The sequence below is a fragment of the Caretta caretta genome, chromosome 22, assembly GCF_965140235.1.
Source record: "Caretta caretta isolate rCarCar2 chromosome 22, rCarCar1.hap1, whole genome shotgun sequence".
Taxonomy (NCBI): domain Eukaryota; kingdom Metazoa; phylum Chordata; order Testudines; family Cheloniidae; genus Caretta; species Caretta caretta.
Window position 1 is genome coordinate 2,820,993 of NC_134227.1, and position 68,656 is coordinate 2,889,648.

Genomic DNA, 68,656 nt, shown 5'->3' on the forward strand with positions numbered 1-68,656 from the left:
TGTAGAGGATGTTGATCAGGTGATTCCGCAGTTTCTTTGAGAGCGTGAGGCACAAGCTGTCAGCATAGTCTGTGTGGTATGTAGATTGTAATGGATTTTTTACCTTCAGTCCTTTTGGTACGATGTCCATCTGTTTGCATTTGGAAAGGAAGATGATGTCTGTCTGTATCTGTACAAGTTTTTTCATGCAGTTGAGAGAGTTACCAAAAGCAACTACAGCATTTGCTCAAGAAACTTCCTGAAAAAGCACAAGATCAAATCCGCACAGACACACCCCTGGAACCCCGACCTGGGATATTCTATCTACTACCCAAGATCCATAAACCTGGAAATCCTGGGCGCCCCATCATCTCAGGCATTGGCACCCTGACAGCAGGATTGTCTGGCTATGTAGACTCCCTCCTCAGGCCCTACACTACCAGCACTCCCAGCTACCTTCGAGACACCACTGACTTCCTGAGGAAACTTCAATCCATCGGTGATCTTCCTGATAACACCATCCTGGCTACTATGGATGTAGAAGCCCTCTACACCAACATTCCACACAAAGATGGACTACAAGCCGTCAAGAACACTATCCTCGATAATGTCACGGCTAACCTGGTGGCTGAACTTTGTGACTTTGTCCTTACCCATAACTATTTCACATTTGGGGACAATGTATACCTTCAGATCAGCGGCACTGCTATGGGTACCCGCATGGCCCCACAGTATGCCAACATTTTTATAGCTGATTTAGAACAACGCTTCCTCAGCTCTCGTCCCCTAAAGCCCCTACTCTACTTGCGCTATATTGATGACATCTTCATCATCTGGACCCATGGAAAAGAAGCCCTTGAGGAATTCCACCATGATTTCACCAATTTCCATCCCACCACCAACCTCAGCCTGGTCCAGTCCACACAAGAGATCCACTTCCTGGACACTACAGTGCTAATAAACAATGGCCACATAAACACCACCCTATACCGGAAACCTACTGACCGCTATTCCTACCTGCATGCCTCCAGCTTTCACCCTGACCACACCACACGATCCATCGTCTACAGCCAAGCTCTGCGATACAACCGCATTTGCTCCAACCCCTCAGACAGAGACAAACACCTACAAGATCTCTATCAAGCTTTCTTACAACTACAATACCCACCTGCAGAAGTAAAGAAACAGATTGATAGAGCCAGAAGAGTTCCCAGAAGTTACCTACTACAGGACAGGCCTAACAAAGAAAATAACAGAACGCCACTAGCGGTCACCTTCAGCCCCCAACTAAAACCCCTCCAACGCATTATTAAGGATCTACAACCTATCCTAAAGGATGACCCAACACTCTCACAAGTCTTGGGAGACAGGCCAGTCCTTGCCTACAGACAGCCCCGCAACCTGAAGCAAATACTCACCAACAACCACATACCACACAACAGAACCACTAACCCAGGAACTTATCCTTGCAACAAAGCCCGTTGCCAATTGTGCCCACATATCTATTCAGGGGACACCATCACAGGGCCTAATAACATCAGCCACACTATCAGAGGCTCGTTCACCTGCACATCCACCAATGTGATATATGCCATCATGTGCCAGCAATGCCCCTCTGCCATGTACATTGGTCAAACTGGACAGTCTCTACGTAAAAGAATAAATGGACACAAATCAGATGTCAAGAATTATAACATTCATAAACCAGTCGGAGAACACTTCAATCTCTCTGGTCACGCAATCACAGACATGAAGGTCGCTATCTTAAAACAAAAAAACTTCAAATCCAGACTCCAGCGAGAAACTGCTGAATTGGAATTCATTTGCAAATTGGATACTATTAATTTAGGCTTAAATAGAGACTGGGAGTGGCTAAGTCATTATGCAAGGTAGCCTGTTTCCTCTTGTTTTTTCCTACCCCCCCCCCCCCCAGATGTTCTGGTTTAACTTGGATTTAAACTTGGAGAGTGGTCAGTTTGGATGAGCTATTACCAGCAGGAGAGTGAGTTTGTGTGTGTATGGGGGTGGGGGGGATGTGAGAAAACCTGGATCTATGCAGGAAATAGCCCGACTTGATTATGTAAAGAGTTGTCACTTTGGATGGGCTAGCACCAGCAGGAGAGTGAATTTGTGTGGGGGGGTGGAGGGTGAGAAAACCTGGATTTGTGCTGGAAATGGCCCACCTGTTGATCACTTTAGATAAGCTATTACCAGCAGGACAGTGGGGTGGGAGGAGGTATTGTTTCATATTCTCTGTGTGTATATAAAGTCTGCTGCAGTTTCCACGGTATACATCTGATGAAGTGAGCTGTAGCTCACGAAAGCTCATGCTCAAATAAATTGGTTAGTCTCTAAGGTGCCACAAGTACTCCTTTTCTTTTTGCGAATACAGACTAACACGGCTGTCTCCTGTGAAAGTTTCCCAGAATCAACTGGTTAAAATCGTCCTTGAGATGTGGAAAAGATTGATAGTCTTTATGTACTTGGTAGTATATTTAGAGGTGCATGTGTCTTATTAACTCTGTTTTTCCTAGAGCTCCAGGAAGAAATCCCAGCCAGCGTTTCACACTAGCTGAGATTTGGGGGGCGTGTCATAAATATAAAGGGAAGGGTAAACCCCTTTAAAATCCCTCCTGGCCAGAGGAAAAATCCTCTCACCTGTAAAGGGTTAAGAAGCTAAAGGTAACCTCGCTGGCTCCTGACCAAAATGACCAATGAGGAGAGAAGAGACTTTCAAAAGCTGGGAGGAGGGAGAGGAACAAAGGGTTTGTGTCTGTCTGTGTGCTGCTTTTGCCAGGGACAAAACAGGAATGGAGTCTTAGAACTTTTAGTAAGTAATCTAGCTAGGTATGTGTTAGATTATGATTTCTTTAAATGGCTGAGAAAAGAACTGTGATGAATAAAATGACTATTCCTGTCTGTGTGTCTTTTTTGTAACTTAAGGTTTTGCCTAAAGGGATTCTCTATGTTTTGAATCTAATTACCCTGGAAGGTATCTACCATCCTGATTTTACAGAGGTGATTCCTTTACTTCTATTAAAAGTCTTCTTGTAAGAAAACTGAATGCTTTTCCATTGTTCAAAGTTCCAAGGGTTTGGGTGTGTGGTCACCTATGCAAATTGGTGAGGATTTTCACCAAACCTTCCCCAGGAAGTGCGGTGCAAGGTTTGGGAGGATTTTGGGGGGAAAAACATGTCCAAACTACGTTTTCCCAGTAAACCCAGTTAGTTTGGTGGTGGCAGTGGAAATTCCAAGGGCAGAGGGTAAAATTAATTTGTACCTTGGGGAAGTTTTAACCTAAGCGGGAGAAGTAAGCTTAGGAGGTTTTCATGCAGGTCCCCACATCTGTACCCTAGAGTTCAGATTGGGGAAGGAACCTTGACAGATGCAGTTCGGATCCTGGGTGCAGGCTCTGGACTGGGGCAGGGGGTGAGTTTGCAGGCTCTGGGAGGGAGTTTGGCGGTGGGAGGGGGTATGTGGGGAGGGTCTGTGGGCTATGGGAGGGGGTTTGGGGGCTGAGGGGTGTGGAGGAAGGGGATGCAGGCTCTGGTAGTGCCTTGGGGGAGGGACGGAGGGAAGGAGTATGTGTGGAGGGGGAGGGGGTGCACGCTCTGGGAGGGAGTTTAGGGTCTGGGGGGATGTGGTGCAGGCTCTGGAGGGAGTTGGGGGGGTATGTGGGGTGGGGAAGCAGGCTCTGGGAGGGGGTCAGAGGTGCGGCGCTTACCTCGGGCTCAAAGGCAGGGGGTTGCCTCCGCCCCCTGTTGCCCCGATGCACCACCCCCACAGCGTCCCATTGGCCGCAGGGGCACTCAGGGAGGGGCAGCATGTGGAGGCACAGGCCCCCCTCCCACCCCGGGGCCACAGGGAGGGGCCGGTAGCCACTGGAGCAAGCAGGAAGATGCCGCTCAGCTCCGCTGCAGTGCTGGGGCCCTTGGAGTGGGGTGGGGGGAACATCTCGGGGCGGCAGGTGGGGCCAAGGGTGAAACCCAGCTCCAAAACTGCTGGAGCCCTGCGGGCCACATTGGGGAGGCTCACGGGCCACAAATGGCCCGGAGGCTGGGAGTTTGAGACCCCGGATATAATTGCTTCAGCCTTGCAGTTCACCAAGTCCAAAAGTAAACATCTCTTCAAATCCAAGGGAGCGAAGATCAGTCAATGTTCAGAGTCGTCCCACGTGAAAGCACCACATTGTGGTTCATGCTGGCCCCATCGTGTGGCCATCGCCTTTCCCTCCTCTCCCTTAAAAGTTTTGGTATTTTGCATAGAAACTTTCTTCCCTCGGAAGAGACGTGGGAACCAGGGCTGCCAGCCAGACAAACACCTTTAAGAGGAGGTGTCCCTCTCCCGGTCAAAAAATGATCTCCAGCCTTCAGTTCAGTGACACCTGAATTGTTCCTTCTCCCGGCGGAGCCCAAGGATTGAAAGCAGCAAAATCAAACTCCTCTGTACGGAGCAGGAACGCTCGGCTCTTTCTTCCTGCTGCTGCTGTTAGTCCATGAAACAATAAGGCTGGAACGCAAGGCTGAGTTCACGCACCAGCGCCCTGAGACATTTCAGTGCCCCAGAGAAAACATGACCCCTGCTATTGGAATCCCTGAGCGTCTGGAGATTTGAATGGGAAAGGAAGTGTGTGAATGGTCAAAGTTGGAAATGAACAGTCTACAGCAATGGCATTAACAAAAACACACTCTCATCTTCCTCCAGCCAGGTGGGAAATGGGCAGGAATTCTCGCTCTTCAGCCTGGACACAGGTGCGCAATGGCACAGCAGTGAGTGTGCTGGGGGAGCTAGTCTGTGCAAACCAGAGGGTGGGCTGCGTAGGGCACTCAAATGGCTAGGGACGGCCTTGAATGTGATCATGTGGTTTTCCCAAACACAGGCTTGATTCTCTTTCCCTGTTACTAGAAGGTCTCATTGGCTCTCCGCCCCCGCACAGCTGGGGAGTGGGGACATGTGGCCTTTTCCCCCAGCAAAAGGGTGATGCCTGCCTAGCGAGTAAGGGTCGGTTTGGGGGACCCTGCACTCCGGGCAGGCTAAGTTCAGATCTCTGCCCTTTACTCAGCCAAGAAGGAATGTTTTTCGCTAACTTCCCAAGTGGGCAAGTCCGTCCCCACAGAGCTGCCCCATGCTCCGCGCTCCCTGAACCCGGGGAGAAGGGACCCTCTATGACTGGAATCCCGCCTGGCTGGTGCCTTGAACCCGGGTCTGAGCCGACGCGAGAAAGGGAAGTGAGCGAGCGCGGAGCTCTCCAGTGCCACCTGCTGGAGAGCAGAGGGAATTGAGTGAGCGACATCCTGGCAAACCTGTTTCCTGAACTTTGTGACTTTGTCCTCACCCATAACTATTTTACATTTGGGGACAATGTATACCTTCAAAACAGTGGCACTGCTATGGGTACCCGCATGGCCCCACAGTATGCCAGCATGTTTATGGCTGACTTAGAACAACGCTTCCTCAGCTCTCATCCCCTAATGCCGCCACTCTGCTTGCGCTACATTGATGACATCTTCATCAGATGGACTCATGGAAAAGAAGCCCTTGAGGAATTCCACCATGATTTCAACAATTTCCTTCCCACCATCAACCTCAGCCTGGACCAGTCCACACAAGAGATCCACTTCCTGGACACTACGGTACTAATAAGCGATGGTTTCAGAGTAACAGCCGTGTTAGTCTGTATTCGCAAAAAGAAAAGGAGTACTTGTGGCACCTTAGAGACTAACCAATTTATTTGAGCATGAGCTTTCGTGAGCTACAGCTCGCTTCATCGGATGCATACCGTGGAAACTGCAGCAGACTTTATATACACAGAGATCATGAAACAATACCTCCTCCCACCACACTGTCCTGCTGGTAATAGCTTATCTAAAGTGATCATCAAGTTGGGCCATTTCCAGCACAAATCCAGGTTTTCTCACCCTCCACTCCCCCACACACAAACTCACTCTCCTGAGGGGGTGAGAGAACCTGGATTTGTGCAGGAAATGGCCCACCTTGATAATCATGCACATTGTGTAGAGAGTTGTCACTTTGGATGGGCTATTACCAGCAGGAGAGTGAGTTTGTGTGTTGGGGGGTGGAGGGTGAGAAAACCTGGATTTGTGCTGGAAATGGCCCAACTTGATGATCACTTTAGATAAGCTATTACCAGCAGGACAGTGGGGTGGGAGGAGGTATTGTTTCATGATCTCTGTGTGTATTGTTAGGATATAGATATTCAGGCCTGTCTGTAAAGGCCTATACTCTAAGAATTTAGGTGTATTCTTATCACTTGGCTAGTGATAGAGGTATAAAAGAAAGAATCAAAACCACTGTCTGCCAGTGTAAGGGCCTTCTCTTACTGTGACAGTTTGTGGCCCTGTGCTTAGGCTCAGGCCTTTGGCTAAGCAGCAGAGGCAGCCATAAGCTGGGAAGCGAACGGTCACATCCTCACATTCCAAACTAGTCACATTGAAATAAGGTGCTATTGGGCTGTTAGGCACTATCAGGACAGGATTGTATTCCTATCACCTCCAGAGGAAGGGAAGTGCCTAGAAAATGTAAAAGGAAACTTAGTTTGATAGCATCCTGTCTGGCAAGAACTCACTTATCAATAGCTGGGATGTGAAATCCTCACTTCTGTATTGTTTTGTCATTATAGTTCCCACTTTGCTGTTGTTTGTCTGTATAATCTCTGTCTGGTTCTGTGATTGTTCCTGTCTGCTGTATAATTAATTTTGCTGGGTGTAAACTAATTGAGGTGGTGGGATATAATTGGTTACATAATCATGTTACAATATGTTAGGATTGGTTAGTTAAATTTCAGGAAAATGATTGGTTAAGGTATAGCTAAGCAGAACTCAAGTTTTACTATATAATCTGTAGTCAATGAGGAAGTGGGCGTGGGTGGGAGGGGGTGGGCATGTGGGTGTGTGAGATGGGAACAGGGAATGGGGGTAAGAAAATTGGAATCATGTTTTGCTAAAGGGGGAGATGGGAACAGGGAATGGGGGTAAGAAAATTGGAATCATGTTTTGCTAAAGGGGGAAATGGGAACAGGGAATGGGAGTAAGGAAGTTGGAATCATGTTTGGCTAAGGGTAGGAATGGGAACAGGGACACAGGTGTAAGGCTCTGTGGTGTCAGAGCTGGGAAGGAGGATACTAAGGAAGGAAACTGGAATCATGCTTGCTGGAAGTTCACCCCAATAAACATCGAATTGTTTGCACCTTTGGACTTCGGGTATTGTTGCTCTCTGTTCATGCGAGAAGGACCAGGGAAGAAAGTGGGTGAAGGAATAAGCCCCCTAACATGTATATAAAGTCTGCTGCAGTTTCCACGGTATGCATCCGATGAAGTGAGCTGTAGCTCACGAAAGCTCATGCTCAAATAAATTGGTTAGTCTCTAAGGTGCCACAAGTACTCCTTTTCTTTTTGCTAATAAGCAATGGTCACATAAACACCATCCTATACTGGAAACCTAAAACCTCTCCAACGCATCGTCAAGGATCAACAACGTATCCTAAAGGACGACCCATCACTCTCACAGATCTTGGGAGACAGGCCAGTCCTTGCTTACAGACAGCCCCCCAACCTGAAGCAAATACTCACTAGCAACCACACACCACACAACAGAACCACTAACCCAGGAACCTATCCTTGCAACAAAGCCCGTTGCCAACTGTGTCCACATATCTATTCATGGGACACCATAATAGGGCCTAATCACATCAGCCACACTATCAGAGGCTCGTTCACCTGCACATCTACCAATGTGATATATGCCATCATGTGCCAGCAATGCCCCTCTGCCATGTACATTTGTCAAACTGGACAGTCTCTACGTAAAAGAATAAATGGACACAAATCAGATGTCAAGAATTATAACATTCAATAACCAGGTGGAGAACACTTCAATCTCTTTGGTCACTCGATTACAGACGTGAAAGTTGCAATTCTTCAACAAAAAACTTCAGAAACAGACTGCAACGAGAGACTGCTGAATTAGAATTAATTTGCAAACTGGATATAATTAACTTAGGCTTGAATAGAGGCTGGGAGAGGATGGGTCATTACACAAAGTAAAACTATTTCCCCATGTTTATCCCCTCCCTCCTGGAGACGTTTTTGTCAATTGCTGGAAATAGCCCATCTTGATTATCACTACAAAAGGTTTCCCCTCTCCCCGTCCCGCTCTCCTACTGGTAATAGCTCACCTGTGAGCTCACAGTGATCACTCTGCTTACTGAGTGTATGGTAGCACCCATTGTTTCATGTTCTCTATGTATATAAATCTCCCCACTGTATTTTCCACTAAATGCATCCGATGAAGTGAGCTGTAGCTCACGAAAGCTTATGCTCAAATAAATTGGTTAGTCTCTAAGATGCCACAAGTCCTCCTTTTCGTCCTGGCTAATTTAAATCTCACCTTGTTCTCTGCCTGCAGGCTGCCCTGGAGAGCTGGGGAGAGGCCTGAGTGTGGCTGTTTCTTATTGCATATTAAAAGCGGCATTTTGGGGCCATTGGGGTGAAATGTGAGTAAGTTTTGGGGCTGCTACCTACCTGTCTAGTGCAGGCGGTGTGGAGCCTGGCTGAGCAGAGCCTGCCCCTGGCAGGGTGTGTGGTCACCTTCAGCTGGGAGCAGGTTGCCCAGCTTGGGAAACGCGTGCCAAAGGTTTGCAAACAGGTTAAGGAGAGATTCTGTGTGTGTCAGTATCTTGCAGCGTGGGGGTGGGGGCAGGAAGGGAAGGGAAGGGAGCGAAATGTGCCCGGCTGAAGGTTTTGCACTAGGCCTTGAGGATTAAGCCCGAGCCCCCGGCATGGCTGCTCGGAGATGGGTTTCTGACTCGCACGCAGCGCACTCTGCGGGCCACCAGCTGAACCCCCTGAGGCCAAGAGAGTCGGGTTTGAGGTGGCAAAAAGGGGCCTTTGAGGCTCCCAGCACATCTTGAGGAGCAAGGAAATAGCAGGAGGTTACCAGCGTCCCTGGGTGGGCTCGAACCACCATCCTCTCGGTTAACAGCCGAACGCGCTGACCCATTGCGCCACAGAGACACCTAGAGACCTGGCTGCTGTTACCAAGGCTGTGCAGCCTGCAGATCTCCTGCCCACGCTAGAGCTTGCAAGGCGCTAGTCCGGACAGGACCGGATTCACCGTGGCACCAATGGCTCCACCGTGCCAGGCCCAAGCTCAGACGGGCCCATAACACTCGCTTCCTCCCCTCTCGCAGCGCTGCCGAAGTGGAGCCTCGGAGCAGCAGGGATCCAGCCTGGGAGCTGAGAGCCCACGGGGCCCTGGGAGCTGTAGTTCCTTGGCCAGCTCCCTGCCGAGAGAGCCAGCCCTGGAGCAGGGAAGGAACTACATTTCCCAGCATTCCCTTGGCCACTATCCACAGGAAAGGGAGCGGGGGGAGTGGGGAAGCTGAGACCCCATGCGCTGCAGCTTGCTGTGAATGGGGAGCTGGCTGCTCGAAGGGGGTGGCGCTGTGAATGGGGAACAAGTGTGCCCAAGGAGTAGAAGGCTTTGGTCCAGATATCACCCTCAAAGACTTCCCCAGGCTGGACGAGGGATGCTGGTGTGACCTCGCCTGGCAGCCCCCAAAGGAGGAACTGGGTGGACTGAATGGACAGTGCCCGTCTCTGTCTGAAGCCTAGCAAGGCAGGTCTTTGGATCCCACAAGAAGTTAAAATGAAAAGTAAGGGAGGGGAGGCTCTACTCGAGGACCTGGGCAGCTGTAGATCAAATATGCTGATCCACTGAAACGTGCTGTGGAAAAAGTAGAATAAAATTGAGCAACAAATGCTGGCATCTCCCCAGTGCTAACTCGAACTGGAATTGCTATTTTCAACAGCCTTTGTCATTTCTTTTAGTGTTGATTGTTGAAAGGGAAGACAGTAATATTGCCCTGGCAAATTCCCCACAGAAACAAAGAGTGGAGCAAAAGAATAACAAAAGCACCTCACCTTTTCCTCATTTATGTAGGACAGTCTTACGATGTGGATCCAGATATCCTCCAATCACACAAGCTGAAAATTGTTCCACTTTACCGCAGTTCTGTAACCGTGCAGGGACCAGTCCCGTCTGTGTTCTGTGCACATTGAAAATTCCTCCTGAATTCTGGACAGGACCGGATTCACCGTGGCACCAATGGCTCCACCGTGCCAGGCCCAAGCTCAGATGGGGCCCATAACACTCGCTTCCTCCCCTCTCGCAGCTGCCGAAGTGGAGCCTTGGAGCAGCAGGGATCCAGCCTGGGAGCGGAGAGCCCACAAGGCCCTGGGAGCTGTAGTTCCTTGGCCAGCTCCCTGCCGAGAGAGCCAGGGAGCTTGCTTTTGTGACCACACTACCAGATATTTTCAGCCCTGGTAAGTGAAGCACGTTTACATTTCGTAATTGGGCAGGAGGCCTCTCAGAAAAAGTTAGGTGTTGTAGGAGGTGTTGCTTATTCACTGGGGAATGTGAGACCTTCCTGTTACCATAGTAAACCAGTGCAGCACAGAATGCGCTTTGCTCCCAGAGTCGAGAATGGGGTCCTTTGATTCTGTACGCAGCCCATTAAAGATAATGAAAAGACTCCCACTCACTTCAACAAGCTTTGGAAAGAACTGGTTATACACAGGGTAACTCCACTGTCTTCCCAGGGTCCTGAGCCCACTGCAGAGGGGGGCCATGTGAGCTTGTTGCAGAGCTGCTCAGGGATGGGAACCTCCTGGTACCCCAGCCTCCAACATCATCCAGGCTGCACTTTCTGCACGACTACGTGCTAGCTGAGGGGTGCGTGGGAATTGGTGGCCTCTGCTGCAGGTGATGGGCATCTCAGCTACTTAAAGCCATGGCCTAGAGGAGGGAAACGCTTAACTGCAGAGTCTGCAGCTGCCTAGGGCCATTGCTGAGGATTTAGAGGCCCTAGTACCGCCGTTGCAAGGTTCAAGCATGCTCAGCCTTGGAATTGCCACCCCTCCCTTGACTAGTAGCTGCAGCTATCTCAGGCTGGCCTCTGACAATTGGCCCCATGGCTATAGTCAGAGAAGCTGCAGGTGGCTCTGTGACTACTGGGGGCCATTAAGCTAGGAGCGGATAAAGAAAGTGGAATTAACCTCAAGGAACAGAGGTCACCCATAGGAAAGGAATGTCAAGGGGAGCAGGGAAAGAGGAAGCAGGTGAGGCTTGCAGTGGGAGAATAGTCCCAGCTGGTTGGGGAGCATGTGCAAAGTAGAAAGGAAACAAGCATGGGCAGAGGTGGTGGGGATCAGGCAGTAGACTAGCCTGTAGATGGGAGCAGAGGGAGAAAGGCTGGTGTCTTCAGATTCCCAAGGGCTAAGTCTTCTCTTTGGGGAAATGGTGTTTGCAAGGGGCTTGCTCGAATGAGAGGATGGGCGCTGGGGAGGGGATTTGTCAGAACTGACCAGGTATCTGCTGGCTTTGGATCTTTGAGCTGAGAGTGGGACCACACACAGTGACTGGTGACATGGGGTGGCACTGGAGACGTGGCTATTGAAGGTCTGAATGAGGAAGGAGACAAATCTGTGAGGAGCTTCCCTGTTGACTCTGAAAGTTCTGCTCACTGTGGACACTGGTAAACCCACATGGGTAGAGCTCAGTGAGAAGAACTGGGGGCTGAGGGAGCTGTGTATGGCAACACACATAGTCATGTAGAGGTGTGTGATCAAAATGAAAAATGTCTCTGAGATTCAGGACCGGGGACACTAGGGCACCAATTGCCCTGCCACACCAGGCCCATGCTCGGAGCCCACAGTGACGACATAGGGGCCCACAAATATGTTTGGTACCAGGGCCCACAAAAGGTTAATTTCCCCCTAAATCCAGATGCTGGGGGCTGTGGTTGAAGGCACAGCAGAGTGGCGCAGCGGCAGCGTGTTGGGCCCATAACCCAGAGGTCGGTGGATCGAAACCATCCTCTGCTAGGGATGCACTTGTTTCTTTTTGCTCTGGGCCTTCACGCGAGGCAGCGACCAGCAGAGCGCCAAGAGCCTAGGCCAGAGGTGGCTGAGGCGGGGGCCTGCCAGGGAGCTCCCTGGCACCTCTGGCTGCCTGGGCTGAAGGCAAGAGGCCTGCATGTGGTGAGGGCTCCTGTCCCAACTGGAGGCAGCCGTGCTTCCTCGTCCCCTTCTCCCACCGGCACCGGCAGGTGGCTGCTGCGTAGAACAGGAGGGAGGCTCTCGGGACACTACACAGCTCTGTGTGGCTGTCAGGGGAAAAAGCCGAGGCTCCCGACTCGACCTGCCATTGACTTGCGGGGCTCTGCGCTCCGTCAGCCGGGGCGGGCCAGGCTGCGGCCGGGACTCAGGCTGGGGCAGCATGGCCGTGCTTCCCTGACGAGGCATGAGGCGGGCCAAGGGCTTTGCGCAGCCAACAGGGAAGTGGGAGGGAGGCGTCTTGGAGCCGGCACGTCTTGTCCGTTTCTCCCTTGCCGCTTGAGTGGAGGCGGGAAGGGAGCGAAACATGCCAAGTTCAAGGTTTTGCACTCTGCCATGAGGATTGAGCCCAAGCCCCTGGCGTGGCTGTTGGGAGATGGGTTTCTGAGTCACATCCAGCACACTCTGAGGGCCACCAGCTGAAACCGCTGAGGCCAAGAGGGACAGTTTTCAGGTGGCAAAAGGGAAACTTTGAGGCTCCCAGCAGGTCTTGAGGAGCAAAGAAGTAGCACAGGGTTACCACCATCCCTGGGTGGGCTCGAACCACCAGCCTTTCGGTTAACAGCCGAACACGCTGACCCCTTGCGCCACAGAGACACCTAGAGACTGATGTGCTGTTACCAAAGTTGCTTCCTAGCAGCCTGCGTGTGTGGGGCAGAGTGTTGGGGTGCGGGAGGCAGTGAGGGGTGCAGGCCCTGGGAGGGAGCTTGGTGCAGGAGGGGGCTCCAGACTGGGCAGGGTGTTGGGGTGTAGGAGGAGCTGTGGGGTGTAGGCTCTGGGGGGGAATTTGGATGCAGGAGGGGTTCCGTGCTGGGCACAGTGTTGGGAGGGAGCCCCAGGCTGTGGTTTGGGGTGCAGGCTCCAGCTGGGAGGTGCTTACCACAGGTGACTCCCAGTCAGGAGCTGGCTGCTGGCACATCTGTGCGAGGGGGGGAGGGAGGGGGGTAGCGGGTCTCCGTGCGCTGACCACACCTGCAAGCGCCACCCCTACAGCTGCCATTGGCCAGTTCCAAGCCAATGGGAGCTGCGGGGACAGTTCTGGGGGTGGGGGCAGTGCGTGGAGCTGCCTCACCCCCACTTTCCCTGCAGGGGCCAGAGATGTGCCAGCAGCCAGCCGGGTCTGGAAGGGGCCCGGGGCCAGGGCAGACACACAGCCTCTGAGCCCCACTGTGCTGCTGGACTTTTAGCAGCCCAGAGATCGGGATCGACTGGCCGAGGCTCCAGGATCAACCAGTCAAACGCAATTGACAGGTGGTGAACACTGTTATAAGAATCATAGAATATCAGGGTTGGAAGGGACCTCAGGAGGTCATCTAGTCTAACCTCCTGTGCAAAGCAGGACCAATCCCCAATTTTTGCCCCAGATCCCTAAATGGCCCCCTCAAGGATTGAACTCACAACCCTGGGTTTAGCAGGCCAATGATCAAACCACTGAGCTATCCCTCCACCCCAAAAAGTAAACTGAAATGGCCACACAATGGTGTCAGAGGCTAAGAAATAAAAAGCCCCAAGATCCCTCACTCCTCATTGACTGTGAACAGGGGTTTATTTCAAATCCCTTTAGTTCTGTGGCTGGTAAAATATAAGGTTCAAGCGATTGGGAATTGGTCCTGCTTCGAGCAGGGGGTTGGACTAGATGACCTTCTGGGGTCCCTTCTAACCCTGATATTCTATGATTCTATGATTTCAAGAGTTGTGACAGTGGGGTTCTGGGTGCTGTAACCATATCTCAGACTGAATAATGATTTTCTAATGATTTAGAAGTGTGAGCAACAAGGATGATGTCGTGGTGGGAGTCTGCTATAGACCACCGGACCAGGGGGATGAAGTGGATGAGGCTTTCTTCCAGCAACTCATGGAAGTTACTGAATCGCAGGCCCTGGTTCTCATGGGGACTTCAATCACCCTGATATCTGCTGGGAGAGCAATACTGCAGTGCACAGACAATCCAGGAAGTTTTTGGAAAGTGTAGGGGACAATTTCCTGGTGCAAGTGCTGGAGGAACCAACTAGGGGCAGAGCTCTTCTTCACCTGCTGCTCACAAACCAGGAGGAATTAGTAGGGGAAGCTAAAGTGGATGGGAATCCGGGAGGCAGTGACCATGAGATGGTGGAGTTCAGGATCCTGACACAGGGAAGAAAGGAGAGCAGCAGAATACGGACCCTGGACTTCAGAAAAGCAGACTTTGACTCCCTCTGGGAACTGATGGGCAGGATCCCCTGGGAGAATAACGTGAGGGAGAAAGGAGTCAAGGAGAGTTGGCTATATTTTAAAGAATCCTTATTGAGGTTACAGGGACAAACCATCCCAATGTGTAGAAAGAATAGTAAATATGGCAGGCGACCAGCTTGGCTTCACAGTGAAATTCTTACTGATCTTGAACACAAAAAAGAAGCTTACAAGAAGTGGAAGATTGGACAAATGACCAGGGAAGAGTATAAAAATATTGCTCGTGAAATCAGGAAGGCCAAATCACACCTGGAGTTGCAGCTAGCAAGAGATGTTAAGAGTAACAAGAAGGGTTTCTTCAGGCATGTTAGCAACAAGACGAAAGTCAAGGAAAGTGTGGGCCCCTTACTGAATGAGGGAGGCAACCTAGTGACAGAGGATGTGGAAAAAGCTAATGTACTCAATGCTTTTTTTGCCACTGTCTTCACAAACAAGGTCAGTTCCCAGACTACTGCACTGGGCAGCACAGCATGGGGAGGAGGTGACCAGCCCGCTGTGGAGAAAGAAGTGGTTTGGGACTATTTAGAAAAGCCGGACGAGCACAAGTCCATGGGGCCGGATGCGCTGCCTCCAAGAGTGCTAAAGGAGTTGGTGGATGTGATTGCAGAGCCATTGGCCATTATCTTTGAAAACTCATGGTGAACGGGGGGAGGTCCCAGACAACTAGAAAATGGCGAATGTAGTGCCCATCTCTAAAAAAGGGAAGAAGGAGGATCCTGGGAACTACAGGCCAGTCAGCCTCACCTAAGTCCCTGGAAAAATCATGGAGCAGCTCCTCAAGGAATCAATTCTGAAGCACTTAGAGGAGAGGAAAGTGATCAGGAACAGTCAGCATGGATTCACCAAGGGCAAGACATGCCTGACTAATCTAATTACCTTCTATGATGACATAACTGGCTCTGTGGATGAGGGGAAAGTGGTGGACGTGTTGTTCCTTGACTTTAGCAAAGCTTTTGACACGGTCTCCCACAGAATTCTTGCCAGCAAGTGAAAGAAGTATGGGCTGGATGAATGGACTATAAGGTGGATAGAAAGTTGACTAGATTGTCGGGCTCAACGGGTAGTGATCAATGGCTCCATGTCTAGCTTGGCACCCAGTATCAAGTGGAGTACCCCAAGGGTCAGTCCTGGGGCCGGTTTTGTTCAATATCTTCATAAATGATCTGGAGGATGGTGTGGATTGCACCCTCAGCAAATTTGCAGATGACACTAAACTGGGAGGAGAGGTAGATATACTGGAGGTTAGGGATAGGATACAGAGGGCCCTAGACAAATTAGAGGATTGGGCCAAAAGAAATTTGATGAGGTTCAACAAGGACAAGTGCAGAGTCCTGCACTTAGGACGGAAGAACCCAATGCACCGCTACAGACTGGGGACCGAATGGCTAGGCAGCAGTTCTGCAGAAAAGGACCTAAGGTTGACAGTGGACGAGAAGCTGGATATGAGTCAACAGTGTGCCCTTGTTGCCAAGAAGGCCAATGGCATTTTGGGATGTATAAGGAGGGGCATAGCGAGCAGATCGAGGGACGTGATCATTCCCCTCTATTCGACATTGGTGAGGCCTCATCTGGAGTACTGTGTCCAGTTTTGGGCCCCACACTACAAGAAGGATGTGGAAAAATTGGAAGGAGTCCAGCGGAGGGCAACAAAACTGATTAGGGGACTGGAACACATGACTTATGAGGAGAGGCTGAGGGAACTGGGATTGTTTAGTCTGCAGAAGAGAAGAATGAGGGGGATTTGATAGCTGCTTTCAACTACCTGAAAGGGGGTTCCATAGAGGATAGATATAGACTGTTCTCAGTGGTAGCTGTTGACAGAACAAGGAGTAGTGGTCTCAAGTGGCAGTGGGGGAGGTTTAGGTTGGATATTAGGAAAAACTTTTTCACTAGGAGGGTGGTGAAACACTGGAACGCGTTACTTAGGGAGGTGGTGAAATCTCCTTCTTTCAAAGTTTTTAAGGTCAGGCTTGACAAAGCCCTGGCTGGGATGATTTAGTTGGGGACTGGTCCTGCTTTGAGCAGGGGGTTGGACTAGATGACCTCCTGAGGTCCCTTCCAACCCTGATATTCTATGATTCTATGATTTTATACCTGATTCCTGGCAGCTTCCCAAAAGCAAACCCAATTGGTTCTTCCCTACAATTGGTGATCCTGGGCAGCAGGGGATCCCCTTCATCTGCTGGGGAACCTCTCTGGGTCCCACTGTCAGTTCTCCTCGACCTTCCAGCACTTCAGGTGCTTCTGACTCCTTGGAGAGGTTTTCCTTGCAAGGTCTGTGTGTGAATCTTTCTGTGTAGGAAGCAAAGAGTGTGGGACTGTCACTGAGCTGAAGGAGGGAAATGGTTAATTAAGAGAGATGGCTGAAGAATAAAATAGTCCCAGAAGCAGAGGTGCTGGAATGCGGGGGAGGGAGTGGGGCCTGGCTCCCAACTGTTAAAGGTTGGGGAGACTATGCCCTCCAACTCTTTACCGGCCCTAAGGACAAGGGACTGCAGGAGAGGGTGGAGAGGAGCAAGCGGGGGCTGGGGTCTTCGGGAGATGGGGCGTTGTGGGGTTGGGATCTTGAGGGCATGGGGGGAGCTCAGGGGGATGGGGTGGGCCACAGTTTGCGTGCCTGTGGCCCCCACATTTTTAGGGGACTTCCGCAGCTCCAGCCCACAAGGATGACAAAAGATTAGCAGGCTACTGTTTTAGGTGCTCAGCGCCCACTGGCAGCCAGCTCCTGCCTGCACCCCCCACTTGCTAGCTGGCCTGACCCACAACCTCCTCCTCTTCTCCTTCAGCTCCTCCCACCTGCCAGTGATCAGGTGTGTGGGAGGAGGGGGGAGAGGAAGAAATAGGGCGGCATGGCAAAATACTGGACAGGGGTGGGGAGCAGGGCCTGAGATGGAGCAGGGGTCAAGCAAACCCCAGGAACTCTCAAAGTCAGCACCTCTGAGTACAGAAGCCTCCCCTGTGTTATACCAGTAAAATAAAAACCAGCAGGATCTTATTAAAGGGGAAAAGGCAAAATGCCACATTTATTGTGAATACAGAAAGAATCATAGTAAGCAGTTAGTTATAGCTATAACATTCCATTCAATTTTATATTTATTCACACATTCATTCATACACACACACACACAGGTTCTGCAAGGTTGTTGTTATAGTTACCAGCCTTAGAGTTGCTCATGCCAAGCCACTGGCCAGGTGGCCTGAACATGAGGAGGGAGCAGGGCCTTGTCAGATGCTCATCTGATGCTCCTGGAAGTTCGTTTGTAGAATCAGACCCCAAAGTTCTCACTTTGTAGAGTCCATTTTTATAGGAATTTCTTCCTATGCCAGTCTATGGGAATTGCTTCATCATGCTGTTGCTGAATCAATCAGCAGATGGCACATTCCTGACAGCTCCGTGCTGCCAGATGTTATCTTGTTCTTTGGTTCTCCCATCCTTGAGGCTGTTGGGTGGATTCCAGTCTACCCTCCAGGGGTCCTCCAGTTGTTTCCACTTGATGCCTTCTTCAGCAGATGGACGCTGGATTCTTAGGCTGGCACCTCCCTGATCATTCAGTTATTATCCACACCAAGCATCCATCCACATACATCTTCTATCTCTATTTTAATCACAATTGTTGACAAAGCGAGATGAATACAACAAAAGGGCGGGGAGACTCTGGGTGCTGTTTCTGTTCTTACAGAGTATTGCTTTGAGTCTCTCTCTCTGTGTGAGTAGTTGTTGTTACAAAGAATTGCTTTGAGAATAGACTCTGTCTTAGAATGTACTAACACAATTAGCAGCTTGCAACTTTCACACAGAGAGGGAGAGAAACAGTACCAAAAACCAAGAGACCTCTTAATCAGTAATACCCTGGAATTTAAACTATGGGGAATCAAACTCATTTGTGATTTTAATACAGAACTTCTTTAATATGATCCAACACCTGAGTCTGAGCTACCAGGATCCCTGCCACAGAGCAGGGTGCACAAGTCTCAGCCTCCCTTTCCCACACATGGCTCTGGACACCACCAGGAATGATTTGGCTCCTGGCACACAAGAGCTGAGTTGCCTGGACAGGGTCTTGAACCCTGGTCCCGCCCATTAAAAGCCTGATGCTCTGTGGACTGAGCTGGCCAGGCTTGCTGAGAGCCTCTCCCCATCCTCTTTTTCTCCACGGCCACTGCCAATTCTTCCTCCTCTTCCTCCCTCCTGCACCTCAGGGTCAATAAATCTCTGCACCTAGACAGCCGGCCCGCCTGCTGTACCCCAATCCCCCATGCCTAAGCCTTCCTGCCAAAGTCCTGCACCTGGCTCCATAGAATTAAGTCTCACGTCTCACTGGGAACTCGACTTCTTGTGCCCAGAGAGTCTCTGCCCCCCTCAGTAGCTGACCAGAGAAACACAGTATCCACCTTTTCCAAAGAAGTGCTTGGAAAGGCTTTTCTCATGTGGCCTAATAGATAAGGTGTCTGACTTCCGATCAGGCAATTGAGGGCTCAAGTCCCTTCGCAGTTGGGCTTGTGCAGTTTTCCCTTTGTGCTGAAAGTCCTGCTTTCTTCAGGACTGAAACCTATTCTTGGCCTCTCAGGGCAATGCTCTGGCTTCAGCTACAACCCTGGGAATGAGTTGGGGGTTGGGCATCATAAAGGCTAGGAAGTGAGCTCCAGGTGCGTCCAGTCTATCTCTCAGGGTTCCTACCCCACTCTGAACTCTAGGGTACAGACGTGGGGACCCACATGAAAGACCCCCTAAGCTTATTCTTATGAGCTTAGGTTAAAAACTTCCCCAAGGTACAAACTTTGCCTTGTCCTTGAACAGTATGCTGCCACCACCAAGCATTTTAAACAAAGACTAGGGAAATAGCCCACTTGGAGACATATTCCCCCAAACTATCCCCCCAAGCCTTACACACCCCCTTTCCTGGGGAGGCTTGAGAATAATATCCTCACCAATTGGTTACAAAATCATGAAATAGCCAAACCCCTGCATCTTGGAACAATGGGAAAACCAGTCAGATTCTTAAAAGAAGGATTTTATGAAAAAAAAGGAAGGTAAAAATCATCTCTGTAAAATCAAGTTGGAAAATACTTTACAGGGTATTCAGATTCAAAACACAGAGGATCCCCCTCTGGGCAAAACCTTAAAGTTACAGAAAACAGAAGTAAACCTCCCTCTTAACACAGGGAAAATTCACATAAAACAAAAGATAAACCAATCCGCCTTGCCTGGCTTACCTTTGCTGGTTGCAATATTGGAGACTTGGATTAGGATGGGTTGGAGAAGGTGGCTTTGTGTCTGGCCTCTCTCAGTCCCAAGAGAGAACAACACCTAAACAAAAAGCACAAAACAAAAGCCTTCCCCCCCCCCCACAAGATTTGAAAGTATCTTGTCCCCTTATTGGTCCTTTGAGTCAGGTGCCAGCCAGGTTATCTGAGCTTCTTAACCCTTGACAGGTAACAGGATGTTGCCTCTGGCCAGGAGGGATTTTCTAGCACTGTATTCAGAAAGGTGGTTACCCTTCCCTTTTATGTATATTTATGACACGAGTCTTTGCCATTCCTGACTTGCCAAAGTAAATGGGCAGATGCCCGGGCTAGTGTGTAGAGCAGTTTCCCTCCTCCAAATGTGCGGTTGTCCCTGTGTTTGAGGGTGCTAAATAGCGCCTTGGGAGCTGGGTGTTTCTCTGCTTCTCACCAGCTGGGGAAAAGCCTCTTGGGGTAAAATCTCCTGCCCCGCTGCAACAGTGAGCATCTGGAGTGGGAACGGTCAAAGGCCCCACTGGCGGGGCTGGCCCTGCTTTCCTATCATCTTCTGATGTTGGCCACTGAGCATCAGCAGCCGCCCCGCATGCTGGTTGCCTGGTGGCCTTCAGTGGGTGTTTGGCATGGCAGGGAACAGGCTGGCCAGGTGTCTTTATGCCCGTCTGTTGGCCACACATAAACATGGTCTTCCCCTCCTCTTGCCCTACCCTCAGTTGCTCTGTGGCTTGTAAACCTTCCCTTGGAGCTATCAACTCCAGCCACCTCTGCTCTAGCTGCCCAGAGGAGGAGAGGTGTGCTGGGCTCCAGACTGGGTCTCTTCCTCCCTCCTGCCTGGCCTTGACTATGAAGCCTGGCCCTGGCACTCCTTTTCTCATGCACCATGTGGGCAAGAGGAAAAGTTTGACAGCAAGCACAAGGGCCAAACTTGTGGGCATCAGGTGAAGCAGTGAGAAGCCCAAACTTCAGGTCAAACCACAGGCATCAGTAGCCAGAGTGGCAAGTTCTAGAGCCCCAACAGCCAGGAGGCTGTGCACAAAGGTGGTTTGGGGATCAAAGATTGAGCAGGAGTCAGGAGGTGAAGAATCACAGGATAGGCAGAGCTCTGGGCTCGGCTTGACCCCTCCCAACACAGGAGGCTGATGAAGAGCAGAGCCTTGTAGATGTGTGAAATCTACCCTGCACTCGGTAAAGGGAGGGACCTCTGTGTCTTTTGAGCTGGGATTGTATTTTCCACAGGGCAAAATGATTGGCAGAAGCCATTTGCTTAAAGAAAACCAGTGCTCCAGGTGAGGTTTGAATTCACAACCTCAGCACTATTCCAGACAGGACTGCTCTATAACTACTATGTGCTAACCCATTGCACCAGTGGAACCCCTAGTGAGGGGCTTGTCTCCTTGTTCCATGGATGTATGTATGGATGAGGGGGTTGCATTAGCTAAAACAAATCCATATTAAATGCTGCAGGACGGCAGCAACAGAGGTGGGGAGCCTCCTTCCGTGTGATCGAGCTGGTTCCCACCTTCCGCTGCTGAGGGGAAGGTTGGTGCTTTGAGCCACCCGGTGCTGGAACTTCTCCTGGGTGAGGTTAATGAGACTCTGAAGAAGTGAAGGGAAGACTTTTCTATTCCGGCCGATCTCCAGCTGTCTCCTGTGGCCCTTCAGGCTCTCTGCTCCCCTGTTGGGGTGATGCAGAGGAAACTCCCGACCTGGGTGAGTCACGGAGAGGCTGTGTCCCATGCCATGTGTGTGTGGGAGAGGGGTAGGGTAGGGTTGGGGTGGGCTCCAGGGGAAAAGGTTGGGTGTGACAGTGTGTGGGGGAGAGGGAAGGGTGTGTTTCTTAGGATATAAATGAGGGCAAACACAGGGGTAGTGACCGTGAAGCCCCGGGTCTGAGTGTTATGACCCTGTGCGGTTCTGCCATTCACCTTCCCTTCCTGTGGTCTCAGCTGTCATTGAATCCAGAATTTTTCACCTGTCATCGTCCCAGAGGTGTCACACATGCCCCAAATACAGAGTGCCCTTCTTGGAGACGCGAGGACTGGAGCGGATTTCAGCTGCTGGACAGCTTTGCTGGGTTTTCTACATTCGCAAGGGGAACTGCTGAGTGTTTTCATTCATTTCAAGCATCCCCATTCAGCGGACTTCTGAACACACTGGAGATGGGTCTGGAAATCGATTTTCACTTGAAAAAGTTTTTAAAGAGAGTCATTTGGATTTGAACTAGGAACCCATTGCCCTCCAGGCAAATATTCACCTAATGAGCTACACTCTCAGCAAAGACTGCCCTGTGTAGTCCAGAGCAGGAACAGCTTTGAACCTGTGGGTTAGTAAACTTTATCTGTATACAAACCCCACGGCTTACAAAACCCCCACACCTACTCTGTGTCACCAGAGCACAACAACTTTCCTTGGAGCGCACACTGCTCCCCAGCTCCGTGCCCTTCAATCTCCCCAGCATTGCTCCAATGCCTTAAAGGAACAGGGCACAGGTAACTCGAACCTCTTCATCCTGATAGGTTTAATGTCCAAATAATTCCATGGAGACCAGAAGCGCAGAGCTCCTCTGAGTGTCAGCCCTATCCCGGTGTCGGTCCCCAGCAGTGAGTGTGGCCTACAATGGAGAGGTCACTTTTTTATAGTTTGAACATTTGTGGTTCTCCGGTAGAATTATTGTCTCTCATACGGCAGACCTGGTTTTCATTCATGGCCAGTGAAGAGCTGAGTATTATTGTCCAGTGTAGAAGTTACAGAATTTAAACTCGGAAGAACGGTCAATTTTACCATCATTTCACACCTTTACACCCAAACATGATGACTTTCTGAATGAATCCTCATTCATGCAGAAGATGTTGGGGGTGGGATGTAGGAGTCACTGGGGAAAACACAGAGACACAATTTCCTTTGCACAGATCCATGAACAGCAAAACTTCCCTATGTGTCCTGTCTGAGACAGGGCATTCAACTCCAGTGAACCCTTCTCTCCTGCAATGGCAATGGTCAGACAGAGGGGATGTGGCCACCTGCATCCCTGACAGGGAGATATTGGCTCGGCTCTTTCTTTATGCTGCTCTTGTTAGTCCATGACACATCAAGGATGGAATGCAAGGCTGAGTTCATGCACCAACCCCCTGAAAAATGTCCATGCCCCAGAGAAATCCTGACCCCTGCTATTGGAATGACGTGCTGGAGATTTGACTAGGAAAGGGACTGTCTGAATTGTCAGTGTGGGGAATGAACAATGATCTACAGCAATGTCTGCAGGGGAAATGGATCTGAGCAATTTGAAGTGACAATTCTGTGAGAACTGAATCATAGTGTAGTGAAATAGCCATACATCACGTAGTTGTGGCCGAGTGGTTAAGGCGATGGACTTGAAATCCATTGGGGTCGCCCCGCGCAGGTTCAAATCCTGCCAACTACGGAAGGACAAAAGTGTTATGATTATTGCAATCTTAGTGCCGCAGCATGCGAACTGGAGCAAGATCTGGTCTCACTCTGAGGTTGTCTACACTTAATACGCTGCTGTGACAGTGCGATAGCACTTTGGAGTAGACAGTTGCTACAGCGAGTGGAGGGGTTTTCCCATCGCTGTAATAGTTACACTGACAGGACAATTCTTCCTTCTATTTAGCTCTATCTAACCAGGGCTTAGGTCAGCTTAACTATATTGGTTTGGGGGTGTGGATTTTTCACACCTTGAGAGACATAGCTCTGCCAGTTAAGTGACCACTATACACCAGCCCTTAGATCCCTCTTAGGATTTCCAGGCAGGCACTGACCTGTGAGAGGAAAACATCAGCTCACAAACACAGAGACTGAATTCCCCACAGTTAATCTCTCTGCACTTTCCAGAACGTCACAAAATTCAATTCATTCCTGCTAGAACAGAGAAAAAATAAGTGACACAAAGTTTTTGGCTTGATTACATAAACTTATGGGTTTAAGTAACATAGTAAAAATATGTACCGATTCCTCTAAATAACACCATAACGTGAGATAAGAACAGAGAGAAATCTTGTCAGTGACGACTAATTTCAGTAATGATCTTCCCTTTATTAATTTCCACGCCACCCCCATTGGAGGTCTGGGCCCCTCCAGTGTAACTCTCTGCATTCGCCTTCCCATTAGAATTGGTTTTGGACACTCCCAACTTTTGAAAATTGTGCAATTCAGAATTTGAATAGTGACCCCGGCTCCTTTCTGCACCTGCTTTACATTGCTACACAGCACCTTCTCCACCTGCAGAGTCACCTGCAGGTTCAGCAGGGACCCCGACAAGGACAGTGGGTGTAGCTAACAGCCCGGTGTGCCTGGCAGTGAGGCAGGGGCAGCCCGAGGCTGGAAGCTCTGAGTCAGCTGTAAAGAAGCAACCCCCCCACACACGAGTACAGCAATTGAATTCCTCAACTTTAGCATCATGACACCCTGTAGAAAGCCCCACGTGTCCATTGTTTTTTCTCAGGGCTATGCAAAAATCAGGTGATACCAGTTTTGAAGTTTGAGTAAATAAAGTTTCGGAGATAGTTATTAAGCTAGCAAAAATATGCCAAAGATCCCTCTGCATAACATAGAATCATAGAATCATAGAATATCAGGGTTGGAAGGGACCCCAGAAGGTCATCTAGTCCAACCCCCTGCTCGAAGCAGGACCAATTCCCAGTTAAATCATTCCAGCCAGGGCTTTGTCAAGCCTGACCTTAAAAACTTCTAAGGAAGGAGATTCTACCACCTCCCTAGGTAACACATTCCAGTGTTTCACCACCCTCTTAGTGAAAAAGTTTTTCCTAATATCCAATCTAAACCTCCCCCACTGCAACTTGAAACCATTACTCCTCGTTCTGTCATCAGCTACTGCTGAGAACAGTCTAGAGCCATCCTCTTTGGAACCCCCTTTCAGGTAGTTGAAAGCAGCTATCAAATCCCCCTCATTCTTCTCTTCTGCTGACTAAACAATCCCAGCTCCCTCAGCCTCTCCTCATAAGTCATGTGTTCTAGACCCCTAATCATTTTTGTTGCCCTTCGCTGGACTCTCTCCAATTTATCCACATCCTTCTTGTAGTGTGGGGCCCAAAACTGGACACAGTACTCCAGATGAGGCCTCACCAATGTTGAATAGAGGGGAACGATCACGTCCCTCAATCTGCTCGCTATGCCCCTACTTATACATCCCAAAATGCCATTGGCCTTCTTGGCAACAAGGGCACACTGCTGACTCATATCCAGCTTCTCGTCCACTGTCATCCCTAGGTCCTTTTCCGCAGAACTGCTGCCTAGCCATTCGGCCCCTAGTCTGTAGCGGTGCATTGGATTCTTCCGTCCTAAGTGCAGGACCCTGCACTTATCCTTATTGAACCTCATCAGATTTCTTTTGGCCCAATCCTCCAATTTGTCTAGGTCCTTCTGTATCCTATCCCTACCCTCCAGCGTATCTACCACTCCTCCCAGTTTAGTATCATCCGCAAATTTGCTGAGAGTGCAATCTACACCATCCTCCAGATCATTTATGAAGATATTGAACAAAACCGGCCCCAGGACCGACCCCTGGGGCACTCCACTTGACATCGGAAGGTGAAATAGGAACAGAGACAAACCTTGTCAGCAAAGGCTAATTTCCCAAACTATCCTTGTTAGATTAGAGATATTCAGGCCTGCCTGTAAAGCCTACACTTTGAGAGTACAGGCTTTTTTTATCACAGTGTATTTTTACTGTGTGTTTTCATCACTTAGCTAGTTACAGGGTGTCATAAATATAAAGGGAAGGGTAAACCCCTTCAAAATCCCTCCTGGCCAGAGGAAAAATCCTCTCACCTGTAAAGGGTTAAGAAGCTAAAGGTAACCTCGCTGGCACCTGACCAAAATGACCAATGAGGAGACAAGAGACTTTCTAAAGCTGGGAGGAGGGAGAAAAACAAAGGGTCTGGGTCTGTCTGTATAATGCTTTTGCTGGGGACAGAACAGGAATGGAGTCTTCGAACTTAGTAAGTAATCTAGCTAGCTATGTGTTAGATTATGATTTCTTTAAATGGCTGAGAGAAGAGCTGTGCTGAATAGAATGACTATTCCTGTCTGTGTGTCTTTTTGGTAACTTAAGGTTTTCCCTCTAGGGATTCTCTATGTTTTGAATCTAATTACCCTGTAAGGTATCTACTATCCTGATTTTACAGAGGTGATTCCTTTGCTTCTATTAAAAGTCTTCTTGTAAGAAAACTGAATGCTTTTTCATTGTTCTAAGATCCAAGGGTTTGGGTGTGTGGTCACCTATGCAAATTGGTGAGGATTTTTATCAAACCTTCCCCAGGAAGTGGGGTGCAAGGGTTGGGAGGATTTGGGGGGGAAAGACGTGTCCAACTACGTTTCCCAGTAAACCCAGTTAAATTTTGGTGGTGGCAGTGGAAATTCCAAGGGCAAAGGTAACATTAATTTGTACCTTGGGGAAGTTTTAACCTAAGCTGGTAAAAGTAAGCTTAGGAGGTTTTCATGCAGGTCCACACATCAAGTTGCAATGGGGGAGGTTTAGGTTGGATATTAGGAAAAACTTTTTCACTAGGAGGGTGGTGAAACACTGGAATGCGTTGCCTAGGGAGGTGGTGGAATCTCCTTCCTTAGAAGTTTTTAAGGTCAGGCTTGACAAAGCCCTGGCTGGGATGATTTAATTGGGGATGGGTCCTGCTTTTGAGCAAGGGGTTGGACTAGATCACCTACTGAGGTCCCTTCCAACCCTAATATTCTATGATTCTATGATCTGTACCCTAGAGTTCAGAGTGGGGAAGGAACCCTGACAGGTCATAAATCAAATTGTGTTATAATAAACGTGACAACTTTTCTTGTTCCCTGAAATGATCCTGTGTAGTGTTGTCTGTATAACATCAGCACAGCCTAATGTTCTACTGTTCTACTGCCCTTTACTCATACAGTAATAACAACAACATTTCATTACCCCCTGCCCCCCCCCCGCATTCAAGTGGTTTGTAACCCAACCCCAGCCAAAATCTTAACAGAACAAAGACTCCCTATGGAGTCTAATCAGCTCTGTCTCTAATCAGTGGAGAGGGGCAGGTCAACTAGTACTTGTGACTCAGGCAGACCATCAAGCTAAACACCTTTCCCCACCCTCTCTCCTGATGCCCTCAGTCAGCACAGGCTAAGGACAGTTCTACTGCCCTTTACTCAGACAATAAGAACAACATTTCATTACCCCCCACAACCCCCCGCATTCAAGTGATTTGTAACCCAACCCCAGCCAAAATCTATCACTTGGGCAACGCAGCTCTGTTTGCTGGATACCTCGGTAGATTAGGTGTGAATGTAAATACAATCCGGTCCTGAAGCCTTTCCCCACAGCCCCCAGCTCATCACTAGCTGTCAGGGAGAGCTCATTTAGACTTTGCTTACAAATCATCATTTGAACTTATTAGGTTGGCCAACATCACCAACATGAATGCTCTGACATGGTCATAAAAAACAACAGCTCTATAAGGAAGCTAGTCTATGTTCATACTTTCCAAATCTATTATACTTTTTCAGATACACGTATTTTTTCATACACTTTATATGCTTTTAAAGTATGTAGTAATATTTCTATTTCAATTTCAATACAAACGTCCAAACAATCACTACATTGGCAATACTGTATGTAATGAGTTCACAAACCTGGACGGGGAGGGGTTGGGGAAATTCAGGAGAGATGTAGGGAAATCCTTGCCTGCACCCCTCTCCAACTGGGGAGCTTGAACCTCGCTATCCTCACCGCTTCCTTGAAGGGAAGCCAAGCTCTGGGTGAGCACCTAACGCTGATGAGGCAATTCTTTCTGGCTCTCCATGGAGCCCACATCACTCTGGTGTAGGAGGGAGCCCTCAATACGAGGCAAAAGCTCCAAACATTCCCCGCACCCTGTCTCAGACAGGCCAGCCATATCAGCACAGCCATGTGAAGGCTGAAACAAAGGCAAGGAGATAGAGCTTCCACCTCCACCACATGAGATGCAACCAGCCATCTAGGAGGAACCTGCTATATGCCCAGAGGCCTTTATTCCTCCAGCCTGTGAAGACAGAGGGGATGTCAGGAAGTTTCCCCTTCAATCTCACACACAAAAGGCCCTTCTTAGGAAAGCAAAATTATGAAGAGAAAAAGAGAAAAAGACACCAAGAAGGACGCCAAAGAGAGAGACTTTTATGATCTTGGGGAATAGTTCAACAGCTGACCAGGGACTTGAACCCTCGACCCTCAGATTAAAAGTCTGAGGCTTTACCAACTGAGCTCGCCAGGCTTATGAAGAAAAAGAGCAAGTTCATACAGAGGAGAAACTAGTCAAGAAAAAGAGAGCAGGAAACAATAGAGGAAACCTGCTGCTCTCTCTCTATCTCTTCCCAGCCCTAGCCCTGGTCTTCTCCTCCCTCCAGCACCCTGAGGCATTTTGCCAGCACAATGCCCAAGTCAACTCCACCCTCCCCAAACTCTAGAAGGCCCAGCTCATCAACCTGGCCACTCTTACAGCCTCCTCTCCAGCCCTGACCATTAGGGAGGAGGATTGAGTCTCCCTCCCTCAGGCCCACCCTTCAGCATTCCTGGGTAAAGACCAACACCGCCAAAGTGACTTTGGGCCAGCAGGTCAACGAAGCGGGCTGCCTCCTAGGCCTTGCTGCAGCCCAGCTGCAGGACTCAGAGTAAATCCAGCTCACATCCCTCCCTCTCTCTTCTCCTCTCTCCCTCCCCTTGGCTTTCCCAACACCTGGCCCCACAGCAAAACAGAGACTGGTGCTTTCTGGGCCTGCTCCTGCAGACGTGGGCTTCTATCCTGCTTCTCAAGGACTCAGCAGGAGAAAGGGGTCTTTCCAGGAAATGGCCACAGCTTCTGGGAATCCCTGTCTGGCTCTGGACACCACAAGGAACCATTTGGCTCCTGGCACACAAGGCAACTTAAAAGCTGAGTGCCTGGACAGGGGCTTGAATCCTGGACCCTCAGATTAAGAGCCTGATGCTCTACCACCTGAGCTATCCAGGCTTGCTGACAGGGTTGATCCCTTTCACCACAAGAAGTAAGCCAGCAGGCAAAAGAGAGGCAAAAAAAAGTCCCAGGAACCCCTCCTCTTTTTCTCCGCAGCCACTGCCTTTCAGCGGGATTCCTCCTCCTCCTCCCTCCTGTGCCTCAGTGCGACTAAATCTCTGCACCTAGACAGCCAGCCCATCCGCTGCATCCCAATCCCCCAGGCCTAAGCCTCCCTGTCCAAGTCCTGCACCTGGCTCCATAGAATTAAGTCTCACATCTCGCTGGGAACTTACTGACGGGAGCCTTGAAGTATCTGCACATGGCCCTGGTGCCTGTTAAGTACCGAGACCTGTGGTGCCGCATCGTTCATGGGAAACTGTCCGTCCATGCCAACGTGTACGGCCGGCATGTGCAGAGCAAAGGTTGCCCCCGGGCGCTGTGTCAGTTTCTGGCACCACTTGAAACTATGGACCACTTTCTGGTGGCTTGTTTTTTTACCCAGGAGGTGTGGGGACTTCTGGCTACGTGATGGCAGATGCCAGACTTGGTTGGACAGGATTATTTACAGTTCGCCTGAGGCTTGTTCCTGGATCAAGGAGGGCAAGCCACAGGGCGCCAGCAGAACCAGTTGCAGCAAGAGCACCCTCAGCAGGGGCCACCGTATAGTGGGCGGGTGTCATGGGACACACTGCACCTGATCGATGCCATAGCAATGTACCACCTTTGGCAGAGACGCTGTCAGGAGCATCTTCAGCGATGAAGGCAGTTCCCTGCAGCAGTGGCTAACCAGGTTTATGTGGCTATTAACCGGCTGGCTGTGGGTGGAAAAAAAAGTGAGTGACTAGCAGAGTGGAGGCGGGTGTGGACTGGGCTCTGGGACCAGGACGAGCCTTGATTCTCTCCTGCTGGTCTTTCTCTCTAGGCAGGACGGGGCTTTCCAGCAGCAACTGGGAGCAGTTGAGTTTCATGTTCAGGCCCGGTATCAGTTCCTCCGGGTTTCTGCTAAGCACCCAGGACCCTTAGCGGGTGGTCAGTGCACAGGACTGGTCCAGAAACCCTGCATTACTCGCGACTGCATTATTCCTTTTTTGGTATTTCCAATGGCTTTGTGTCGGTGATTTCATTTTGCTTTGTATAATGGGGTTTTCTGCTGGATCCGATATGTTAATTAACAAAAAAGACAAAAGACACAGGCTCTCCTGTCACAGGAATTACAGCCGAGGCAACCTCCTTGCTAACGCATTTGCTTTTTCATCAGCTCCAGGCTGGTGATTTGATTCTTTCCAACTTTCCTCTGAAAAGAAGCCTTTTCCTTAACAAGCAATTTCTTGGATTGCTGACACAGGTCTCTTCCGTTTCCTAGAAAGACATTGCAAACTCTGAGCAGAGGAGACAAAAGATGTGCAGTAAGGCACCACTGGGAGTTGAACCCAGGATCTCCTGTTTACTGGACAGGCACGTTAACCAGTCTAGCCATGGTGCCTGCCACTGGAAGCAATAGGCAACTGCTCCACTTGATGCTCCAAGACAACGCATCCAAATTCCAAATGGTTTTCTGCAAGGCCTGCCGACATCAAGCTGCCTGGCTCTCTGCGCACAGAAAGCCACATCTGAGGGGAGAAAGGGTTTCTAAGGCACTCTTTTCCTGCTAGCAGCTGTGTTTGTATAGTGGTGAGTACACTGCATTGTGGTCGCAGCAACCTCGGCTTGACTCTGAGTGACAGTAACCTTTTCATCAGCTCCAGACTTGTCATTTGCTGCATTCCAAGACTTAGCCACGAGGAAGCCTCTCTCTGTCTTGAACAAGCATTTAAAGGATTGCCCAGGAAGGTCTTTTCTGGTTAGAAGAAAGAGATACCAAAAAGGGAGCCCGACAGATACAGACGTCTCAGCAAGGAAAGTCTGACAGGTCAAGCCAGGAGTTCTTGGTTCCTAGAAAAGCTCTTCAGTGAGCTCTTCTGAAAGGTCACTCTCTGGAGGCCTTTCAAGAGCCACTGCCGATGCTCACTGAGAAAGAGATGCCAAACCAGAGTTCTCCACTGCCTCCAGACATGCAGCTAGTAGGAGCTCTGGGCACAGAGAAGCCCCTGCTAGCAGAAAAAGGCTTTGGCAGAATGTGATGCTCTGGACCTCAAAGTAGCACCCTGGACCCCCATATTCACAGCTGTGCTATGATTATGATATGCTTTGAACAAAGCATGCCTTGTTAGGTATGGTTTAAAAAGTCTTGGTCCATTGAACATCACTATCCTGTTGGATTATATGTGCTTCTACAGACACAACGTTCTGAAGATTCAGAGCAGGCTGCACTGCTGGGAAAGGAGGACAGTGAAGAAATTTGGCAGCATGTGACCTCCAGAAGAAGAAAGGGGAGCATCCATGTACCAGCAACGCAGATACAGGTAAGTAGCCATTTTCATGTTCTCTCCACAGGTACTAATGCGGAGAGTGGACTAGATGATACATCTGAGGGAAGGGAGCAGAAGGAGACTGCGCTGATTGGAAGGCATGAGATGCACTGTCCTAGGGTTGGGGGTTCCACGACCACTGCTCCCAAGAGAAGGAGGCGGGTGGTGGTGGTCGGGGACTCTCTCCTCAGGGGGACTGAGTCATCTATCTGCTGCCCCGACCAGGAAAACTGAGAAGTCTGCTTCTTGCCAAGAGCTAGGATTCATGATGTGACAGAGATACTGCCGAGACTCATCAAGCCCTCAGATTGCTACCCCTTCCTGCTTCTCCACTTGGGCACCAATGATACTGCCAAGAATGACCTTGAGCGGATCACTGCAGACTATGTTGCTCTGGGAAGAAGGATAAAGGAGTTTGAGGCGCAAGTGGTGTTTTCGTCCATCCTCCCCATGGAAAGAAAAGGCCTGGGTAGAGACCGTCGAATCGTGGAAGTCAACAAATGACTATGCAGGTGATGTCGGAGAGAAGGCTTTGGATTCCAGGGGTGTGTCTGTGCGGATTTGTTCTTGTGCTTTTTCAGGGAGTTTCTTGAGCAAATGGTGTTGTTTCTTTTGGTAACCCTCAGTGGAGTCAGAGGGTAATGACTTGTAGAAAGTGGTGTTGGAGAGCTGCCTAGCAGCCTCTTGTTCATATTCCAACCTATTCATGATGACGACAGCACCTCCTTTGTCAGCCTTTTTGATTATGATGTCAGTGTTGTTTCTGAGGCTGTGGAAGGCATTGTGTTCTGCATGGCTGAGGTTATGGGGCAAGTGATGCTGCTTTTCCACAATTTCAGCCTGTGCACATCGGCAGAAGTACTCTATGTAGAAGTCCAGTCTGTTGTTTAAACCTTCAGGAGGAGTCCACCCAGAATCCTTCTTTTTGTAGTGTTTGGTAGGAAGGTCTCTGTGAGTTAATATGTTGTTCAGTGGTGTGTTGGAAATATTCCTTGAGTCAGAGACGTCGAAAATAGGATTCTAGGTCACCACAGAACTGTATCATGTTCGTGGGGGTGAAGGGGCAGAAGGAGAGGCCCCAAGATAGGACAGATTTTTCTGCTGGGTTAAGAGTATAGTTGGATAGATTAACAATATTGCTGGGTGGGTTAAGGGAACCATTGCTGTGGTCTCTTGTGGCATGTAGTAGTTTAGATAGTTTAGTGTCCTTTTTCTTTTGTAGAGAAGCAAAGTGTGTGTTGTAAATGGCTCGTCTAGTTTTTGAAAAGTCCAGCCATGAGGAAGTTTGTGTGGAAGGTTGGTTTTTTATGAGAGTATCCAGTTTTCAGAGCTCATTCTTAATCTTTCCCTGTTTGCTGTAGAGGATGTTGATCAGGTGGTTCCGCAGTTTCTTTGAGAGCGTGTGGCACAAGCTGTCAGCATAGTCTGTATGGTATGTAGATTGTAATGGATTTTTTACCTTCAGTCCTTTTGGTATGATGTCCATCTGTTTGCAATTGGAAAGGAAGATGATGTCCGTCTATATCTGTATGAGTTTTTTCATGAAGTTGATAGATTTCCACTCTATACAGCTAAATTCAGTGCCTTCCATAATGACAGGTTTCAGAGTAGCAGCCGTGTTAGTCTGTATTCGCAAAAAGAAAAGGAGTACTTGTGGCACCTTAGACGCTAACAAATTTATCACTCTCACAGCTCTTGGGAGACAGGCTAGTCCTTGCTTACAGACAGCCCCCCAACCTGAAGCAAATACTCACCAGCAACCACACACCACACAACAGAACCACTAACCCAGGAACCTATCCTTGCAACAAAGTTTGTTGCCAATTGTGTCCACGTATCTATTCAGGGGACACCATCATAGGACCTAATCACATCAGCCACACTCTCAGAGGCTCATTCACCTGCACATCTACCAATGGGATATATGCCATCATGTGCCAGCAATGCCCCTCTGCCATGTACATTTGTCAAACTGGACAGTCTCTACGTAAAAGAATAAATGGACACAAATCAGACGTCAAGAATTATAACATTCAATAATCAGTTGGAGAACACTTCAATCTCTTTGGTCACTCAATTACAGACCTAAAAGTTGCAATTCTTCAACAAAAAAACTTCAAAAACAGACTGCAACGAGAGACTGCTGAATTGGAATTAATTTGCAAACTGGATACAATTTATTTAGGCTTGAATAGAGACTGGGAGTGGATGGGTCATTACACAAAGTAAAACTATTTCCCCATGTTTATTCCCCCCCCCCACCCCCTCCACTGTTCCTCAGATGTTCTTGTCAACTACCGGAAATGGCCCACCTTGATTATCACTACAAAAGGTTCCCCACCCCCCTGCAAGTAATAGCTCACCTTAAGTGATCACTCTCATTACAGTGTGTATGGTAACACCCATTGTTTCATGTTCTCTATGTATATAAATCTCCCCACTGTATTTTCCACTGAATGCATCTGATGAAGTGAGCTGTAGCGCATGAAAGCTTATGCTCAAATAAATTGGTTAGTCTCTAAGGTGCCACAAGTCCTCCTGTTCTTTTTGCAAATACAAAAGTTGCTACTCTGAAACCTGTATGAAGAGGTAATATATACAGACGCACACCAGGCAGGGTTGTTTGGAGGCCGAAGACTTTATGCTTCCATCCCATGCCACTTTCAAGTTTTAGCAAATTAGGACAAGTCAGCAAATAAGAACAATGTCAGGAATCAGGTAGGGAATTCCTATAGGTAGCAGTTTCTGGCACTACACCTGTGCAGCTCTGCTCCCCAGCTCTTCTTGGGCTCCTGCTCCTGCCCTAGCTCAGCCCCACTCTGGCCCAGATAGTTCCAGCTCACATGGAGGATGGGACCCTCTGCCTGATGACTCCGTCATTAGACTGCCTGGCCCGTCAGTCCCACTAACTTGGAGCTTTGGCCTCTCCACATTGCCCCTGGTGACTGTCATTCTCAGAGTCCTGAACTCCCATTGACCCTTCCCCCTTCTATTGGGACTGGGAACTAGCCAACCAAAAAAACATCACTAAGATTTAGTACGGGGCCAACAGCCCCCTTACACAAGCCAGCCCCATGAGGGTCACCGATGTCCAGCGAAAGCAGTATAAACTGGTCCCATGGTGTAATGGTCAGCACTCAGGACTCTGAATCCTAAAATCTGAGTTTAAATCTCTGTAAGACCTCAAGTTGGCTTGGGGTAAAGCCCTGGAGCTCACAGTGCTCACCTTCTCTGTCTCCAGTTGTACAAGAGCGAGTTGTTTCCCTTCTGCTGGGTGACTCACAGCCCACTTGGTCCAGGTCTTTGGTCAGGATGGCTGCAGTTGGTTGGGGATCTTGAAATGGCTACCAATTCCTGTGGTTTGACCTGGTGGTTGGGGTTCTTGCTGCTTCAGCTGATGCCTACAAGTTTAGCCCTTGTGCTTGCTGCCACACATTTCCTCTTGCCCACATGGAGCTTGAAGAAAGGAGTGGCAGGGCCAGGCTTCATAGTCAGGGCTAGGCAGGAAGGAGGAAAAATCCCAGACTGGAGCCCAGCACACCTTTCCTCCTCTGGGCACCTAGAGCAGAGGCAGCTGGTGCTGACAGCTCCAAGGGAAGGCTTAAAAGCCACAGAGGAACCGAAGGTGGGGCAAGAGGAGGGGAGGACCATGCCTATGTGTGGCCAGCAGACAGCCACAAAGACACTTGGCCGGTCTGCTCCCAGCCACCTGGCATGCCAAATACCCACTGAAGGCCACCCACAGACCAGCATGTGGGGCAGCTGCTGTCGCTTGGCAGCCAGTATCAGAAGATGGTAGCAAAGCAGGGCCAGCCCCCATGGTGGGGCCTCTGACTGTTCCCACTCGAGGTGCTCAGTTTTGCAGCGGAGCAGGAGATTTTTCCCCAAGAGGCTTTTCCCCAGCTGGTGGTGTGGAGGAAAAACACGGTAGACCTAAGTAGGCCCAAAACTTTGGTCAAGCTAACTGTGTATATGAAGCCTAAGAAGACAGTAAGAAAAATTCCATTGTGGGACAATTGCAGCAGCACAGCTTAAGAAAAGTAACCCTAACAGCTAGAAATCAGGAAAGACCGTTAACCGCAAAAGAACAACCTGTCAATAACAGGAAAAGCTTGTTTTGTTATATTCCAAATAAGGCAAAACTACTGTTAAGGCTCGCATTATATGCCAAATAAGCGAAAGCTCCATTGGTGGAAGTGCGCTTGACCAATTGTGGTTTTCAGCTATATAAACTCCTGTATTTTCTGTTTACGCCAGAGCAGCTCCGGCTGACTCTCCCTGTATGCGCATTCTTGAATAAAGCTGGCCTCAGTCTTGTTCTGAACCAAACACAACGAGTGGTTAATTTTCCACCACAGTGAACAGAGAAAGCAGAGAAACACCCGGCTCCCCAGGCGCTATTTAGCCCCCTCAAGCACAGGGACAGGTGCACATTTGGAGGAGGGAAACTGCTCTACACGCTAGCCCGGGCAGCTGCCCATTTACTTTGGCAAGTCAGGAATGGCAAAGGCTAGACTGGACACACCTGGGCTCACACCCTAGCCTTTGTGATGCCCAAACCCAACTCCTTCTCGGGGGTATAGCTGAAGCCAGAGCTTGGCCTGAGCAGCCAAGAAGAGGTTCCATTCCTGAAGAAAGCAGGACTTTCAACCAAAGCAAGCACAGCCACGAGGGGACTAAAATCCTGAATCATCTGATGCACAGGGAGATGCCTTATCCATCTGATCACATGATGAGGGAGTCTAAGCACTTCTTTAGAAAAGGCGGACACTGTGTTTCTCGGGTCATCTAGGGAGGGGGCAGAGACTCTCTGGGCACAAGAAATGGAGTTCCCAGCCAGATGTGAGACTTAATTCTATGGAGCCAGGTGCAGGACTTGGACAGGGAGGCTTAGGCCTGGGGGATTGGGATGCAGCGGATGGGCTGGCTGTCTAGGTGCAGAGATTTAGTCGCACTGAGGCACAGGAGGGAGGAGGAGGAGGAATCCCGCTGAAAGGCAGTGGCTGCGGAGAAAAAGAGGAGGGGTTCCTGGGACTTTTTTTTGCCTCTCTTTTGCCTGCTGGCTTACTTCTTGTGGTGAAAGGGATCAACCCTGTCAGCAAGCCTGGATAGCTCAGGTGGTAGAGCATCAGACTCTTAATCTGAGGGTCCAGGATTCAAGCCCCTGTCCAGGCACTCAGCTTTTAAGTTGCCTTGTGTGCCAGGAGCCAAATGGTTCCTTGTGGTGTCCAGAGCCAGACAGGGATTCCCAGAAGCTGTGGCCATTTCCTGGAAAGACCCCTTTCTCCTGCTGAGTCCTTGAGAAGCAGGATAGAAGCCCACGTCTGCAGGAGCAGGCCCAGAAAGCACCAGTCTCTGTTTTGCTGTGGGGCCAGGTGTTGGGAAAGCCAAGGGGAGGGAGAGAGGAGAAGAGAGAGGGAGGGATGTGAGCTGGATTTACTCTGAGTCCTGCAGCTGGGCTGCAGCAAGGCCTAGGAGGCAGCCCGCTTCGTTGACCTGCTGGCCCAAAGTCACTTTGGCGGTGTTGGTCTTTACCCAGGAATGCTGAAGGGTGGGCCTGAGGGAGGGAGACTCAATCCTCCTCCCTAATGGTCAGGGCTGGAGAGGAGGCTGTAAGAGTGGCCAGGTTGATGAGCTGGGCCTTCTAGAGTTTGGGGAGGGTGGAGTTGACTTGGGCATTGTGCTGGCAAAATGCCTCAGGGTGCTGGAGGGAGGAGAAGACCAGGGCTAGGGCTGGGAAGAGATAGAGAGAGAGCAGCAGGTTTCCTCTATTGTTTCCTGCTCTCTTTTTCTTGACTAGTTTCTCCTCTGTATGAACTTGCTCTTTTTCTTCATAAGCCTGGCGAGCTCAGTTGGTAAAGCCTCAGACTTTTAATCTGAGGGTCGAGGGTTCAAGTCCCTGGTCAGCTGTTGAACTATTCCCCAAGATCATAAAAGTCTCTCTCTTTGGCGTCCTTCTTGGTGTCTTTTTCTCTTTTTCTCTTCATAATTTTGCTTTCCTAAGAAGGGCCTTTTGTGTGTGAGATTGAAGGGGAAACTTCCTGACATCCCCTCTGTCTTCACAGGCTGGAGGAATAAAGGCCTCTGGGCATATAGCAGGTTCCTCCTAGATGGCTGGTTGCATCTCATGTGGTGGAGGTGGAAGCTCTATCTCCTTGCCTTTGTTTCAGCCTTCACATGGCTGTGCTGATATGGCTGGCCTGTCTGAGACAGGGTGCGGGGAATGTTTGGAGCTTTTGCCTCGTATTGAGGGCTCCCTCCTACACCAGAGTGATGTGGGCTCCATGGAGAGCCAGAAAGAATTGCCTCATCAGCGTTAGGTGCTCACCCAGAGCTTGGCTTCCCTTCAAGGAAGCGGTGAGGATAGCGAGGTTCAAGCTCCCCAGTTGGAGAGGGGTGCAGGCAAGGATTTCCCTACATCTCTCCTGAATTTCCCCAACCCCTCCCCGTCCAGGTTTGTGAACTCATTACATACAGTATTGCCAATGTAGTGATTGTTTGGACGTTTGTATTGAAATTGAAATAGAAATATTACTACATACTTTAAAAGCATATAAAGTGTATGAAAAAATACGTGTATCTGAAAAAGTATAATAGATTTGGAAAGTATGAACATAGACTAGCTTCCTTATAGAGCTGTTGTTTTTTATGACCATGTCAGAGCATTCATGTTGGTGATGTTGGCCAACCTAATAAGTTCAAATGATGATTTGTAAGCAAAGTCTAAATGAGCTCTCCCTGACAGCTAGTGATGAGCTGGGGGCTGTGGGGAAAGGCTTCAGGACCGGATTGTATTTACATTCACACCTAATCTACCGAGGTATCCAGCAAACAGAGCTGCGTTGCCCAAGTGATAGATTTTGGCTGGGGTTGGGTTACAAATCACTTGAATGCGGGGGGTTGTGGGGGGTAATGAAATGTTGTTCTTATTGTCTGAGTAAAGGGCAGTAGAACTGTCCTTAGCCTGTGCTGACTGAGGGCATCAGGAGAGAGGGTGGGGACAGGTGTTTAGCTTGATGGTCATTTTTCAGTGTTTACTATGGTGCCATACAGCCCCTCTTCACTCTCATGGTCTCACCCCTCATCAGCCCTGATTCCCCACCCCATAAGTTCGAACACACCCCCTCATTTCAATTCCTGGGGAAAACACTGATACAGACACTCTCCAGAGCACGGAGCAGCATCCGCCCATGCAGCCAGGCAATGAGCATTTCCCACAGCCTGGAGCTGAGGGGGAGGCAGCAGCTGCTGTTCCAGCTCCTTGGGGACAGCCCTGCCAGCCAACAGACACTTCTCACTCAGCCACAGCTAAGGGCGTTGGGTTCCTCTGGTGGGGGTGTGGAGCAGCTGTTCATTTTCCTGTTTGCACTCCTCTGCAGTGTGAAAATCGGGGAGAAGAGGCAGAAGCCCCACTTCCCTCCCTAAATGACATCCAGTAGGGGAAGCCAGGACAACAGGGTGGGGTGGCAAGTGGTGGCCAGACTCTTGCCCCAGGGTCTAGCGTAGCTCAGGGTCCAGCTCAACTTCCTCCCCACACCACTGGCCCCCAGTCTCCTTCCACCACCAGGTCAACCCGGGAACTAAGGCAGGAACGGGGTGAGGGAGCTGAGCAAGGCAGGCAAAAGTGAATCTTTCCTTCATGGGTAGCTCACAATGATGTCCTTTTTTGTGTGCCAAGGCTGACAAAACATCCCAGACAGAGAAGCAGCAGCCAAAAAAAGCCCTCAGTAGCTCAGTTGAGAGAGCATTAAACTGAAGATCTAAAGGTCCTTGGTTAAACCCTGGGCTTCGGCACATCATAGAATATCAAGGTTGGAAGGGACCTCAGGAGGTCATCTAATCTAACCCCCTGCTCAAAGCAGGACCAATCCCCAACTAAATCATCCCAGCCAGGGCTTTGTCAAGCCTGACCTTAAAAACTTCTAAGGACAGAGATTCCACCACATCCCTCAGTAAATCCTTTCCTCCCTCTTTGTGCAGGGCGGGCTTGTTTTCTGGGAGTGCAGCAACACCTTTACCTAAGGCAAATCCCTGATTTTGAGCTCCCCAGCAGGACAACAGAGTGTGGGCTTCTGCCCCTAGTTAGCCCACCTGACCTTTAACAATGAGGGATGGGAGCTGTTTTTCCCACATGACTTATTGGTCAACCCAATATGGGAGGAAGAGAGTGAGGCAGAGCAGCCCTCGGAGATGGTGCCAGAGGGGGCAGGGACTGGGCAGTGATGGGCAGGGACTGGGGATGAAAGCTCCTCTACGCAGCTGAGCGAGGGCAGTACCAGGGAAGAGGCATCTGTGAAAGTGGCTACCTGGAACGTGGCAGGGATTTGGGGGCCCAAGAGGAGGCTCTTTATATTCAGTGCCTTGGAGGAGCTGGACTTGGACATGGTGGACGTTCAGGAAATGCACATTAATGACTTTAGGGTAGCTCAATGGGCAGAGAGTGATGGGAGGAAGGGCCTGTCTCTCTGGTCCTCCAGGCCAGGGAAGAATGATGGGGTTGGAGTCTTGTTCTTCACATTCGCGGTGCGAGTACAGAAAGTGGTGGAGGTCTGACTAGGTAGGGTATTGCTGGTGGACTTTGTGCTCCATGGCACTGGTTACCGCTATATTACTGTGTTCCCCAGTGAAGGTGTGAAAGGAAAGATCAATGGAAGGAACTGGCTCCCTTCCTCTGGACTGCACAGTTTCTGATGTTGGGGGTGGATTTTAATTGTGTCAGCCGGCCTGAGGACTGCTGATTCCATTTTTCTGACCTTTAGCGGAAATATTTTTACAATGAGCACTACCTGGTGCAGGGTCTGTAGCAAGTTGGGCTTAGAGGATGTGTTTCTCCATAGTGGAACCAGTGGAAGGCGGGTGGTATTCCTTCTATTCCTCTGATCTGAGCTCACACCAGATGCGGATGGGGTACACCTTTCTGTAGGGACAGGCCAGGAGTGGCATTGACCAGATTTGTGTGAAAGAGAGCACGTCAACAGCCCCATGCAGGGTAGTGCCAATGGACTGTTTGGATCACAGATCTCTCACCATGTGCCTCAATGTGGGCAATTCCCTGACCCAGGGCAGAGGATATTGGAAGCTGAACATCCAGCGCTTGCAAGATAAAGGGGAGGGGTAGCAAGGCCTGGTGGTGTTGGCAGAACCGGAAAGCATCAGAGGGTTCTATGGCAACCAGGGGTATTGATGGGAGTCAGTGAGGGAGGAGTTGGCAGCTTCGTTCCGGCAATCAGGTAAACACCACAACATTAAAGAAACCAACAGTGCCAAGTCCTGTGGGATTTCCACAAGAGCATCCAGGCAGGGGAGCCAGTCAGCGTGTGACTGTACTGTTAGGGGGCTTATTCCTTCACCCACTTCCTTCCCTGGTCCTTCTTGCATGAACAGAGAGCAACAATACCCAAAGTCCAAAGGTGCAAACAATTCGATGTTTATTGGGGTGAACTTCCAGCAAGCATGATTCCAGTTTTCTTCCTTAGTGTCCCCCTTCCCAGCTCTGACACCACAGAGCCTTACACCTGTGTCCCTGTTCCCATTCCTGCCCTTAGCAAAACATGATTCCAATTTCCTCAGCCCCATTCCCTGTTCCCATCTCCCCCCCACACACACCCCCACTTCCTGATTGACTGCAGACTATATAGTAAAACTTGAGTTCTGCTTAGCTACACCTTAACCAATCATTTTCCTGAAATTTAACTAACCAATCCTAACATATTGTAACCAATTCTATCCCACCACCTTAATTAGTTTACACCCAGCAAAATTAATTATAGAGCAGACAGAAACAATCACAGAACCAGACAGAGATTATAAAGGCAAACAATAGCAAAGTGGGAACTATAATGACAAAACAATACAGATATGAGGATTTCACATCCCAGCTATTGATAAGTGAGTTCTTGCCAGACAGGATGCTATCAAACAAAGTTTCCTTTTACATCTTCTAGGCACTTCCCTTTCTCTGGAGGCGATAGGCACTATCAGGACAGGATTGTATCCTAACAGCCCAATAGCACCTTCTTTCAATGTGACTAGTTTGGGGTGTGAGGAGGTGACCGTTCGCTTCCCAGCTTATGGCTGCCTCTGCTGCTTAGCCAAAGGCCTTAGCCTAAGAACAGGGCCACAAACTGTCACGGTAAGAGAAGGCCCTTACACCAGCAGACAGTGATTTTGATTCTTTCTTTTATACCTCTATAACTAGCCAAGTGATAAGAATACACCTAAATTCTTAGAGTATAGGCCTTCACAGACAGGCCTGAATATCTATATCTTAACACTCCACTCCTTTTTTTTTTTCTTTTTCTTTTGGGATCCTCCTGCCGAGGTATCCCTGGAAAAGCATAGGACATATGGCGACACATTTCCTGATAGGGCCAGGCCTCAAGGTGGAAGGTGTCGATATTCCATTTGTCCCACTGCCCCTTGTGTAGTACCATGCCCTGCACCTTCTCTCGTACAGGCATACCACACCTATTCCAATTAGCGTTTCAGACTTCCCATTATAGTGGGCCCGAGAAGGTTGGGTCCAGGTTGTCTAGTATACTGTAGGATTTGGAGGGCTTATTACATTACTGATAGGTTGTCTCCATATGCAACGTAACACAAGTACAGTTAACAATACAAAATCCACAGCAACACCGAGTCCTGACCACCACAGTATGGTCCAACTTCTGAGACACCCCCAAAACACTGCCTCTCCTCCTTCGACGGGGTCACGATCTTATGTGTCCAGTTGCTGGCAGTTGCAACAAGCTGCTCCTGCAAGTTTTGCATGTTTTTGTCCATATCATAAGTCATTGAATGTTCACAGAGAAATGGGATATTGTCCAAATTAGCTTGACCACTTGGTATGGAATCAGGCAGTATGCCCTGGTTTGATTATTCACAGGAATAAGATTCACAGATCCATTTGTGCACCAAAGTCCAGATAGCAGCATGTAGATGTGTGTAGTTTGGTTATGGGCTGGTTTAATTGTGCCCCCAGTAATATGTACATTCCCAGCAAAACACCTTATACACAATTTATTTGAGCATGAGCTTTCGTGAGCTCTGATGAAGTGAGCTGTAGCTCACGAAAGCTCATGCTCAAATAAATTGGTTAGTCTCTAAGGTGCCACAAGTACTCCTTTTCTTTTTGCGAATACAGACTAACACGGCTGTTCCTCTGAAACCTTATATACAGTACACCCAATTGTCCACCCCTTGCATAGGCCATTGATTCTGCTCCTCCATAGTCATAGAATCATAGAATCATAGAATATAAGGGTTGGAAGGGACCCCAGAAGGTCATCTAGTCCAACCCCCTGCTCAAAGCAGGACCAATTCCCAGTTAAATCATCCCAGCCAGGGCTTTGTCAAGCCTGACCTTAAAAACCTCTAAGGAAGGAGATTCTACCACCTCCCTAGGTAACGCATTCCAGTGTTTCACTACCCTCTTAGTGAAAAAGTTTTTCCTAATATCCAATCTAAACCTCCCCCACTGTAACTTGAGACCATTACTCCTCGTTCTGTCATCTGATACCATTGAGAACAGTCTAGAGCCATCCTCTTTGGAACCCCCTTTCAGGTAGTTGAAAACAGCTATCAAATCCCCCCTCATTCTTCTCTTCTGCAGGCTAAACAATCCCAGCTCCCTCAGCCTCTCCTCATAACTCATATGTTCCAGACCCCTAATCATTTTTGTTGCCCTTCGCTGGACTCTCTCCAATTTATCCACATCCTTCTTGAAGTGTGGGGCCCAAAACTGGACACAGTACTCCAGATGAGGCCTCACCAATGTCGAATAGAGGGGAACGATCACGTCCCTCGATCTGCTCGCTATGCCCCTACTTATACATCCCAAAATGCCATTGGCCTTCTTGGCAACAAGGGCACACTGCTGACTCATATCCAGCTTCTCGTCCACTGTCACCCCTAGGTCCTTTTCCGCAGAACTGCTGCCTAGCCATTCGGTCCCTAGTCTGTAGCTGTGCATTGGGTTCTTCCGTCCTAAGTGCAGGACCCTGCACTTATCCTTATTGAACCTCATCAGATTTCTTTTGGCCCAATCCTCCAATTTGTCTAGGTCCTTCTGTATCCTATCCCTCCCCTCCAGCGTATCTACCACTCCTCCCAGTTTAGTATCATCCGCAAATTTGCTGAGAGTGCAATCCACACCATCCTCCAGATCATTTATGAAGATATTGAACAAAACCGGCCCCAGGACCGACCCTTGGGGCACACCACTTGATACCGGCTGCCAACTAGACATGGAGCCATTGATCACTACCCGTTGAGCCCGACAATCTAGCCAGCTTTCTACCCACCTTGTAGTGCATTCATCCAGCCCATACTTCCTTAACTTGCTGACAAGAATACTGTGGGAGACCGTGTCAAAAGCTTTGCTAAAGTCAAGAAACAATACATCCACTGCTTTCCCTTCATCCACAGAACCAGTAATCTCATCATAGAAGGCGATTAGATTAGTCAGGCATGACCTTCCCTTGGTGAATCCATGCTGGCTGTTCCTGATCACTTTCCTCTCATGTAAGTGCTTCAGGATTGATTCTTTGAGGACCTGCTCCATGATTTTTCCAGGGACTGAAGTGAGGCTGACTGGCCTGTAGTTCCCAGGATCCTCCTTCTTCCCTTTTTTAAAGATTGGCACTACATTAGCCTTTTTCCAGTCATCCGGGACTTCCCCGGTTCGCCACGAGTTTTCAAAGATAATGGCCAATGGCTCTGCAATCACAGCCGCCAGTTCCTTCAGCACTCTCGGATGCAACTCGTCCGGCCCCATGGACTTGTGCACGTCCAGCTTTTCTAAAAAGTCCCTAACCACCTCTATCTCCACAGAGGGCTGGCCATCTCTTCCCCATTTTGTGATGCCCAGCGTAGCAGTCTGGGAGCTGACCTTGTTAGTGAAAACAGAGGCAAAAAAAGCATTGAGTACATTAGCTTTTTCCACATCCTCTGTCACTAGTTTGCCTCCCTCATTCAGTAAGGGGCCCACACATTCCTTGGCTTTCTTCTTGTTGCCAACATACCTGAAGAAACCCTTCTTGTTACTCTTGACATCTCTGGCTAGCTGCAGCTCCAGGTGCGATTTGGCCCTCCTGATAACATTCCTACATGCCCTAGCAATATTTTTATACTCTTCCCTGGTCATATGTCCAACCTTCCACTTCTTGTAAGCAATCTTTTGTAAGAATCTTTCAAGTTTGGTGCTGCTTCAGCAAGGGCTGCTGAAGGGTTGTAAATTAGTTAGGGATAGTGAAAGATGATTTGGCACAACAGGGTTTAAAGTCAAAAGCAGAGGTAACAGACCACCTTTAGAGACTGGAGCTGGGCCTTGGTCCTGGGGGAGTGGAGAGAAAGAAGAAAAAAAAAAGTTTCAAAGTGCAACCTGCCTTTCCACACTCTTTTGTTTTTCTGAAGTTTTAATGGAGGGTACTTTGGATACTTATGTGAGATGTCAAGGAGGAAGTTTTTGTTTAATGATAAAACCCAGTTATATACATGTAACTGTATGTGCAACTCTGTGCAGCCACATTGGATGGAAACTTGGTAATTAAATTATCCAAGGGGGTCAGGTAGAGTGGCTACTATCACCACTACGCTTCTGTCCCCAGAAGCCTTTACAGCTATTCTGAGGGAAAATGGGCCCTTTTCCCACAGAAATGGTCTATAAAGGACTGCTGCAGGCAGCAGGCGGAGAGAGAATCGAGCAAAATTATTTGACTATTGGGTAATGTAATCAAAATCACTAAAGGATGTAAGGGGTTTCTATTGGAACTTAACTTGGCTGCTCCTGGTTGTGTCTAGTTGTACAAGATGGAAGTGTAATCGGGGTACAGTTGTGTAAAAGAGTAATCACAGTGCAAGGGATGTTAGGCAAAAGAGAATTTTGTGTGTGTGTATAGTGCTAAAATCTGAAGCTGTGTCTCAACTATTACCTGAGAATAAACTTAAAGCTTGGTACAGCAGAGAAACTATTGCAAACATGGTCTGTTGCACAAGAGGGGAAACTGAGGTACACCACCTCATGAATTTCATAAATGACCAGTGAGTGGGGTAATTCACTAGCCTGACTATAGAACAGCCTGACTATAGAACAAAATAAGTACAGCCTGGAGGTAATTTTTCTGTTTTTCCTGCAATTAGCAAGGAAATTTGTAAAAGAAAGTGGTATTATTATTAAGCAATAATCTATCCCCACCAGGGGGGTGGAAATTGTTTCTTTTGTTTTTCAGACACTCTACAAGCAAGCTGGCGCCAGCAGAAGAATAACTCAGAATGCCATGGATCTATGTTTTGTGTTGTTTGTCTGTGGTGTTTGTCTTGTTGCTAGCATTGTTGTGTTTTAATGAACAGAAAACCTCATGATGTTGCAGTGGGGGAGGTTTAAGTTGGATATTAGGAAAAACTTTTCCACTAGGAGGGTGGTGAAACACTGGAATGCGTTACCTAGGGAGGTGGTAGAATCTCCTTCCTTAGAAGTTTTTAATGTCAGGCTTGACAAAGCCCTGGCTGGGATGATTTAATTGGGGATTGGTCCTGCTTTGAGCAGGGGGTTGGACTAGATGACCTCCTGAGATCCCTTCCAACCCTGATATTCTATGATTCTATGATGTGGGTGCAGGATGGCTTCAAAAGGCTGATCTTGCGGGGAAGATGTGTATGGGAATGCAAAATGCTCAACTAGGAGGCCAGCACCTGTGTAATAGCTACAGTGGTACCTGGAAATGGAATGGCAACTAAGGTGCCCTCCACAAGCCCTATGGAAATAATGAGAAGGGGAAGAGCTCACTGGGAATCAATGGAGGGGTGTGTAAAATACTGTAAATCAACAGAAGATGTTTGGATGTGCCCTTATCCTATGATTTTGTCCCTGTTGAGGTTACAGGGACAAACCATCCCGATGAGTCGAAAGAATAGTAAATATGGCAGGCGACCAGCTTGGCTTAATGGTGAAATCTTAGCGGATCTTAAACATAAAAAAGAAGCTTACAAGAAGTGGAAGGTTGGACATATGACCAGGGAAGAGTATAAAAATATTGCTAGGGCATGTAGGAATGTTATCAGGAGGGCCAAATCGCACCTGGAGCTGCAGCTAGCCAGAGATGTCAAGAGTAACAAGAAGGGTTTCTTCAGGTATGTTGGCAACAAGAAGAAAGCCAAGGAATGTGTGGGCCCCTTACTGAATGAGGGAGGCAAACTAGTGACAGAGGATGTGGAAAAAGCTAATGTACTCAATGCTTTTTTTGCCTCTGTTTTCACTAACAAGGTCAGCTCCCAGACTGCTACGCTGGGCATCACAAAATGGGGAAGAGATGGCCAGCCCTCTGTGGAGATAGAGGTGGTTAGGGACTTTTTAGAAAAGCTGGACGTGCACAAGTCCATGGGGCCGGACGAGTTGCATCCGAGAGTGCTGAAGGAACTGGCGGCTGTGATTGCAGAGCCATTGGCCATTATCTTTGAAAACTCGTGGCGAACCGGGGAAGTCCCGGATGACTGGAAAAAGGCTAATGTAGTGCCAATCTTTAAAAAAGGGAAGAAGGAGGATCCTGGGAACTACAGGCCAGTCAGCCTCACTTCAGTCCCTGGAAAAATCATGGAGCAGGTCCTCAAAGAATCAATCCTGAAGCACTTACATGAGAGGAAAGTGATCAGGAACAGCCAGCATGGATTCACCAAGGGAAGGTCATGCCTGACTAATCTAATCGCCTTCTATGATGAGATTACTGGTTCTGTGGATGAAGGGAAAGCAGTGGATGTATTGTTTCTTGACTTTAGCAAAGCTTTTGACACGGTCTCCCACAGTATTCTTGTCAGCAAGTTAAGGAAGTATGGGCTGGATGAATGCACTACAAGGTGGGTAGAAAGCTGGCTAGATTGTCGGGCTCAACGGGTAGTGATCAATGGCTCCATGTCTAGTTGGCAGCCGGTATCAAGTGGTGTGCCCCAAGGGTCGGTCCTGGGGCCGGTTTTGTTCAATATCTTCATAAATGATCTGGAGGATGGTGTGGATTGCACTCTCAGCAAATTTGCGGATGATACTAAACTGGGAGGAGTGGTAGATACGCTGGAGGGGAGGGATAGGATACAGAAGGACCTAGACAAATTGGAGGATTGGGCCAAAAGAAATCTGATGAGGTTCAATAAGGATAAGTGCAGGGTCCTGCACTTAGGACGGAAGAACCCAATGCACAGCTACAGACTAGGGACCGAATGTCTAGGCAGCAGTTCTGCGGAAAAGGACCTAGGGGTGACAGTGGACGAGAAGCTGGATATGAGTCAGCAGTGTGCCCTTGTTGCCAAGAAGGCCAATGGCATTTTGGGATGTATAAGTAGGGGCATAGCGAGCAGATCGAGGGACGTGATCGTTCCCCTCTATTCGACATTGGTGAGGCCTCATCTGGAGTACTGTGTCCAGTTTTGGGCCCCACACTTCAAGAAGGATGTGGATAAATTGGAGAGAGTCCAGCGAAGGGCAACAAAAATGATTAGGGGTCTGGAACATATGAGTTATGAGGAGAGGCTGAGGGAGCTGGGATTGTTTAGCCTGCAGAAGAGAAGAATGAGGGGGGATTTGATAGCTGTTTTCAACTACCTGAAAGGGGGTTCCAAAGAGGATGGCTCTAGACTGTTCTCAATGGTATCAGATGACAGAACGAGGAGTAATGGTCTCAAGTTACAGTGGGGGAGGTTTAGATTGGATATTAGGAAAAACTTTTTCACTAAGAGGGTAGTGAAACACTGGAATGCGTTACCTAGGGAGGTGGTAGAATCTCCTTCCTTAGAGGTTTTTAAGGTCAGGCTTGACAAAGCCCTGGCTGGGATGATTTAACTGGGAATTGGTCCTGCTTTGAGCAGGGGGTTGGACTAGATGACCTTCTGGGGTCCCTTCCAACCCTTATATTCTATGATTCTATGATTCTATGATTCCTGACAACTTCCCATAATGCTGCCCTTACTTCAAACCTCTCACAAGCAGACTGAAGTGCCTCCTTTCCCTGGAAGGCATTCAGTCCCCATGGGCAGGGACCTTCTTCCACTACCCATATACCAAGGAGGGTGGACTTCTCAGCCACCCCCCATCCCTCTGGGTCCCCTAACACTTCCTCCATTTCCTTTTTAATCTCATCCCAGGTTGACCCCTGCACCTGGTACGGGCCCTGGTTCTTCCTTATCCATTTATCCAAAAAATCCTTTACCCTGGCTTGCCAGAACCTGCAACTACCATCACGAGAGTTCACGATACCCCCTCCAAGCAGCTGGGCGGACTGTTGGGGAGGGGGACTTACAGGCTGCCACTCACCTATCCAATGCGATGCATCAGAGTGAGTCACCGGCACCAAGATGTTAGGGGGCTTATTCCTTCACCCACTTCCTTCCCTGGTCCTTCTCGCATGAACAGAGAGCAACAATACCCGAAGTCCAAAGGTGCAAACAATTAGATGTTTATTGGGATGAACTTCCAGAAAGCATGATTCCAGTTTCCTTCCTTAGTATCCTCCTTCCCAGCTCTGACACCACAGAGTCTTACCCCTGTGTCTCAGCTGGCCGAGTTCCAGGAGATAAGTCTGCAGAGGGCCGATATGAGCAGGACCTCCGAGCAAATGGAGGGGTGTCCTCCACGAACATTTTTGCAGCCTGCAGGGAACAGAGACAAAGCAGGGAGATGCGGGGAGTCAGGGCAGGACCCACAGATCCAGCCGAGCAGGACCTCAGTCGATGGAGGAGGAAAGAGAGTCCTGCAAGAGGAAGCCGGTGGAGGGAAGCAAAAAGTGCAGAGTGCTAGCCAGCCAGCTGAGAGTCACAGGGGTCCAGAAAAAGAAATAGCAGCAGGTCCCATGGTGTAATGGTCAGCACTCAGGGCTCTGAGTCCTGCTATCTGAGTTCAAATGTCAGTGGGACTTCCTGGGGCTATGTTGGTTTGCTGTAAACCCTTGGAGCAAAATGTGCTTGTCTATCTTGTCTCTGGGGGAACCAAAGTGATGTGTTTTCCCTGCTGCTGGGTGACTGATGCCCACTGGAGATAGGTCTTTGGTCCAGCTGGTTCAATAGGATGGCTGCTATAGGTTGGAGTCCTAGAGTTTAACAGACTGCCTAGAGATTCCTGATGGTTGTGTTTCTCACAGCTTCACCTGATGTCCACAACTTTGGTTCCTGCAGCTGCCTCACTCTTTCTCTTGCCCACATGGTCCTTGAAGAAAGGAGTGGCAGGGCCAGGCTTAATATTCAGGGCTAGGCAGGAGGGAGGAAGAGTCCCAGGCTGGAGCCCAGCACACCTCTCCTCCTCTGGGCACCTAGAGCAGAGGCGGCTGGTGCTGACAGCTCCAAGGGAAGGTTTATAAGCCACAGAGCAACTGATGGTGGGGCAAGAGGAGGGGAGGACCATGCCTATGCATGGCCAGCAGACGGGCATATGACACCTGGCCGCCAGCCTGCTCCCTGCCATGCCAAACACCCACTGAAGGCCACCAGTCAACCAGCATGCGGGGCGGCTGCTAATGCTCAGTGGCCAGCATCAGAAGATGGTAGGAAAGCAGGACCACCCGTGCCTCTGACCATTCCCACTCCAGGTGCTCACTGTTGCAGCGGGGCAGGAGATTTTACCCCAAGAGGCTTTTCCCCAGCTGGCGAGAATCAGAGAAACACCCAGCTCCAAAGGCGCTATTTAGCCCCCTCAAGCACAGGGACAGCCGCTCATTTGGAGGAGGGAAACTGCTCTACACGCTAGCCTGGGCATCTGCCCATTTACTTTGGCAAGTCAGGAATGGCAAAGGCTAGACTGGACGCACCTGGGCTCACACCCTAGCCTTTGTGATGCCCAAACCCAACTCCTTCCTGAGCAGCCAAGAAAAGTTTCCAGCCCTGCAGAAAGCAGGACTTTCAGCACAAAGGGAAAACTGCACAACCACAACGGGACTTAAACTCTCAATCAGCTGAATTAAAGTCAGATGCCTTATCCATTAGGCCACATGGTCATAGGCAAAAAGCTGCTACAAGCATGTCTTTGGAAAAGGTGAACACTGTGTTTCTGGGGTCAGCTACTGAGGGGGGCAGAGACTCTCTGGGCACAAGAAGTAGAGTTCCCAGCATGACGTGAGACTTAATTCTATGGAGCCAGGTGCAGGACATGGACAGGGAGGCTTAGGCCTGGGGGATTGGGGTGCATCAGGCGGGCCAGCTGTCTAGGTGCAGAGACTTAGTCGCACTGAGGCACAGGAGATAGGAGGAGGAGGAATCCTGCTGAAAGGCAGTGGCTGTGGAGAAATAGAGGAGGGGTTCCTGGGACTTTTTTTGCCTCTCTTTTGCCTGCCTGCTAGCTCTTGTGGTGAAAGGGGAAGATACTCTCACCAAGCCTGGCTAGTTCAGTTGGTAGAGCATCAGGCTCTTAATCTGAGGGTCCAGGGTTTGAGCCCCTGTCCAGGCACTTAGCTTTTAAGTTGCCTTGTGTGCCAGGAGCCAAATGATTCCTGGTGGTGTCCAGAGCCACTCACGGATTCCTAGAAGCTGTGGTGATTTACTGGAAAAGCCCCTTGCTCCTGCTTAGTCCTTAGGAATCAGGAGAGAGGCCCACATCCACAGGAGCAGACCTAGAAAGCACAGTCTCTGACTGGCAGGAAGTGCTGTGGGGACAGGTGTTGAGAAAGCCCAGAGGGAGAGCACCAGATATGGGGGTGGGAGAGAGAGAAACAATGAGTACAGAGTGCAAGTGTAAAGGGGGGTCTGGTCTGGCTATTGTGGCAAACTTCCCTGGCTTATACCCGACCCCAGGGTAATTGGCTAGTGAACAGATCTGAGTCCCCACCCCCTTACCCAGAGGCCTGCCTGACCTCGAGGACTCTTTTACTCTCGTGTGTGGCAGAGTCCTCGTAACCCCAACAAGGCTCAGTCCAGGATTCCTGGGAGGTTTGACCCCCAAACTTTTCATGATCACTTAGAACAGGTACTAGGGTGTCTCCACTCTGGGCTACACCACCCGGTCCCACGGTGTAACAGTCAGGACTCTGAATCCTGCTATCTCAGTGGGATCTCCTGGCACTGTGTTGGTTTGCTGGAAAGCATGGAAGTTCAATGTGCTCAGCTCCCCTGTCCCCATTTGTACAAGAACAAATCTTTTCCTTCCTGTTGGGTGACTCCCCACCCACTGGATCCAGAGGTGAATATGGCTCCTTTGAAGTAGAAAGAGTCACAGTGCGGTTTTGGGATGTCGGACTCTCTGGGAGGGAATACCAGAGTAGTTGTAGGCATGTCTGTTCCAAGAAATTAGAGAAACAAGGTGGGTGAGTTAATATCTTTTCTTGGGCCAAGTTCAGTTGGTGAGAGAGATAAGCTTTTGAGCCACACAGAATGGAATCACCTGTAGGTCTCTGTGTGGCTCAAAAGTTTGTCTCTCTCACCAACAGAAGTTTATCCAATGAAAGATATTACCTCACCCTCCTTGTCTGCCCCAATTGAGGAATGTCCAAGGACAGTATTTTGAATGGGAATAGGGATGAATAGAAGAGAAACTGGAGCTGAACAGAGTTCTTCAGTGGTTCAGGTGGGAATCTGTAACAATTTGAGAATCATTTTGGAAATTAGCCCTTACTGACAAGGTTTGTGTCTGATATTATTTCACATTCTGCTCTTCTTTGTATGGATCAGTAATTACATTTTACCATGTTAATTGATTCCTAATCTGTATTTAATCAATCTTGAAATGTCTCCTCACTTCATTTCCCCCTCTCCCATTGGCAGAGTTTGTGGGGGCAGGGATGCAGCTTGAGTGTGCAATGCAATGAGTTGCGCAAGGGAGACAGAAGAGCGCTGCTCCCAGCTTGTGCTCCTGAGGCAGGGAGCCAGAATTTCATTTACAAATAGAGTGATTAACAGGGGCTTGAGATAAGAAATGACTGTTAGCGTGCCTCCTGAAGTTAAATGATCTGTTCCAAGCTTGGTGAACTGTGAAATGTAAGTAGCCTAAATGATAGAAAGTAACTATAGATTCTTCTACAATTGTTTCAATTGTTGTATTCAAGAAGGGGGAACAAAGTTAGTAATATCTTGCTTTGAGAAGATAAATGATTTTTTAAGACTCCTGTAGACCCAGTGTAGTGTGGATCCCATGGTAAGTCGACCTAAGCTATGTTGACTCCAGCTATGTTATTCACATAGCTGGAGTTGCGTAGCTTAGGTCGACTTACCAGGGTAATGCAGCCATCATCTGAGTTACTACAGAGAATTCTTTCCCAGGTGTCTGGTGATGGGTCTTGCCCGCAAGCTCAGAGTCTAACTGATCGCTATATCTGCGGTCAGGAAGGAATTTTCCCTCAGGTCAAATTGGCTGAGACCCTGCGGGGGTTTCGCCTTCCTCAGCAGCATGGGGCATGGGATCACTTGCAGGTTTAAACTCGTGTCAATGGTGATTCTCTGGAACTTGAAGTCTTTAAATCATGATTTGAGGACTTCAGTAACTCAGCCAGAGGTTAGGGGTCTAATAGAGGAGTGGTAGGTGAGGTTCTGTGGCCTGCAAGGTGCAGGAGGTCAGACTAGAGGATCATGATGGTGCCTTCTGACTTTAGTAAGAGAATCTGAGTAAGAATAGACATTACAATTTTAAACCTAGCCAGTGGCCCTTAAGTGACTTGCCACAAGATGTGGGAACATGTTAGTATTAGAGCTGAGTGGGTCTCATATTTATTTAATTTTATTTCCTGATATAGGAATTAGATACAGTGCTCCAGACAGCTAATTTATAAGTTATCTGTGAAAAACCCAAGAGTTTTCCATTGCCCAAGTAGCCCTGAGAATCATGGTTAAAGTTGCCCCCCAAAATAGGAAATGGCCCTCCTGTGGGCAGGCACAGAATCCCCCCCCCCACGTGGACTCATTGGCCTGACTGGAACAACGCCCTCAAATCTAGAAGTCAAAATCCACTTATGCTGCATGGTGCAGGGTTCAAATCCCTGCTGGCAGCACCAGCGCAAACACCAAGTCACTGCATCTTGCTCTCCTTCCCAATGGCTATTCAGGATCAACAGCTGGGTGCTGCATTAAGGGGCTGCTGCTTTCCTTCCCCGCCCCCAGTCTCTGCCCATGCTTTGCAGCTGGGGTGGCTGCAAAACAATCCACTGGTGGCGACATGCAGTGGCTGCGTTTAAATGCTGCTTTAACTGATCCAGTGCTTGGCTCCCAGCCAGCCCCTACCTGGGCCTGACAAGCTTTGCTGCTGTTTGGATTCTGTAAAGCAGAGGTGCAGGGATCCAGCAGCTGCATCTGACTCACTGGTGAATTTGCCTTGCAAGGTCTATGTGTGAATCTTTGTGTGTAGGAAGCAAAGAGTGTGGGGCTGTCACTGAGCTTTGGGAGGGAAATGCTTGTTTGAGAGAAATGAGGGAAGAATAAAGAGGCCCACAAGGATGACAAATGATTAGCAGGCTATTGTTTTAAGTACTGGGCCACTTTGTCTATGGGATTTTTGTTATTTAATTGTTTCTAAGGTCTCCGCTGTCTGTAACCTTTTCCCTAGTTCAGTGGTCTCCAGGCTTTTTACGCACAAGATCAGCTTTTTAATTTAAGGGCAACCCAGGATCTACCCCGCCCCTTCCCCGAGGCCCTTCCCTGCTCACTGAATCCCCCTCCCTCCATTGCTTGCTCTCCCCCACCATCGCTCACTTTCAATGGGCTAGAGCAGAGTGTTGGGGGCAAGAGGGGGTATGGGGTGCTGTCATAAATATAAAGGGAAGGGTAAACCCCTTCTGGCCAGAGGAAAAGTCCTCTCACCTGTAAAGGGTTAAGAAGCTAAAGGTAACCTCGCTGGCACCTGACGAAAATGACCAATGAGGAGACAAGAGACTTTCAAAAGCTGGGAGGAGGGAGAAAAACAAAGGGTCTGGGTCTGTCTGTATGCTGCTTTTTCCGGGGACAGAACAGGAATGGAGTCTTAGAACTTTTAGTAAGTAATCTAGCTAGGTATGTGTTAGATTATGATTTCTTTAAATGGCTGAGAAAAGAACTGTGCTGAATAGAATGACTATTCCTATCAGTGTGTCTTTTTTGTAACTTAAGGTTTTGCCTAGAGGGATTCTCTATGTTTTGAATCCAATTACCCTGTAAGGTATCTACCATCCTGATTTTACAGAGGTGATTCCTTTACTTCTATTAAAAGTCTTCTTGTAACAAAACTGAATGCTTTTTCATTGTTCTAAGATCCAAGGGTTTGGGTCTGTGGTCACCTATGCAAATTGGTGAGGATTTTTACCAAACCTTCCCCAGGAAGTGGGGTGCAAGGGTTGGGAGGATTTTTTGGGGGAAAGACGTGTCCAAACTACGTTTCCCAGTAAACCCAGTTAAAGTTTGGTGGTGGCAGTGGAAATTCCAAAGGCAAAGGGTAAAATTAATTTGTACCTTGGGGAAGTTTTAACCTAAGCGGGTGAAAGTAAGCTTAGGAGGTTTTCATGCAGGTCCCCACATCTGTACCCTAGAGTTCAGAGTGGGGAAGGAACCTTGACAGGTGCTGGCTCCAGGATGGGACTTAGGGCTGGGGTAGGGCATTGGGGTTCAGGATTGGAGAGAGGGTATGAGCTACTGGCTCTGGGAGGGAGCTCAGTTCTGGGGCTTGGGGTGTGGGAGGGGTGTGGGCTCCTACCCATCAGCACTTACCTCGGGCAGCTCCTGGTCAGTAGTGCAGAGGGGCTAAATCAGGCTCCCTGCATGGTCCAGCCCCACGTCACTCCTAGAAGCAGCCAGCACACCCCTGCCTCCCCCGGGTGGGCATATGGTTCTGCGTGCAGCCCCTCCCCACAGGCACTTCTCCCTCAGCTCCCTTTGGCTGGGAATAGGGAACTGCAGCCAATGGGAGCTGCGGAGGTGGTGATTGCAGGCAGGAGCAGCGCACAGAGACCCCTACCCCTTTCCCACAGGGGCAAGCTGGCTGCTCCTTGGAGCAGCGTGGGGCCAGGGCAGACAGGGGTGTGCCTTAGCCCTGCTGCACCACCGGAATTTTAGCAGCCAGCAATCGCGATCGACTGTCTGAGAGTCCAGGATTGATTAGTTGATCACCATCTACCAGTTGGTGACCACTGCCCTAGTTCATTGGCTGGCCAGGGATGCTGATGGTCCTGCTCAAATTGGCCAATGGCAGCCTCATCTCCTGGCACTCGGCCAGCTGTTGCTTGATCTGGTCGTACAGTCACACGCTGACTGGCTCCCCTGCCTGGATGCTCTTGTGGAAATCCCACAGACGACGCTGCAGGACTTGGCACCATTGGTTTCTTTAACTTTGCAGTGTTTCCCCGGCCACCAGAACAAAGCCACCAACTCCTCCTTCACCGACTCCCACCGATCCCCCTGGTTGCCATAGAACCCTCTGATGCTTTCCTGTTCTGCCAGCACCACCAGGCCTCACCACCCCTCCCCTTTATCTTGCCAGCTCTGGATGTTCAGCTTCCAATATCCTCTGTCATGGGTCAGGGAATTGCCCACATTGAGGCACATGGTGACAGCTGTGTGATCCAAACAGTCCATTGGCACTACCCTGCACTGGGCTGTCGACATGCTCTCTTTCATGTAAATCCGGTCAATACGACTCTCTGCAGCTGGTGTGAGCCTGAATCAGAGGAATAGGAGGCTACCACCTGCCCTCCATGGGTTCCATTAGGGAGAAACACATCCTCTAAGCCCAACTTGCTATAGACCTGCACCAGGTAGTGCTCATTGTAAAAACGTTTCTGCTGACGGTCGGAAAAACGGGAACCGCGGTCCTCAGGCCGGCTGACACAATTAAAATCCCCCCCAACTCCAAACACCATGAGGTACAGAGGAAGGGAATCATAGAATATCAGGGTTGGAAGGGACCCCAGAAGGTCATCTAGTCCAACCCCCTGCTCGAAGCAGGACCAATTCCCAGTTAAATCATCCCAGCCAGGGCTTTGTCAAGCCTGACCTTAAAAACCTCTAAGGAAGGAGATTCTACCACCTCCCTAGGTAACGCATTCCAGTGTTTCACTACCCTCTTAGTGAAAAAGTTTTTCCTAATATCCAATCTAAACCTCCCCCACTGCCACTTGAGACCATTACTCCTCGTTCTGTCATCTGTTACCATTGAGAACAGTCTAGAGCCATCCTCTTTGGAACCCCCTTTCAGGTAGTTGAAAGCAGCTATCAAATCCCCCCTCATTCTTCTCTTCTGCAGGCTAAACAATCCCAGCTCCCTCAGCCTCTCCTCATAAGTCATGTGTTCTAGACCCCTAATCATTTTTGTTGCCCTTCGCTGGACTCTCTCCAATTTATCCACATCCTTCTTGTAGTGTGGGGCCCAAAACTGGACACAGTACTCCAGATGAGGCCTCACCAATGTCGAATAGAGGGGAACGATCATGTCCCTCGATCTGCTCGCTATGCCCCTACTTATACATCCCAAAATGCCATTGGCCTTCTTGGCAACAAGGGCACACTGCTGACTCATATCCAGCTTCTCGTCCACTGTCATCCCTAGGTCCTTTTCCGCAGAAAAGCCATTCGGCCCCTAGTCTGTAGCGGTGCATTGGATTCTTCCGTCCTAAGTGCAGGACCCTGCACTTATCCTTATTGAACCTCATCAGATTTCTTTTGGCCCAATCCTCCAATTTGTCTAGGTCCTTCTGTATCCTATCCCTCCCCTCCAGCATATCTACCACTCCTCCCAGTTTAGAATCATCCGCAAATTTGCTGAGAGTGCAATCCACACCATCCTCCAGATCATTTATGAAGATATTGAACAAAACCGGCCCCAGGACCGACCCCTGGGGCACTCCACTTGACACCGGCTGCCAACTAGACATGGAGCCATTGATCACTACCTGTTGAGCCCGACAATCTAGCCAGCTTTCTACCCACCTTATAGTGCATTCACCCAGCCCATACTTCCTTAACTTGCTGACAAGAATACTGTGGGAGACCGTGTCAAAAGCTTTGCTAAAGTCAAGAAACAATACATCCACTGCTTTCCCTTCATCCACAGAACCAGTAATCTCATCATAAAAGGTGATTAGATTAGTCAGGCATGACCTTCCCTTGGTGAATCCATGCTGGCTGTTCCTGATCACTTTCCTCTCATGCAAGTGCTTCAGGATTGATTCTTTGAGGACCTGCTCCATGATTTTTCCAGGGCCTGAGGTGAGGCTGACTGGCCTGTAGTTCCCAGGATCCTCCTTCTTCCCTTTTTTAAAGATTGGCACTACATTAGCCTTTTTCCAGTCATCCGGGACTTCCCCCGCTCGCCACGAGTTTTCAAAGATAATGGCCAATGGCTCTGCAATCACAGCCGCCAATTCCTTCAGCACTCTCGGATGCAACTCGTCCGGCCCCATGGACTTGTGCACGTCCAGCTTTTCTAAATAGTCCCTAACCACCTCCATCTCCACAGAGGGCTGGCCATCTCTTCCCCATTTTGTGATGCCCAGCGCAGCAGTCTGGGAGCTGACCTTGTTCGTGAAGACAGAGGCAAAAAAAGCATTGAGTACATTAGCTTTTTCCACATCCTCTGTCACTAGGTTGCCTCCCTCAACCAGTTCCTTCCATAGATTTTCCCTTTCACGCCTTAACTGGGGACCATATACACTAATATAGCGGTAACCAGTGCCACGGAGCACAAAGTCCACCAATAATACCCTCCCTGGTCAGAGCTCCTCCACCTTCTGTACTCGCACTGTGAATGTGAAGAACAAGACTCCAAACCCATCATTCTTCCCTGGCCTCGAGGACCAGAAAGACTGGCCCTTCCTCCAATCACCCTCTACCCATCTGTCTACCCTAAAATCCTTAATGTGCATTTCCTGAATGTCCACCATGTCCAAGTCCAGCTGCTCCAAGGTACTGAACATTAAGCGCCTCCTCCTGGGCCCCCAAATCCCTGCCCTGCTCCACCTGGCCACTTTTACAGATGCCCCTTCCCTGGTACTGCCCTCGCTCAGCTGTGCAGAGGAGCTTTCATCCCCAATCCCTGCCTGACACTGCCCCGCACCCCTTCTGGCACCATCTCCAAAGGCCGCTCTGCCTCACTCTCTTCCTCCCATATTGGGTCAACCAATAAGTCATGTGGGAAATACAGCTCCCATCCCTCATTGTTAAAGGTCAGGTGGGCCAGATAGAGGCAGAAGCCCACACTATCTTTTCCTGCTGCAGAGCCCAAGATCAGGACTTGCCTTGGATACAGGCACCGCTGCACTTGCAGAAAACCATTGCACAAAGAGGAAAGAAAGGGCCTGCCAAAGCCTGGGATTGACCCAGGGACCTTTAGATCTTCAGTCTAATGCTCGCCAAACTGAGCTACTTCAGCAGCTGTGAAAGAAAGGTCAAGTGAGGCAACAGCCCATGCTCTGTTGTCCTGCTTGGGAGCTTGAGATCAGGGAATTGCTTCAGTTAAAGACATCATGGCACTCCCAGAAAACAAGCCACTGCTGCACAAAGAGGTTGGAAAGGGCCTGCCAAAGCCCAGGATTGAACCAGGGACCTTTAGATCTTCAGTCTTGTCATAAATATAAAGGGAAGGGTAAACATCTTTAAATCCCTCCTGGCTAGAGGAAAAATCCTTTCACCTGTAAAGGGTTAAGAAGCTAGGATAACCTCGCTGGCACCTGACCAAAATGACCAATGAGGAGACAGGATACTTTCAAAGCTGGAGGAGGTTGGGGGAGAAACAAAGGGTTCTCTCTGTCTGTGTCTTTTTTCTTTGCCAGGACCAGAGCAGGAATGCAGGTCAGAACTCCTGTAAAGGGTTAATAAGCAATCTAGTTAGATATGCATTAGATTCTGTTTTGTTTAAATGGCTGATAAAGTAAGTTGTGCTGAATGGAATGTATATTCCTGTTTTTGTGTCTTTTTGTAACTTAAGGTTTTGCCTAGAGGGATTCTCTATGTTTTGAATCTGATTACCCTATAAGGTATTTACCATCCTGATTTTACAGAGGTGATTCTTTTACATCAATTAAAATTCTTCTTTCAAGAACCAGATTGATTTTTCATTGATCTTAAGATTCAAGGGTTTGGGTCTGTGTTCTCCTGTGCAAATTGGTGAGGATTTTTGTCAAACCTTCCCCAGGAAGGGGAGTGCAAGGTTTTGGTGAGGATTTTGGGGGGAAGACGTTTCCAATGGCTTTTTCCCAATAATAAACCCGGTTAGACGTTTAGTGGTGGCAGCGGAAGTCCAAGGGCAAAAGGTAAAATAGTTTGTACCTTAGGGAAGTTTTAACCTAAGCTGGTAAAAGTAAGCTACGGAGGTTTTCATGCAGATCCCCACATCTGTACCCTAGAGTTCAGAGTGGGGAAGGAACCTTGACATGGTGGCAGAGCGGTGGGATCAACTTGAAATCATTTTGAGATTTTTTTGAACCAGAAGCACAGACTTGAAAAGGAAATATTTTTTTTTCCTTTGGGCTGCTGGAAAGCAGGTTAAACTGAAAACAGTTAAAGTTTTTTTCTCTGCTTTGGGGCCATAGCAGAGACAAAAGGGAATTGTCTTTTGTGAGCTGGAGTTTTCTCTACCTAAAGGCAGGGTAGTTAACCTCCTGCAGGGAAATTCACAAGTCTTCAAAGTAGTTCTTCACAGACCTGAAGTTTTTTTTTTTACCTAAGAGCAACTAGAGGGGTTTTCTGCCTATTTGCCTGGAGACAAAGGTGTTAGGCTTGTTTTTTTCTTAGGATTTCTCTGTAGGCTGACAATCACTATCAGAGAACATAGGTATTTGCACAGCACAGCAAAATTTTACAAGCCAAGTTTTTTGTTTTGTTTTGTTTTTAACTTTCAGGTGTAAAGTTAGTTAAAAACAGAGAGGTTAGGATGACAGACTCCATGGTTCAACAAAAGCTGGAATTAGCCAGATTTGAGGCTGAGGGGGAAAAAAAGGAATATGAAAGATGGCTAGAACTCATGGAGATGGATGCACAAGCGGCCAGGGAAAAAGAAAGGGAGGCTGCCCACAGGAGGGAAATGGAGGCAAGGGAAAAAGAAAGGGAGGCTGCCCACAGGAGGGAAATGCAGGCAAGGGACAAAGAAATGGAGGCTAGGGCCAAAGAACAGGAGGAGAAGGAAAAAGAGAGGAAGCATGTGGAGGAGATGGAGAAGGCAAAGGCTCAGCAGAATATACCAACAAACCCTAGCAATCCTTCTCCAGGTACCACTTCCCATCCCAGAAAGTTCCCCACCTACAAGGCAGGCAATGATACGGAGGCCTTCTTAGAAAACTTTGAAAGGACCTGCCTTGGGTACAGCATCTCTACCGACCAATACATGGTAGAGCTGAGGCCGCACCTCAGTGGACCCTTAGCTGAGGTGGCGGCTGAAATGCCTAAGGAACAAATGAACCAGTATGAACTGTTTAAAACCAAGGCGAGAGTCAGAATGGGGATAACACCCGAGCATTCCTGTTAGTGATTCAGAGCCTAAGGTGGAAACCAGACGTGTTATTTACCCAACATGCCTACCACATTGTGAAACACTGGGATGCCTGGATATCAGGAGCAAGTGTTAAATCTCCAGAATATTTGCCCTTCCTAATGCAAATGGAGCAGTTCTTAAAGGGTGTTCCTGAGGAAATAGAAAGATACATCCTAGATAGAAAACCCAAAACTGTAATCGAGGTGGGGGAGATTGGAGCCAAATGGGTGGAGGTGGCAGAAAAGAAAAAAACTGGTCGCAGTTGGAGCAGATACCAGAAGGGACAACCTCAGACCACCCCCTACTACCAGGGGCCACCCAAGGCCCCACCTGCCCCCCAAGGAACCCTCCAGACACCTTATCGTCCCGCCACACCATTCTCCAGCAACCCACCTCGCCTCACTGACCCGACAGCTGGACGATGTTTTAAATGTAACAAGCCGGGGCATGTAAACACCAACTGCCCCAAGAACCCCGACAGATTACAGTTCATTGCTCCCAGATCACACCAGAGGTCCTCAGGTCCAGATACCTCCCAGATACCCTTGGAACAGAGGGAAACTGTGAGTGTGGATGGGAAGAAGGTCACCGCATGGAGGGGCAACAGAGCACAAGTGTCAGCTATCCATGCTTCCTTAGTGGACCCCAATTTAATCAACCCAGAGATCCAAGTGACGATTCAACCCTTCAAGTCAAACTCTTTCAGTTTGCCCACAGCCAAGTTGCCTGTCCAGCACAAAGGCTGGTCAGGAACATGGACTTTTGCAGCCTATGATGATTATCCCATCCCCATACTGTTGGGGGAAGATTTGGCCAATCATGTGAAGCAGGCCAAGAGTGTGGGAATGGTCACCTGAAACCAGGCTAAACAAACAGTCATGCCTAGCTCTGTTCCGGAAACTTCTATCAGGACCCGGTCAGAGGTGATGGACCCGGACCCCAGCCCAATGTCTGCAACAGCAGTAGTAGATCCAGTACCAGAGACCCAGACAGAGCCAGTCCCAAAACCAGAACCAGTGGAACAACCAGCACCAGACCCATTGCCAGCACTGAATCCAGTACTTGCAACCTCAACACCAGAGGGCCCCACCGAACCTGAACCGGAGCAGCCCATAACCCTACACAAGAGGTTCAGCTGGAGCCTGAACCCCAACATAGTGCACCAGCAGAGAGCAGTTCACAGTCAGCAGAAACAGCCCCATCCCCTACATCACTTCCAGAGGGACCAAGCATAGGTCCACAATCCAATGAGGAACTGATGTCTCCAGCATCAAGGGAACAGTTCCAGACCGAACAGGAAGCAGATGAAAGCCTCCAGAGAGCTTGGACGGCGGCACGGACCAACCCACCGCCTCTCAGCTCTTCTAATCGATCCAGGTTTCTTGTAGAAAGAGAACTTTTATACAAGGAAACTCTTTCTGGTGGACACCAGGAAGACTGACATCCTCAGAGACAGTTGGTAGTTCCAACTAATTACAGGGTAAAGCTCTTGAGCTTAGCCCATGATCATCCTAGTGGCCATGCTGGGGTGAACAGGACCAAAGACCATTTGGGGAGGTCATTCCACTGGGAGGGAATGGGCAAGGATGTTTCTACCTATGTCCTGTCTTGTGAGATATGTCCAAAAGGGGGAAAACCCCAAGACCAGGTCAAAGCCCCTCTCCAGCCACTCCCCATCATTGAAGTTCCATTTCAGCGAGTAGCTGTGGATATTCTGGGACCTTTTCTGAAAAAGACACCCAGAGGAAAGCAGTACATACTGACTTTCATGGATTTTGCCACCCGATGGCCGGAAGCAGTAGCTCCTAAGCAACACCAGGGCTAAAAGTGTGTGCCAGGCACTAGCAGACATTTTTGCCAGGGTAGGTTGGCCCTCCGACATCCTCACAGATGCAGGGACTAATTTCCTGGCAGGAACTATGGAAAACCTTTGGGAAGCTCATGGGGTAAATCACTTGGTTGCCACTCCTCCACCATGCCATTTGTTTGATGGTGGTAAGAAGTTTAATGGAACTTGGGGGGCCATGATATGTAAATTTGTAACTGAGCATTCCAATGATTGGGACCTCGTGTTGCAGCAGTTCCTCTTTGCCTACAGAGCTGTACCACATCCCAGTTTAGGGTTTTCACCATTTAAACTTGTATATGGTCGCAAGGTTAAGGGGCAGTTACAGTTGGTAAAGCAGCAATGGGAGGGGTTTACACCTTCTCCAGAAACTAACATTCTGGACTTTTTAAGCAACCTACAAAACATCCTCTGAACTTCTTTAGCCCTTGGTAAAGAAAACCTAAACGATGTTCAAAAAAAGCAAAAAGCCTGGCATGATAAACATGCCAAAGAGCGTTCCTTCAAAGTAGGGAGCAAGGTCATGGTCTTAAAGGCGCTCCAGGCTCAAAAAATGAAAGCGTCGTGGGAAGGGCCATTCACTGTCCAGGAGCACCTGAAAGCTGTTAACTATCTCATAGCATTCCCCACCTCCAACCAAAAGCCTAATGTGTACCAGATTAATTCTCTAAAGCCCTTGTGTTAGATTATGATTTCTTTAAATGGCTGAGAAAATAGCTGTGCTGAATAGAATGAATATTCCTGTCAGTGTGTCTTTTTTGTAACTTAAGGTTTTGCCTAAAGGGATTCTCTGTTTTGAATCTAATTACCCTGTAAGGTATTTACCATCCTGATTTTACAGAGGTGATTCCTTTACTTCTATTAAAAGTCTTCTTGTAAGGAAACTGAATGCTTTTTCATTGTTCTAAGATCCAAGGGGTTGGGTCTGTGGTCACCTATGCAAATTGGTGAGGATTTTTACCAAACCATCCCCAGGAAGTGGGGTGCAAGGGTTGGGAGGATTCTGGGAGGAAAGACGTGTCCAAACTACATTTTCTCAGGAACCCAGATAAAGTTTGGTGGTGGCAGTAGAAGTCCACGGGCAAAGGGTAAAATAGTTTGTACCTTGGGGAAATTTTAACCTAAGCTGGTAAAAGTAAGCTTAAGAGGTTTTCATGCAGGTCCCCAAATCTGTATCCTAGAGTTCAGAGTGGGGAAGGAACCCTGACAGCCCTTTTATTCCAAAAAATTAAAGGTTTGTCAGTTTACAGCCCAGGGAGGAGAGGACGCTGAGTGGCCTGAAGGTGTCTACTACGAAGCAAAAAGTGCTGGTAGCATGGAAAAGGTGAATCTCTCCCTGACCCTTGGGCGTACGCAGTGACAGCAGATCCAGGAGCTGTGCACTAGCTACGCGTCAATGTTGTCAGCCACCCCAGGACTGACTGAACGGGCATACCACTCCATTGACACAGGGAATGCTCACCCAATTAAAGTCCAACTTTACCAGGTGTCTCCTCAAGCTAAAACTGCTATAGAATGGAAAATCCTGGATATGCTACAGATGGGTGTAATCTGCCCCTCCCGCAGTGCCTGGGCATCTCCAGTGGTTGTAGTTCCAAAACCAGATGAAAAAATACATTTTTGCTTGGACTACCGTAAGCTAAATGATGTAACTCACCCAGACAATTATCCAATGCCATGCACAGATGAACTATTGGAGAAACTGGGACGGGCCCAGTTCATCTCTACTGTGGACTTAACCAAGGGGTACTGGCAGGTACCGCTAGATGAGTCCACCAAGGAAAGGTCAGCCTTCATCACCAATGTAGGGCTGTATGAAATTAATGTACTCCCTTTCGATCTGCGGAATGCACCCGCCACCTTCCAAAGACTTGTAGATGGTCTCCTAGCGGGATAAGGAGAATACGCAGTTGCCTACCTTGACAATGTAGCCATATTTTCGGATTCATGGGCAGAACACCTGGAACATCTACAAAAAGTCCTTGAGTGCATAAGGGAGGCAGGACTAACTGTTAAGGCTAAGAAGTGTCAAATAGGCCTAAACAGAGTGACTTACCTTGGACACCAGGTGGGTCAAGGAACTATCAACCCCCTACAGGCCAAAGTGGATGCTATCCAAAAGTGGCCTGTCCCAAAGTTTGAAAAAAACAGGTCCAATCCTTCTTAGACTTGTCCGGTTATTACAGATGATTTGTACCGCAATACAGCCAAATTGCCGCCCCACTGACAGACCTAACCAAAAAGAAACAACCATATGCCGTTCAGTGGACCGAAGAGTGTCAGAAGGCCTTTAACCACCTTAAAGCGACACTCATGTCTGACCCTGTGCTAAGGGCCCAGACTTTGACAAACCATTCCTAGTAACCACAGATGCGTCCGAGCATGGTGTGGGAGCAGTTTTAATGCAGAAAGGACCGGATCAAGAATTCCACCCTGTAGTGTTTCTCAGCAAGAAGCTGTCTGAGAGGGAAAGCAACTGGTCAGTCAGGGAAAAAGAATGTTACGCCTTTGTCTACGCTCTGGAAAAGCTACTCCCGTATGTTTGGGGACGGCATTTCTACCTGCAAACTGACCATGCTGCATTACAGTGGCTTCATAATGCCACAGGAAATAACAAAAAACTTATTTGGTGGAGTTAGGTCTCCAAGATTTTGATTTCGACATCCAACACATCTCAGGAACTTCTAACGAAGTGGCTGATGCACTCTCCCGTGAAAGTTTCCCTGAATCAACTGGTTAAAATCATCCTTGAAATGTGAAAAATATTGTTAGAGGTGCATGTGTCTCATTAACTCTGTTTTCTCCTAAAGCTCCAGGAAGAAATCACAGCCAGCGTTTCACCCTATCTGTGATTTGGGGGGCACGTCATTGGAGGAAGTAAGTCAATCTGAGCAAGGCAGGCCAAAGCGAGTCTTGCCTTCATGAGCCGCTCACAATGATGTCCTTTTTGCGTGCCACAGAGGACAAAGATATTCTGGACAGACATGCAGGAGCCCAAAAGGGTGCCATGCAGCTGCTGAAGTAGTTCAGTTCGGAGAGCATTAGACTGAAACTCTTAAAGGTCCCTGGTTCAACCCTGGGCTTTGGCAGGACCTTTCCTCTCTTCATGCAGTGGTGGCCTGTCCTCTAGCAGTGCCGACACCCAATGCAAGCCCCTAATCTCGTGTTCTGCAGCAGGAAAAGATAGGGTGGGTTTCTACCCCCTAGCTGGCCCTCCTGACCTTTAACAATGAGAGATGGGAACTGTCCTTCCCATGCAACTTATTGGTCGACCCAGTGTGGGAGGAAGAGAGTGAGGCAGGGTGGCCCTCGGGAATGGTGCCAGAGGGGGTGCTGGACAGGAATTGGGGACAACAGCTCCTCTGTGCAGCTGAGTGAGGGCAGTACTGGGGAAGGGGTATCTGTAAAAGTGGCCAGGTGGAGTGGGGCAGGGATTTGGGGGCCCAGGAGGAGGCATTTGATATTCAGTGCTTTGGAGCAGCTGGACTTGGACATGCTTGGCATTCAGGAAATACACATTAATGACTTTAGGGTAGCTTGATGGGCAAAGGGTGTTTGGAGGAAGGGTCTGTCTTTCTGGTCCTCTGGGCCAGGGAAGAATGATGGGGCTGGAGTCTTGTTCTTCACATTTGGGGTGCAAGTACAGAAGGTGGTAGAGCTCTGACCAGGGAGGGTATTACTGGTGGACTTTGTGCTCCGTGGCACTGGTTATCATTATATTAGTATGTATGGTCCTCAGTTAAGGTGTGAAAGGAAAGATCAATGGAAGGAACTGGTTCCCTTCCTCTGGACCTCATGGTGTTTGGTTTTGGGGGGGGATTTTAATTGTGTCAGCCAGCCTGAGGACCACTGGTCCTGTTTTCCTGACCATCAGGGGAAACTCTTCTATGATGAGCACTACCTGGTACAGCTCTGTAGCGAGGTTGGCTTAGACGATGTGTTTCTTTATATTGGAATCAGTGAGGTTGGGCTGTAGCCTCCTATTCCTCTGATCCGAGCTCACACCAGCTGCAGAGGGGGTACACCTTTCTGCAGGGACAGGCCAGGAGTCGCATTGACTGGATTTACATGAAAGAGAGCATGTCGACAGCCAGTGCAGGGTAGTGCCAATGGACTGTTCAGATCATGCAGTTCTCACGATGTGCCTCAATGTGGGCAATTCCCTAACTCATGGCAGAGGATATTGGAAGCTGAACATCCAGAGCTAGCAAGATAAAGGGGGCGGCGAGGCCTGGTGGTGTTGGCAGAACAGGAAAGCATCAGAGGGTTCTATGGCAACCAGGGGGATTAGTGGGAGTCGGTGCAGGAGGAGCTGGTGGCTTTGTTCCAGCAGCCAGGCAAACACCACCGTGTTAAAGAAACCAACGGTGCCAAGTTCTGCAGCATCGTCTGTGGGATTTCCACAAGAGCATCCAGGCAGGGGAGCCAGACAGCGTGTGACTGTACGACCGGATCAAGCGACAGCTGGCCGAGTTCCAGGACATGCGGTTGCAGCTGGCCGATATGAGTGGGACCACTGAGGGAAGGGAGGGGAGGCCTCCCCTGGCATTTTTGCAGCCTGCAGGGAACAGATACAAAGCAGGGGGATGCAGGGACTCAGGGCAGGACCTGCGGATCCAGTAGAGCAGGACCATGGTCGATGGAGGAGAGAGAATCCTGCAAGAGGAAGCAGCTGAAGGGAAGCAATAAGTGCAGAGTGCAAGCCAGCCAGCTGAGAGTCACAGGAGTCCGGAAAAAGAAACAGCAGCAGGTCCCATGGTGTAATGGTCAGCACTCAGGACTCTGAATCCTGCGATCTGAGTTCAAATCTCAGTGGGACCTCCTGGGGCTATGTTGGTTTGCTGCAAAGCCTTGGAGCTCAGTGTGCTTGGTTTCCGTGTCTCTGGGTGAACCAGAGTAACACTCCTCCCCTTATGCTGGGCGACTGACATCCACTGGAGATAGGTCTTTGGTCCGGCTGGTTTGACAGAATGGCCACTATAGGTTGGGGCCCTGGAACTTAACAGTCTGGCTAGAGATTCCTGCTGATTGACCTGATGGTTGTGTGTGTCGCTGCTTCACCTGATGTCCACAAGTTTGATCTTTGTACCTGCAGTTGCCACCCTCTTCCTGTTGCCCACATGGCATTTAAAGGAAGGAGTGTCAGGGCCAGGCCTGATAGGCAGGAGGGAGGAAGAGTCCCAGGCTGGAGCCCAGCACACCTCTCCTCCTCTGGGCACCTAGAGCAGAGGCGGCTGGTGCTGACAGCTCCAAGGGAAGGCTTAAAAGGCACAGAGCAACTGAGGGTGGGGCAAGAGGACCATGCCTATGCGTGGCCAGCAGACAGCCACAAAGACACCCAGCCAGCCTGCTCTCTGGCATGGAAAACCCCCACTGAAGGCCACCCACAGACCAGCATTTGTTCTGCGGCCAGCATCGCAAGGTGGTAGGAAAGCAGGGCCAGCCCCCCCGGAGAGCCTCTTACCATCAGTACCAGGTTTACCATGGCACCCCTGGCGTCATGGCGCCGGGCCCAGGCTCCAAAGGGGCCCCTGCCTGGCCCGCTCTTCTCTGCCCCCCTCCCCTGTGGATATCAGCATGGACTGGCGGGGGCGCTTTGGGAGCGGGAGCTGTCAGTGTTAGTGCACAGCTGATTTCACATCCATTGGACTCACAGACATCTCTTTCCAGTATCCCCCGGCACCACTGCTAGAAATGTGAAACTTGATTGACATCTGTGATCTCTCTGATCTCCAGCTGTAAGTGGAGAGGCTGTGTCATCCCGCCCCCACACACACACAGTCCTTTCCCCTCTGTCTTGAAAGGGGACCTGGAGCTCAGTGCCTGTTGCATTCCACAGGTGCCAGGGAAGGCAGAGCGAGCTGTGATGTGAATCTATGTGCTCGCTTTTAGTCCACAGCCCCAGCTCTTCCTGCGATGCTGGGCATCAGTGGAATTCTTACTTTCCCCCAGGAAGATCAGACCCACTCCATGTGTGACATTCAACCCCCCAGGAAGCCGAGAAATCAGAATAATGCAGATTCCAAGGCCAGAAGGGATGATAGAGAGAGAATCTCATCTGCCCTCCTCTAGAACAGCCTAGAGACCTGCCACCAATTCATTCCTAGTGCAGAGCTTTTAGAAAAACATCTTGTCTTGATTTAACAATGGGCTGTGAGGGAGAATCCACCAGAACCCTGGGTACATTGTTTCAGGGGCTAATTACTTTAAAATGTGAAGGCACCTCAGTTTGTTCTCTTTGTAATAATGTTTCTGCCACTGTATCCAGGCAGGGAACTAGTGGGGTAAGACTGGAATCCTGGGGAAGAGGCGTATGAGCCAAAGCAGCCAATGGCTTAGACAAGCATTAATGTCATAATTTAGGTGGCACTAATTGCTGGGCAGCAGCGGTTTAACCAGCATTTCAGCCGGGAGCATTTCTAGTTTGTGCATTTTAAAGTCTGCCTTTG

General features: G+C 49.2%; 8 non-coding genes across 8 annotated transcripts; 4 read left to right on the top strand and 4 right to left on the bottom strand.

The window, feature by feature from the left end:
• Window positions 1-8,937: 8,937 nt before the first annotated feature.
• Window positions 8,938-9,011, bottom strand: TRNAN-GUU (transfer RNA asparagine (anticodon GUU)). Its single transcript has one exon. It is a non-coding gene; the product is annotated as a tRNA-Asn (tRNA).
• A 3,625-nt stretch (window positions 9,012-12,636) lies between these two features.
• On the bottom strand, window positions 12,637-12,710 carry TRNAN-GUU (transfer RNA asparagine (anticodon GUU)). Its single transcript has one exon. It is a non-coding gene; the product is annotated as a tRNA-Asn (tRNA).
• A 10,212-nt stretch (window positions 12,711-22,922) lies between these two features.
• On the top strand, window positions 22,923-23,004 carry TRNAS-UGA (transfer RNA serine (anticodon UGA)). Its single transcript has one exon. It is a non-coding gene; the product is annotated as a tRNA-Ser (tRNA).
• A 5,508-nt stretch (window positions 23,005-28,512) lies between these two features.
• TRNAK-CUU (transfer RNA lysine (anticodon CUU)) lies at window positions 28,513-28,585 on the bottom strand. The gene has a single exon. It is a non-coding gene; the product is annotated as a tRNA-Lys (tRNA).
• A 7,495-nt stretch (window positions 28,586-36,080) lies between these two features.
• TRNAK-CUU (transfer RNA lysine (anticodon CUU)) lies at window positions 36,081-36,153 on the top strand. The gene has a single exon. It is a non-coding gene; the product is annotated as a tRNA-Lys (tRNA).
• A 14,169-nt stretch (window positions 36,154-50,322) lies between these two features.
• Window positions 50,323-50,395, top strand: TRNAK-CUU (transfer RNA lysine (anticodon CUU)). Its single transcript has one exon. It is a non-coding gene; the product is annotated as a tRNA-Lys (tRNA).
• Window positions 50,396-58,191: 7,796 nt separating this feature from the next.
• Window positions 58,192-58,264, bottom strand: TRNAF-GAA (transfer RNA phenylalanine (anticodon GAA)). Its single transcript has one exon. It is a non-coding gene; the product is annotated as a tRNA-Phe (tRNA).
• Window positions 58,265-66,956: 8,692 nt separating this feature from the next.
• On the top strand, window positions 66,957-67,028 carry TRNAQ-CUG (transfer RNA glutamine (anticodon CUG)). Its single transcript has one exon. It is a non-coding gene; the product is annotated as a tRNA-Gln (tRNA).
• The last annotated feature ends 1,628 nt before the right edge of the window (window positions 67,029-68,656 follow it).